The 69,630-nt window shown below is 38.3% G+C and overlaps 7 protein-coding genes across 12 annotated transcripts in view; 3 read left to right on the forward strand and 4 right to left on the reverse strand.

The window, feature by feature from the left end:
- Positions 1 to 1,234: 1,234 nt before the first annotated feature.
- Positions 1,235 to 16,541, reverse strand: LOC123987534 (glutaminase liver isoform, mitochondrial-like). Of its 2 annotated transcripts, XM_046076513.1 has the most exons (18): positions 16,281 to 16,541; positions 14,917 to 15,016; positions 14,706 to 14,827; positions 10,889 to 11,018; positions 10,387 to 10,466; positions 9,446 to 9,609; positions 8,417 to 8,475; positions 7,621 to 7,653; positions 7,457 to 7,515; positions 7,232 to 7,298; positions 5,898 to 5,948; positions 5,600 to 5,776; positions 5,297 to 5,428; positions 4,737 to 4,829; positions 4,588 to 4,649; positions 3,986 to 4,062; positions 2,421 to 2,484; positions 1,235 to 1,515 (listed from the first exon to the last, which is right to left on the reverse strand). In XM_046076513.1, the coding sequence occupies exons 1-18, from the start codon at positions 16,451 to 16,453 to the stop codon at positions 1,359 to 1,361; spliced, it is 1,800 nt and encodes a 599-aa protein (XP_045932469.1). In that variant the 5' UTR covers positions 16,454 to 16,541; the 3' UTR covers positions 1,235 to 1,358. The 2 variants fall into 2 exon arrangements, with proteins under 2 accessions (XP_045932469.1, XP_045932470.1); XM_046076514.1 differs by lacking the exons at positions 10,387 to 10,466; positions 10,889 to 11,018; positions 14,706 to 14,827; positions 14,917 to 15,016; positions 16,281 to 16,541 and adding an exon at positions 10,044 to 10,085.
- Positions 16,542 to 18,108: 1,567 nt separating this feature from the next.
- rdh5 (retinol dehydrogenase 5 (11-cis/9-cis)) lies at positions 18,109 to 23,418 on the reverse strand. Its single transcript, XM_046029303.1, has 6 exons — positions 21,882 to 23,418; positions 20,777 to 20,862; positions 20,310 to 20,632; positions 19,940 to 20,198; positions 19,251 to 19,414; positions 18,109 to 18,707 (listed from the first exon to the last, which is right to left on the reverse strand). Exons 2-6 carry the CDS (start codon positions 20,806 to 20,808, stop codon positions 18,487 to 18,489), a joined length of 999 nt encoding a protein of 332 aa, XP_045885259.1. The 5' UTR covers positions 20,809 to 20,862; positions 21,882 to 23,418; the 3' UTR covers positions 18,109 to 18,486.
- A 136-nt stretch (positions 23,419 to 23,554) lies between these two features.
- bloc1s1 (biogenesis of lysosomal organelles complex-1, subunit 1) lies at positions 23,555 to 27,597 on the reverse strand. The gene is made up of 4 exons (XM_046029304.1): positions 27,359 to 27,597; positions 27,154 to 27,226; positions 26,133 to 26,265; positions 23,555 to 24,290 (listed from the first exon to the last, which is right to left on the reverse strand). The coding sequence occupies exons 1-4, from the start codon at positions 27,417 to 27,419 to the stop codon at positions 24,180 to 24,182; spliced, it is 378 nt and encodes a 125-aa protein (XP_045885260.1). The 5' UTR covers positions 27,420 to 27,597; the 3' UTR covers positions 23,555 to 24,179.
- A 1,955-nt stretch (positions 27,598 to 29,552) lies between these two features.
- itcha (itchy E3 ubiquitin protein ligase a) lies at positions 29,553 to 49,134 on the forward strand. The gene is made up of 24 exons (XM_046076540.1): positions 29,553 to 29,673; positions 30,789 to 30,859; positions 31,171 to 31,312; positions 32,556 to 32,680; positions 33,568 to 33,699; positions 34,035 to 34,083; positions 34,185 to 34,363; positions 34,552 to 34,786; positions 35,884 to 35,979; positions 36,578 to 36,752; positions 37,613 to 37,682; positions 37,810 to 37,894; positions 38,956 to 39,084; positions 39,246 to 39,318; positions 39,544 to 39,615; positions 39,722 to 39,810; positions 40,001 to 40,160; positions 40,265 to 40,398; positions 41,396 to 41,536; positions 41,961 to 42,081; positions 42,159 to 42,263; positions 45,903 to 45,999; positions 46,107 to 46,179; positions 46,369 to 49,134. The coding sequence occupies exons 2-24, from the start codon at positions 30,835 to 30,837 to the stop codon at positions 46,466 to 46,468; spliced, it is 2,607 nt and encodes an 868-aa protein (XP_045932496.1). The 5' UTR covers positions 29,553 to 29,673; positions 30,789 to 30,834; the 3' UTR covers positions 46,469 to 49,134.
- A 1,386-nt stretch (positions 49,135 to 50,520) lies between these two features.
- On the forward strand, positions 50,521 to 52,425 carry pxmp4 (peroxisomal membrane protein 4). The gene is made up of 4 exons (XM_046076512.1): positions 50,521 to 50,668; positions 51,313 to 51,375; positions 51,479 to 51,677; positions 51,787 to 52,425. The coding sequence occupies exons 1-4, from the start codon at positions 50,556 to 50,558 to the stop codon at positions 52,054 to 52,056; spliced, it is 645 nt and encodes a 214-aa protein (XP_045932468.1). The 5' UTR covers positions 50,521 to 50,555; the 3' UTR covers positions 52,057 to 52,425.
- A 5,594-nt stretch (positions 52,426 to 58,019) lies between these two features.
- On the forward strand, positions 58,020 to 63,974 carry tgm5l (transglutaminase 5, like). Of its 4 annotated transcripts, none has more exons than XM_046028742.1 (14): positions 58,020 to 58,073; positions 58,529 to 58,711; positions 58,851 to 59,084; positions 59,456 to 59,574; positions 59,949 to 60,077; positions 60,454 to 60,631; positions 60,851 to 60,986; positions 61,253 to 61,356; positions 61,454 to 61,693; positions 61,802 to 61,864; positions 61,955 to 62,167; positions 62,267 to 62,424; positions 62,835 to 62,965; positions 63,492 to 63,974. In XM_046028742.1, the coding sequence occupies exons 2-14, from the start codon at positions 58,705 to 58,707 to the stop codon at positions 63,643 to 63,645; spliced, it is 1,866 nt and encodes a 621-aa protein (XP_045884698.1). In that variant the 5' UTR covers positions 58,020 to 58,073; positions 58,529 to 58,704; the 3' UTR covers positions 63,646 to 63,974. The 4 variants fall into 4 exon arrangements, with proteins under 4 accessions (XP_045884698.1, XP_045884695.1, XP_045884696.1 ...); XM_046028739.1 differs by lacking the exon at positions 58,020 to 58,073 and adding an exon at positions 58,178 to 58,339; XM_046028740.1 differs by lacking the exon at positions 58,020 to 58,073 and adding an exon at positions 58,178 to 58,339 and having other exon boundaries at positions 61,958 to 62,167.
- A 362-nt stretch (positions 63,975 to 64,336) lies between these two features.
- Positions 64,337 to 69,630, reverse strand: part of eya2 (EYA transcriptional coactivator and phosphatase 2) — a 29,987-nt gene continuing 24,693 nt past the window's right edge. For both annotated transcript variants that reach the window (XM_046029432.1, XM_046029431.1), the window contains 6 exons: positions 68,051 to 68,109; positions 67,196 to 67,356; positions 66,424 to 66,538; positions 66,140 to 66,261; positions 65,874 to 65,974; positions 64,337 to 65,485 (listed from right to left, as the gene is read on the reverse strand). In XM_046029432.1, coding sequence (XP_045885388.1) covers positions 65,405 to 65,485; positions 65,874 to 65,974; positions 66,140 to 66,261; positions 66,424 to 66,538; positions 67,196 to 67,356; positions 68,051 to 68,109 — 639 coding nt within the window. In that variant the 3' untranslated portion in view covers positions 64,337 to 65,404. The remainder of the gene's footprint in view (positions 65,486 to 65,873; positions 65,975 to 66,139; positions 66,262 to 66,423; positions 66,539 to 67,195; positions 67,357 to 68,050; positions 68,110 to 69,630) is intronic.

The following is a 69,630-nucleotide window of genomic DNA, read 5'->3' on the forward strand; positions in this document are numbered from 1 at the left end:
CAGTCAACACTGATTAACTCAAAATTTATAAATAAATACAAGGGAAAGTCTGTTAAAATGAGATGGCCATGCCTCAGTGTAAGTTAGTTGTCTCATTTGTAGCCACAGCTGAATTTATCTCCTTACTGTCTGTTTCCTAAAAAACACAATTATGCAAAGCACACTGTTGTAATAATGGCATTTAAAACAATTCACTGCCGACCACCTCCTGACAACACCAGACGTCTCCTGCTGCTTTCTTCATCTTGTATTCCTACATTCAGCTGATTTAGTACATGCCGCTTACTGTCTTAACATCAAATCGTTGACTGCATGATGCATTGACTCCTCTAATAAAATCAAAACAAAACTACACTATGGGTGGCAGATAAATAAAATATGTTTAATGGATGTCTTCAATGTCAAAATAATTCACATGATAAATTAGTCTTTGGAATTTCTTGTTCATGCAGAGTTAAAATGTGCATAAAAGTTATGACATTTTGTATAATAATATATTTATGTATCAGCAATCCAGTGTACTTATTTACAGCTGAAGAACACAATATATACAATATATCTGACATTCAATTTATAGGGATCATGTACTATTCCTTACCTTGCCTCCCACAATTAGCGATACATGAGTCTTGCATCCAAACATTTCAGATAGTTTGGCATACTTGAAGGTTTCAACAAGGCACAATAAAAATGTACTGCTGTAAGAAATGAGAAGCAATAGAAGTACAAATATCCACCTTTTGAGTTTATCAAATGCCTCCTCAACAAGACTAAGAATCTATGCTACATATAAGCCTACATGAATATTACCATAAAGTGAACATTGTGTCCAGGCTGGTGATATATTCCAGCAGCACTGATTCGAAATTAGTCTGAGTCTGTTAGCAGCATATGTTACTGTTTACACAAACCCACAAATGTTGTATTCTGTTGGCTTGCTTATTATGCTTACTCTCTCCTATTGTCTGTATTGTATTTTCTTCTCTACTTTATATTGAGGGGTGGCGATGGCACAATGGATATGCCTATACCTTTGGTGTGAGAGACCTCAGTTCAATCCCCCACTGTAACCCATCCACCATTGTGTCCCTGAACAAGACACTTAACCCCTAGTTGCTCCAGAGGCATGCAACCTCTGACATGTATAGCAATTGTAAGTCGCTTTGGATAAAAGTGTCCACTAAATGTATATTCCATTTTCCTGTTCACTGATAAACATTCTCTTTTACTGCAGTTTGCATAGTTAATTCATGTTTATTTAGTCATATTCTGCTCTTTGCTTGGCACTCATTTTATGTGCTACAAACTGACCTTCATATTTCAAACATGTTGCACTTTGTAGACTTTATTTAAAGACATCACACCATGCCCTCGATAGTGTCCAACTTTGAGGAATGCTCGGCCTTAGGGTGCTGTATTTCCTGCTGCCTGCAGACCTCCTGGTAGTCTTTCAGCAGCTTCACCATCTCGTCATGTCCGAACTGCATGGCATCATCAACTGGTAGGTTCCCCCACCTGCGCAGCAATGAGTAAAAGTAAAGATAAATAGAGAAATCAGCAGATAAATTATATAGGAGAATTTCCAGCAATGCACATTTCAGTATTCAATTATAGATTAACAATTTGTGGTTAAGACAATTTCAGCTCAAAGGTTCACTCTTAGAATGTATTAATTTATTCACACTTTGGTGTTTCATCTGTTATTAAAGGAAACCCAAAAATGTGGCTATTGTTACTCTATAGGTCATGCTAACTTTGAACTCGCCACCTCTGTTGAAGACATTTGGAGAAACAAGGACTCAAAACAAGCAGGACAAGCTGTGTGAGCCACCTACAGCTTTCCAAAGACAATACTTGTCTCTGTGCCATTATGGCTTACTGCATAGGGATCTACATCTGGGTCAGCTTGCACATAGGTTTGTTTACATGTGTGAGGCTGTCCATTAAGTGTGTGTTTGTGCTAGAGAAGTATAGCAGCAAGTGAGATAAAATGGTTTCTGCCATCAAGTTTCCTAATTTCAAGATTAAAAAATGACAAGATACACGTTGTGCAGTTTTGTCGACTCGTGCTGATAGAGTAGCCACGTTTATGGGAAATACGCCAGGTTGAAATATACCGGAATTATCCTTTAGAGTATATCTACTCTATGCAGATGTAGTTGTGTTTGTATGTTTTGCTCTGAAAGATCATTATACATTTTCAGTTAATGGTAGATGGGATGGGAAAGAAGAAGAAGCATCCAAATGTGGGTTATTCTCAGCAAAGTGAGCTTTCGAAAAAAGGATAGGAAAAGACCTTAACGATTCTATCTGAAAACAACAAAAAACAGACTAGAAGTCAAAATATTTGCTCATGATCAAACATATTGAACAGTTTAGAAATTCAAAGCTAAAGAAGACAGAAGTGATGCTGATCTCACCTGTCTTCTACAAATGGATCAACTTTGCAGGTTTCAGTAAGGAACTTCACCACATCTAAGTGACCTGAGAATAAACAGAAAAGATGACAGTTTATAGTTTCTCGACGCGGAGAATTAGATTCATCTTTTCCTGATAACTTAGAAACCGTTTTCACTTTGGTGTCAAAAAGCAATGCAAGAGCAAAATGCCCATTAAAATTTAAAAAACGATGTATCATTATTCCCGCCAGTCACAAGCCAACTCAGAATCCGATTTAGGAGAAGAAAGCTCTGCCTTTTTCATTTGGAAGAAAACAGTAATCTTGTAAACAAATGACTTCCTTAAAAGGCTCTTTTTGAAAATTTGTACTTTTAAAGACAATGCAGTAGAGCATTAAATTTGTGCTGTGAATAAACTTAGACCACAGCAGAAGACAAATAATCGACCATATGGCGGTCTGTAAGGGTTTGTGAGGTGGTTCTTTAATGGTTTGGTGTAGTATGAGCCAAAGGTACTGTGCCTCTACAGTTAATCACAAATGAAGTGAAAACTAACTTGGCACTAATTACAGCTGTGAGGGTCAAACCAAAGAACTTCTGTAATTTGTGTAAAGTGTAAGTATTTTTCTGTGTCAGTAATATATAAACATAAAATTCCTAATCTTTTTGCCAGATGAAATAATGAGATCAAGAAAAACATTGTTTTTTATACAGAATTAATGAAAAACAGTGTGGGCATGAAGAACAGCAACACATGCAAGTGTCAACGTACAATGCAAGAAAAATGCAATTGTCCTTTCAACTGAGTTTAAATAGAAGTTTGTGGGTGTGTGATAATGGGGATCTTGGGTTGCTGTGTCAAGAATTTCTACATACTGTCTAACCTCATTGTTGTTGGTAGCCAAAACTCTAACAAAGTAAAATGTCATACATCACACCTGTTCCATTAACCAGGACAGGATGAAACAGATGTGACAAGCCGATCAGTGTTTCTCTGAGTTTACACTGTCTCCAGCCAAAGAAAATGTGCCAGGTGCAGTGTTTTACCATAGTCCACCACACAAGAGCAATGTATGTTTTTTAAAACATTACACATTTCAGCTTCAATAACATATAATTACACACTTAAAATATGTTTTCACATATTCTGTCATCTATCTATCTATCTATCTATCTATCTATCTATCTATCTATCTATCTATCTATCTATCTATCAGCTGTTTTAGATTACTTAATAATGAATAAACTCTTGATAGAGTTTAGCAATCTCCATAAACTGGGGGGTAAGTGTTGCATCTAGAGCTGCTGGGGTTCTGGGGTTCAGCTCTCCGGAGGTATTTATTTTTTTATTTTCTGTCAATGTCTCATGTTTTTTTGGAGTTCCTATTTTTGATTTCTGTGCTCTGTAATGCCTTCTCTGACCTTTAATAGCTAAGGATGTCTCTGTGTTGGAATGTTTATTTTTGACCAGTGGTCACACAGATTAGCTGCCTGACTGTTTTATAGTTTTGCCTAAGTTACTTGATTTAGTGTTGCTCCTTTAAAACATATCAAGACCACAGACGAACAAATTATGTGGAGCTCACCCTCTGCTGCAGCGATATGTAGCGCTGTTCGAGAATCATAGTCTTTTAGGTCCATGTCCATGGATGAGAGAGCAAACCTGAAGGAATAAATACCAGTACAATTTAACGATACTTTTGTTGATACAAAAAATATTTTCCCTCATAGTAATAAAAATATACAAAAACAATACACATTTTAGCATTGTACTTAAGTTTGAAGCCACATGCAAATAACAGTATGAGCGATTACGGTATTTTCAGTTACGTCGACATTTATGTTGATATGAGATATTTTACTAACAGCTCCAGAAGATTAATAATTGTAATAATACACAAATAAAAAAGTCACTGGTGTGTCAGAATTGACAGAGTCGTGAGTAGCACCACTCTAGGTGTGTGACAAATAAAATGATGACTGATTAAATTAGTAGAAAAACATTAACAAATGCACATGCTTCAACATAGTGCAAGAGTCAATTATGAGGAGCAAATTATGTGAATCATAAACTATTATAACTGGTCTTAACAGTCATCACATCTCAACCCAGAGATTTTGAACTGAAGTGTTCTGAATTCCATCTATTATACGGGACAAACAATAATCAGGTTCGCTGGTAATGTACCTTCTCAGGGCTGACACATCGCCACTGTAGGCGGCGAACATCAAACTGAAAACAGACTTGTTCTGCAAATAAAGGGAAGTAACATAAGTAATAGAGACAAATAACACATTTAATCATATCAGAGAGAACAAACTAACAAAGCAACAAACCCTGTCATCTCCACCCTGTCTGCGAGGGTCCTGCTTCTTCACAAAGTGCCTCAAGTTGTCATAATTGTGGAAATTGAAGAGTGACACGAGCTCCTGAGGATGATAAGATACAGTATTTATTTTTATTTCTTGTTTATTTGACAGGGACAAATGCATGAGATGCTTTATAAAGTATAAAAAGCAGATCAAGCATACAGGTTTCTAGCCATGACTAATTTGAAACCCCTGTCCCTGAGTACTTATTATTATTATTTTATTATTATTTCTATGTTTTAAGACAAAGACAACTATAATATGAGCAAAACAAGCTTATCAACAAAGGTTATCAGAAAATTCAAACCTAACCTGGTCACTTGGATGTAAAATCAGCCCCTTCTACAATTTGTTCTCTGTAAGGCAGCTACATGGTTTACATCTTGATGATATTGATTGTTTGTGCCTAAACTTTTAGGTGTTGATCGGCCATTAACGTTAATTGATAAGTGCAACTAAGCGGTCCAGTCTGAATTGCAGTCCAAATGCAAAAGAAACAGAAGAGAAACTGTAACTCTCGGTCTTACCTGACAGAAGTGTATTCCCCGGACGCTGTTTCCAACTCTGTCCAGTGGAGGAGACCAACACATCACTCCCATGACATTCGGGATCACCAGCAGTACTGCACCGGACACCCCAGATTTGGCCGGCAAACCCACCTGGGAGATGAGAGTGAGAGGCTGGATGTGGGATTGGATTCATTAACAAGCATTTCCTTCACAGCGTAGGTAAGTGATCACACCGAAAACTGATTCATCTTTTAGTGAACATTATTTCTGTTGTGTCAGAGTGGTGGTGAGAGTCTACACACACTTCCTGGTGTTACTCACATGAAATGCCATCTGACCAGAAAAGTCATACATGCCACACGAGTGCATGAGACTCAAAGTATTTCGGACTGCCTCTGCACTCAGGACACGCTCGCCTGTGATTGGACAGATCCCTCCGTTGGCCAGAGTGGCAGCCATGATACTTCCTGATTCACAGGTCACCTCGATGGAGCAAAGCTGAGACCAAAGGAGTATGAGTTCATGGTCAAAGCTAATGAAACTATTTTCACTACAGCTAAATCAATATCCGACTTAAAGATTCTTCACGAAGAGCTCCATTTATAGCAGAGCAGTTTACCTGGAAGTAGAAGTCCAGGGCATCGATCATATCTGCGTCCGGAGGAAAACACTGGGGAATGAAATATGATCATCATGACTATTTGATTGAAGTATTCTGGCCTAACAGTATTCAGATATACCATACTATCTTAGTTTGGTCCATCAAATGGGATCAGTGTTTCTTGTTATTGCCCTCAACAACACAGTTCCCAGGGTCAAAAGGTAATGCATAACCCCTCTAACACGATAAAGTGGCGATAAGCAGAGGGGTGTGGGAGATGTATGACGAGGCTACAGAGAAGGACTTTCAGTTGTTCTAACAAAACGGATGGCAGAAGGAATTTTATATTTTTTTAGAAATCTAAAAAGAATATTTTAGAGATTAGATAAGATTAAACTGTATTCTGTGATTGGAGATATCTGTAGGAATATTGGGCTCACAAAACCCCTCTTTGACCCCCCAATATCGAAATATAAAACGTATACATCGGACAAGCATGCTATTTTTCCTTTTTTTACCGGACAACAATGATATCTAGGTTTTCTGAACATTAGCTAATGCTTGCAATTGTAAATGCCTTTTATATGTAGAGCTGATACAACTTAATAGAAAATGAATTAACAAGTATTTTGAAATTGATTGTTCATTTAAGTATTTTTTTCCTGCAAAAAAGCCAAATGTTCACGTTTCAGCTTTTCCAATGTGATAATTGGCTGGTTTTCTCTGTTTTGCAGTGTGACGGACTCTGCAGGGTGCATATTGCCCTTGGTGTACTTTCTGTCTCCAAGGCTGCAGACATTGGGCCCGGTGTGCCCCATGCATATAAGCCAGAGCAGCAGTCAGTCTTGGGTTGGACCTCCTCATCTCACAGCTTCCTTTGTTTGTTTGGTTTCTTGTCTTTGTTTTTACAGCACAACATCCATGCAGCACATTTTCACTCATCCACTCCCTACACTACTGACTTTACAGATTCTTCCCACTCATTGGTTTTGCTTATTTTCTTATTAATAAATCACTTTGTTATTTAGTTTACCCCTGTGTCTCCCGTTTTTGTCCAGTCCATGAGCTGGGCTGTGACAGCAGTAACTGATTGGAGGAAATTTTTTTCAAACTTTTCACTGATGTTTATAGACTAAATGAATGAATTAATCAGTGACGCAAGAGAATAACTGGCAGAGTCATCGCAATACGAAAATACAGTAAAAGTTTAAAGAAACATGTCACAAAAACATGTGAATGCAAAAACCCTCAGTTGGAAGTATGTATATAAACATTAAGCTTTGTCTCAAACGGATACAACAGTAAATAAAAGGCATTTATAATGCCGCACATTTCAGCATTCTGTGACGGACCTTCTTCTCTTTCATGTAGTATCCAATGGCAAAATTTCTGTCGCCTGTTTCTTTTTCTGACTGGAACCTGAGAGACAGAGAAGCAGAGGGGGTCAATACTGAAACATCAATAATGCAATAGGGCAGTGGACAGGCAATTTGCCTGACACTTTCAATCTAGGTGTGCTAAACTAAGATGGGTGATAACATAAAATGCCTAAAATGAAATAAAAACAGTACACTCACGTGGCATTGCTGAATCCCACATACTCTTGACCTGCCATCTTTTTCACAAACTCCATAACCTTGGCGAACAAAGACAAAATTATATGTGTAATGCAGCATAACTCTGACCACTGAGATAATCATATTCAGAGATATACAGAGAAGAGAAGAGGCACTCTACTTACATAGTCGAATTTCTCTGCCTTATTTGAACGAGGCTGCAAACAAAGCGATATATGCTTGTATAAAAATATGCTGATTGTAATTGCTACACTCATGCCATTCCCATAGTCATGAAAACCGAAAATGACTTAAGTACTACTCATTAGACATTGTGAAACAATACATGAATGATTCACCGATTGCATAATTTAGTATCCTATTATTAGCTGGTACAGCAAGAGGAAAGATTAGGCAGTGATCATAAACCACAGAGCTCAGGAGGAGTTCAGGTACTAAACAGGACAACTATATATCTCAACAGACACTCAACAAACTTCATGCTCTAAACTACAACATAACGCACATATCATGGCCATACAGGGCTGGCAGAACTTGTTCATTATTTAAAATAATAACAAGATTAATATTTTTGCAGAATCCATTTGAATACTTGGCAGCTTTGGTAGCTTTGTCTAGCTAAAAAAAACATTCTTCAATGTAATGAGAAATATGTCAATAAAGGTTTCAAATAATGACAATAAGCGACTCATTTGTTAAAAAAAAATATGTATGCAACAATTAACAATAATAAGCAATGATTTTTGCTGACTTTCATGTGCGGAGTCCCGCAAAATATAATGATAATCCACAAATTCCATGACCAGTGGGAATCCTGTCAATTTCTGAATGTAAAAAAGCTTGAGTGATTCCAAAGTACAAGTAACAGTTTGTAAAATTTTCTGTGTCACTGACTTTTTGCTAAAAGAGAGTGATTTACTCTATGTACTGACTCAACACCATGCATGTCCATCTGTTTACCTTGATAAGAGAGCTGATCACTATGGCTCCAGCGTTCACCATGGGGTTGTGGGGTTTATCTGGGAGAAAGAACAATGAGATAAGGCACAACGTTGATATGGAGTTCTATACTAAATAATACATTTGTTGTTTGGGCACTAATCAATCAATTATTCAATCAATCAGTACATTATCTTTATTGCCTAGTCCCTAGTATAGTATTGTGCCTAGTATAATATCATATTCTAATCTTACTAATACCATCAAAAGCTAGAACCAGCAAGTGTTTGGTATTTTTGATAAAAAAAAACAATTCCAATTAATAATCAATTATCAAAATAATTGCAGATTAAGCTTTGGTTGATTGATTAAACGATTAACCCCTTAACGCTTACTGTCACGAATTTGCATCACACCGCTTCGTTTCAAACTGCAGCCAAGATAGCATATGAATTCCATCAATGCCTGTTTGTGCATATTCGATATGTACCTAGGAACCTTTTGCAAGCACTGGTTTCTCGTTTTTATTTCCTGTCGTCGCTTATTTGCATCATACCTGAATTTATATCTTTCCTATGTTCTATAGAAAAATTAACAATCTCCACTTAATTTAGCATCAACTTGAAAGCAAATGAAAACAAAAATAATACATTTTCTTATATAATGGTAAATACATACAGGTGTCAAGGGGTTAACTAGCAGTTTTAGCTCTAGAGCTTGCATTATTATGCAATTGGAAAAGTTAACGAGAGACAGAAGAGAGAAATGGCATGACCTTTACAATATTTACTGCAAGAGAATTATTGATTACACATCTAAAGTGCAATTAAAATTGTGAGCCTCCGACCACAGCTACATTTCTTTCTTGTTTGCAAACAAAAAACAAAGCTTTTAAAAAGATATGATGTGGTGAAAATATGATGGAGGAAGACAATAATCATTCAGTGAGTAATTACACAGATACAGTCAGTAAATCATATAAATATCTCAAGAAGTGTCATTTCCTCACACTGGGTGATGTACGCAGGACAGTGATGATGCCTTACACACCTTCATCATCAAGCGACAGCATATTGAACTTGAGTCCACTGGGCTCCATGCCAACATAACGGTGAACAGTCTCTGTTCCTGCCTCATGGACAGCGACAGCGTACTGCAGGGGTTTCACACAGGACTGCAGGCAGAAAGGCAGCTTGGTGTCACCTACTGAGTGCCTGGAGGAAGAAGACAGAGTAGATACATAAAAAAGAACAAAGAATATAGAAAATAATGTTTCCAGTTACACTTAACATAAAACTGCTCCACTTTGACAATCACACCAGGAAGATGTACTGTACTTTGCAGTCTGGTCGTATTGCTGAGTACTACCACTCATATCTGTTGGGCACTGGGCCGTTTGAGCAAAGGGGGTGTCTTGCGCAAGAGTCATGTCAACGATACCAATATGAGAAAGGGCAAGTACAACTTACAGCTTTCCTATCAAGAACTATCCTCTTTTCTTCAGGAGGCCTAAAATCTTTAATCATCGAAAGCAAGAAGACTTTGCATGACAGACAAGTTCAGTCTATCATTAACAGAAAGTACTAATCTTATTAGATTAAAAGTACATTCATTATCTTGAAAACAGTAATTGAGTTAACAGTCTCACCACATGGCTCATTCAGTAGTTGTTCTGAAGCATTCAAACACCTTACACAGTCTTCTTCATCCTCCTCAGTCACATCAAATCACTCTCAACTTGGAAGCAAGCAAGGACAAGAAGTCTTTTAAGCGCTCTGAAATGTTCTTATTTGAACATCTAGAATTCAATAAACTCCCATCTACTGAGTGTAGGGACATTTCTTAGTAGACTTAATTCGGGTAATAGGTGAGATATATCTCAGGGACAGGTCACACTTGGGGAGCAGAATGCTCCCTGAATTTACAGCCATAGTTCATTGCCCCTGTCGATGAGGCTGTTTTTTGTCAAATACAAATCTGTAATTAATTACCTCTGGCCATCCACTGTACACAAAGACACACCCCACAGTTCGGGGCTAAACTTGGCCAACTGGGGGATGTAGTCTGCAACCTAAAACCAGAATACACAAGAGAGCCACTGTGAGTCCAACCAGTTGAACATGACGGAGTAAGTGTCACAACCATAGGTATTGCAGCAGAGGAGGGGTTTAATTATTTTTATTCTGAGCTGGAAGATGGAGTAAGGAAGAGTCAGTGAAGAGAGTCAGCATTTTCTGTCTCATCTTCAGTATACAATTTGATGCAAATTGTGGAAAGGCAGCATGAAGTTATAGAGAGCCATTTCAATCTTTAACTGATTGTTCCTGACTATATTGTCTGCAGTACATATCACAATATGTGAAATAGTTAGTTAACCACATGTGCAAGGCTTAAACAATGCTAAGCTATCTATTTCTAAACTCCTTGTGTTCACTCAAGACCTAGAAATTCCAATTGTATATAATAACGAACAAACACACAACAAATACCTACCTTCCCATCTCTTTGTTTTTGCACTGTGTTGTAGATTTCATTGATCTTTTGTGCAAACACATCAAACTCAGGGATGATAAATTTCTTTCTGAAGGCCTGGATCAGCAGGACAATGTTTCCACCGACACACCTGAAAGGAAAACACCATAATGAGGAAGTACTCCGAAGCAATTAGTGAAAATGTAATACTTTCCTAAATATTATTTTACATATAATATTATTTTAATATTTTCTAAATATTAAAGTAATTTTTTTACTTGTAAATGGCTAACTCACTTTCCTCAATACTGAGTTCACCTTTGCAAAACTCTTGAAACACAGTCTTCACAGCAGAAGTCAATGTGGACTAAACTATGGATCCCTTTTCATTGCTCTGACACAAAATACATTCAATGACTGCATCTTTCAGAATCCATGAACTGTTTTCTCACTCAAACTCAACCACCACCAACAGTATTTACAGTCTGTTCTGGACATCTTAATATACTATTGTCAAAACTGTTAAAGTTCAAGTTTATTTATATAGCACATTTAAAAACAACACTAGTTGACCAAAGTGCTTTCCACAATAGACAACAGATATATATGACAACAGTAGAAAAAGTAAAAAATAAAATAAATGTCACTACTCAACACTGTTTGAAGGCCAGTGAAAAAAGATAGGTCTTTAGCAAGGATTTGAAAGTGTCAGGAGTTTGGGCATTTCTTATTTGAACAGGTAAAGTATTCCAAAGATTAGGAGCAGCTACTGAGAAGGCTCGGTCACCTTTAGTTTTTAAAGTTCAAAACACAACACAGACTTGCTACAAATAATGCTACATATAAATAAATATATAAAATTAAAATGCATTAACTCGTAATTGGGGCCTTCAACACTGATCGCCTATTTTCTGTCCCTGATTACCTCAATGTGCTGGTTGAGGAAAGGGGGGCAAGTGAGGCAGAACGCAGAAGGTTTTGTAACGGTATGGGGCAGTGTGGCATTTCACCAATTCCAGTCACAGATTGGTTTACAGCCCAGCCTAGCATGGTGTCACTTTTCCTTCCAACTTTACTCTCCATTACAACCCCATAGAGGAATTATTGTCCTCACGGTGGTTTAAAGTTTATGACCACCAGCCACATGATCAGATGTGGCTTTTGGACGCAATGAAAGCTGGATGTCTGGACATACAGTATCTGCATAAGACTGCCAGAGATGGATCGGACATGCAGGAGTCATTATAGCTTTATTAATTATTAATACATAAAACATCACATCAAAACAATATTTATACATACACGTGACAAAGTGTCACTGTTGAGAGACAAATGTTGTCAGTGTTCATGTATAAGAGCTGATCCTGAGATGGGTATCAAGTGTTTTGGTTGCATTAGTGCATTTTGGATGTGAGATTAACTATTGCGCTGTGAGTTGCATGTCCGTAAAGAGAACTGTGTGTACGGTTTTGAAAAATGTGAACTCAGTGTAGAGATTGTGTTACAAATTTTAAAACACTGTAACATAGTATGTGTGTGGAGTGTGTGTGTATGTGTGTGTGTGTTTGTGTGTGTGTTTGTGTGGATTCACGGGTGTGAGTGCAGAGCAGCAGCTGCTAGTTATCAGCCTGAGCAATAGGCCTTTGCTTTTGACATTAACTAATGCTGACATGTCCTAACACAGTACATAACACTGACTTGCATACCTCTGGGTTTTGACTAACCAAAAGGAATATTTCACCACATGTCTATGCACATGTTAGCTTTCATTGAAGTGTTAACATGCATGATTAATTACTTGTTTTGTTTAGCTATACATTAACCAACAGAACCCACAGTGATATGGTAAATATATACATGTGTTTTTGTTGTTAGCTATTATTATATTTTTGGTATTATTTATTTAACTGATTGCAGGTCGAAGAAATAACTATTTTCCTTGACACTATTCATGACCCCGGGTCATTAACCCCCAACACAGCCCTTCGTGTATATGATGGGAGTGGGAGCATGACCACTAAAGCGCACCATAAACTACAGCCTTAAAAACTACCACAGAGCTGAATCAAGACCTTTCAGTCAGTCTCAAAAATGTATTAATCAAATTACATTGCATCATAAATGTGTTCATGTTATTGTGTCAACCTTCTTCAGTTCTGACTCCCTCCACATCCATCATGTTGACTACCTTGCTACTGTCATCAAGTATTTAGAACGTAAAGCATGTTGAAGACAGAGGCAGAGCGACAATCATGCCGCAGGTCTATATACAACAATCCTTCATTACAATGGATTGTTGTTGGAAGGTCAGACTAAAAATAGTTTGGTCTCATGCCTGCGCCGGGTGGTGAATGGAAAACAAAACACAGTGAGACAGTCAACGTTGAGATACAAGTCCATTTTGATGGGAAGAAGAGCAACACTCCCAGAAACGGGCAACAAAAGTGAGACAAATCTAGTGTTATATGTTCTGTCAACTATGTGATTAAATCCATAATTCTTGGGCACTATTGCTCATTAAAGTTGCCCAGAAAGTTACCCTTGCTTTTGAGTTGCAGATCTGCTATATTAGAAGTTTATGTACAGATGGTAAATCCTTTCATAATTTGTGGGCTTTTGAGAAAGCACACAGAGAATATAAAATCACAGCAAATAAGAATCTGAGCTAAAGCATTATGTTCAGGAGTTTACCCCTGGCTCAAAAACATCCCGATGTTTGCAGTGAATATATAATATACTGTATCATGTGTCCCTTAGGATGAAGACATAACTGGACGTACTCAGAGGCAGTTTACCTTAAAGGTTCAGTGTGTAAGTTTTAGTGGCATCTAGTGGTGAGGGTAGCGAATTGCAACCAGTAGCTCATGGTTCATTCAAGCTCTCCTCAGATGGTCCCTTTTCCAGAGTTTTGAAGTCATTCTTCCGACCTCAGTGTGTTCAAGTGCTCTTAAGTCGGAATGTGGAATCAGTATGGACGCTACTACAAAGATGTGTTGGATTAGTATTATCAGAGCATATAAATGACACACAGACATCTATTTCACTCTACATGGACAGCAAATTAACTGTTATAACCATATTACAAATTACATGTATGAAAAATATGTAAATGCAATATGTGATTTTGCACGAATCAAAGTTCTGTTTACTTCTTTATGTCCATATTTTATTTCTCTTTTTGTAATAAAGATTGCAATATAATATACATAACTATGTTTTCAGTGTTGTATAACCTTACATAGACCTTACATAATGAACCACTATATTTTTATTACCTTAGAATGAGCCATTTCTATCTACATACACCGCAGGTATATCTTCTTACATGGATGTCACCATGTTGTGCCTGCCATGCTTCTACAGTAACCCAAATGGACAAATGGTGCTACGTTGAATATGTACAAAGAAGACGAAGTAGAAGAAGAACAAGTAACGTCAACAGGTTTATTAGAAGTAAGAAAAGAAGAGAAATTTGGACAAATGGAGGACCACACGTATTATTTAGCACAAGAATCGACAGAGCGGGTCGATTGGCTGTATATCATCCCAACAGAATAAAACCCTTAGCATTTGGTTTGTGATGAATTTTAAAAGTAAAAAAAGTTTTTATAAATTATATAAAGTTGATTTCCAAATAAAATGGGACCGTTTGCAAGATAATCAGTCTTTGTTGTGAGCCGTGTGTCCTCTCTCTACATGGTAAGCGCACTCAAGTTATGTGCATCTACATATTTTAAGTTTTTCTGCTGTTTTTAGTAAATTGCTGTCTATTAGTTCACTAGGTGATTGATTGTTTGATTCAGTCTTCACCACTTGTCTATCGCCTCCACTGTCTCACCTGTGGAAAAGGTCTCTGTCCATTATCACCTCGCTAACAGATTCATTTGCAGCGCGTCGAAGCTTCTCCATGCAGTCCTTCAGACGAGGGTCTGATGGGTGAAGGCCAGTTTTCTTTAGGGCCTGCAAACGACAATAGAACAGATGAAAACATGATAACAATGGATGGATGGATGTCGCTGGGGATGGTGGGTGTTCCTTCAACTACTTACTGAGGTAAAGTATGAAATGGGGACTTGCTCTTTCCCCTCTGTGATGGTGTAATAAAGCATGTCTTCCACTCCAGAGCTGGGGGACTTTGAATACACATTCCTGCCGAAGTGAAGAGTAAGCTCTTGAAAACAGGAAAGCCATCATTCTTCTTGTGTTATTTATTTACACAAAGCTACAAATGACGTGGCTCAAATGATCATTTCCTTTTGAGATTGACTTTAGGTTAATTTACAGATAAATTTGATTTAATTTGATTTAATTTATTAGGATCCCCATTAGCTGAGGCAAAAAAGCATCAGCTACTCTTCCTGGGGTCCACACAAAACACTGAATAAGAATAACAACATACTACACAATCAATGCACAAAATAACACATTACAAGAACATACACAGTCAATGCACAAAAGAATAGCTTACAAGGAAAATACAATCAATAGACAGACCAAATACACAACATAATAAGACATCACATTCAAAACAAATACATAATCATACACAGAAATAACAAATTATAAAGAAATACAAATATAAAAGAATGTATGACACACTCTGTTTTCTAATATAAGCAGACATGAAATATTCCTTTATTTGTTTTGTTTTTTTAAACTAATATTATTTTGAGCTTTAACAATCTGACCTGGAAGGGCATTCCATTCAACCATAGCTTTATATTACACTGTTGTACATGTTGTTTTGAGTTTGTAAGTCATGTCAGTATGACAGAAAACATTGTGTTCTTTTTTGTATATGTGTTATGATTTTCAGGACTGTTCCTCTTATTATTTTAAATAATTCTGCAGTATCTTTATGCGGTTTTATTTTGACATGTTCACCTGCAGTTTGTATACAGGAGACCTTTTGTCTTTGAAGCTCTGATGGGTGTCCCATGTTGCTTTAAAAACTCTCCTATCAAAGTGCTGATTGACTAATCTATAGCTGACACATGCTGCTAACTGATACACTGATACCTGTAACATGTACCAGTAACTTTTCTTTCTGACCTGAATTCTCTTCCATTAGGCATTGAGATGATTTACTCTGGATATCCTGTGTCCATAATATATATGTTTTGAAATACAGTGCTGGAATGTAACACGTGCTTTAGCAAATATAGCTCTCAAATCTGTACTTTCATTTGAGGAATTTTTTACTCCCATTACATTTGTGTGATTACTTACTTTAAAAATGAAGATGTACAAAAAAAAGAATACTTTTACTTAAGTAAAGGATCTGAATATACTAACTCCACCACTGTTGCAATGTGTCTAATAGGCCTATATTTAATATCCAAATCCGGCTAAAACTCATTTATCAGTGACGCTGTGGGAGAATCCACATCAGCAGGAAGGTTATGCCACTTACGTTTTGAGATGGAAATGATCAAAGTGAGCAAGCGGTCGTCTCTGGGGCATTGTTGTTGATTTAGTGCTCAGACAACATGCTGGCTGGATGATGAAAACCTTCTTCGCCGCTTCAGTGTTTTTGACGATCAGCTGTCCAGAGTTTGACAGACGCAACGCTCTCAGACAGTTCATGGCTGCGACACACGACAGCCCGATCTGATCTCTATTTAACTCTACTTAACTGACGGTGAACAATAAGCTCCAGGAGCTACAACACCGCGGGGTTTTTGAGTGGGTGTTCTTTTTTGATCGGCTCCTGCGAGGTCACTGACTTTCAAAAGATAGGGGGGAAGTTTTGCTGCCTTCAGGTGTCGTCGGGAATAGTGCCAAAACTAACTTATGCGATATAGCTTGTGTTGTTAAAATATAGCTATATGTATGCCTGATATTTAGCATATACACTTCAATATACATAAAGTACTCTATGTAATACGCTACTTTACAAGAAACTTTGACCATTTGTTATTAATCACCAAACGTGTGGTGGGCAATTTAGAGAAAATTACATTTTACGAGGGGCACCTGAAAGCAGCAAGGGGCTCTGCACGATACACTACAGACCCACCACTTCGTGTAGCAGCTGTTATTTGACTGACAGATACAGTTGTATCTGGGGTCCAGATATATGTTTTGACAACATAAGTCTGCCATTAGGGCTGGTGTCACTAAATCTGGATAAATAATAACTGAGTCTTTTGAATGAGCTGGAGGTAGGCTATCAGAGTAGCAAGCAATACTTAGCTATGGTGAAATCATAACATAACCTTACACCTAGCTGTCACTGCCTCTGCATGGAGAAGTCTGAGAAAGCCTTTGACCTGTTGTCAAACATCACATGATCAGCCAACACTCTGGTCACAGCTAGCTGGGCGTGTTCAGTGCTACATTCTGTGCTTAACTGATCAATAACTAACTGAAAACTCTAATAAACTGTCAAAGCAACAAAAAATGTTAAGACAAATAAAAGTGAGTTAAGTGAACTGAAAAGCAAAAGTGAATCAGGTGAACTGAAAAAGCAGGTGTAACGCTTCTGTTAGAACATATTACACACCATTACTTACTGAAGATATTAAAGTGACACAAAAATCTATCAGCTAGAAAAATAGATATTACACAGATGAATTAAATGCTTGTATAATCTCAGTGTGCAGAATAGTGTGGGACAAAAACTATATGATATGTAGCCTATGTACAGTACACAACTTTTTTTTACATAGACAAACACAAAAATATTATACTATGTGGAGAATGGTGACCACCACACACTTTTTTGTGTGAGGTGTTTTTTCACAACCTTATGTGAATATAAGCACCACCTGGCAAGATGTTCAGTCAGTACAATATAAACGGATGTTAATTATAAGCAGGCAGTTTGATCCTAATGCTGGTGAAGCACATTTTTTGTTTGTTCTAGTGTTTCTGACTTTCAATGTGATCAAAATGTCTTAAATCATTAATGTCATGCCACTACAGTACACACTATCACAATGTTGATGCTGGCTAATAGTTGTTTCTGATTTTCAGGTGCTACGGAATGGTTTCGGTGTTAGTTAGATCACTTTGAGATTCAGAATTGATCAAAAAGTGTTTGAAAATGTTTCATGAGCACCAGGATCATGGAGCATATCTCACCCCACAGCTGAGAAATGCTAAAATCAAAACATGAAAATCATCAACATTCATGCATCATTGTTCACATTCACCAAGGCTATTTAGAACCACCACGATGTGGCGGCACATTATTGTAATGTACAGGGTGTAGACATGTTTTCGTAGTAAAGCTTTTAGCCATTTATTTTATTTGTGTCCACAATAAGATCATTGCATTCTGAGGAACTTCAATCAAGGACCATAAATAACAGTGTCAAAAGATACAATAATTAAACAGTAGATTACACAGTACAGTTTCATTGTTTTCTTTCATATTGTCTAAATATCTCAAGAAGACATTAGATAAGAAAAAAATACTTTTACATGGGAGATTGTGCGCATATACATATTTTAAGAATTGCAACATCAGATCATTGCATGGACAACGTAGATAAGGAATATGGGTATTTTGAAAGGCAAAGCATTCATTTCAACCTCCTTGCTGCTTCAAAATGACACGGAATGACATAAAAAGGCTAATAACTTTGAAGACATGTCTTCAGCGTCACCATGAGTTACACACTCTTTGAGGGGCGAGGCAGCACCAGCTTCAGCCCAATGTCAACTACACAGGAAGGCATGTAAGAGAGGGGGATCCAGAGAAGCTTGGCATCCCAGCCGGCGCTGTATCTGGTTCGCGGGTGGGCAGCAGTCAGAGCGTGCTCCATGCAGTTGGTCACCTTGGAGAGGTCAGTGTCACAGACCGCATTCATGATCAAACGCTGGATCTTGATGTCTGAAAATGAAGATCAACTAAAATATATTTTGTACTTGAACTTCGGTGCACTTTTTTTTACTTCACTTTCAAATGTATACTGTTGAGTGAGATTCATGATATTAAACCTAAATTTTGACAGTGTTCTGGAACATTCATTGTATTTCCTGATGTCTATATTAAGATATACAAGGTTTTTATACTATAGAAGTATATGTGACAGTAGGACATTTTGTATTTCCTTCGGGTGCAGCAGAGCTGCTTGTCTTGTCTACAGGAAGTAAATGCAATGTGATTTTTATATAGAATACAGAAAACTTTTTTAAATTAGCAAACAATCACATTTTATTGTGACTCTCAAGTTCATATTAAAATTTAAAAACAACTTCAACTTCCAGCATAAGAATGAGATTTTTGCTTGACTCTTACAATTTGTCTTTTGATTTGACATTATCTGACAACAGAGAGTGTGAAATGTGATCAAAAACAGATAAAGAATGTTTGTGTCACATTTCAAATAAAGTGATGTCATGCTTTTTCATAGTTTGCATTAGGTGTACTTACACTTATCAAGATACTTGTCTCCATAGCTGGCTTTTACTTCAGGGCTGAGTTGGTTCCACAGGCGATGCAGCTCCCTCTCGAGGGGCTCGAGGCTCGTCACTGCAGTCTTGAAAAACCCCGGCTCAATGATGCACACATTGATGCCAAAGTAGTTTATATCTCTCCTGAAAACAGAAATGTGATGTAGGATAACATTATACATGAAAGTTCAAAGTTTAATTATATATATATATATATATATATATATAGCTTCAAACTGGTTTGTAACACCGGCTGCAACATCTTTTATATCATAAATGGGTGTAGTAGCTTGAGTGTAAGACATAAAAACACAATAGGGTATCTAGTAAATAAACAGTTAAAGTAAGTTTAGCTTAATAAAAATAATTGAGAAACAGTGAGAAGGAAGAATGTTTTTCCCTGTCTGGTCTCATCAGCAAATTTTTGTCAGTCTAGCACATGCTGAGTATGTTTTATTGTTTTTATTGCTTTAAATATGTGCTATTATTTGTCTTTTATATTGCTGAAAATTATTAAAATAAAACCCTGTCTGCAATCCAAACCTCCATCATGGGACAACAATTTGTCCTTAAAATTACAATACAGGTTTTTCAAAAGGAGAGAAAGAGAATAACTGGCTCCACAAAACACACTCTCATCTAATTTTGATGAGGCTGTGTAAGTCTTACCTGAGGCAGTCAGAGAAGGACTCCACTGCAAACTTGGAGATGCAGTATCCACCACCGTTTGCTGCCACCCTGCCCAGCACTGATGCTACGTTCACAATACGGCCGCGAGCCATTTTGATGAGGGGCAGGAAAGTCATCGTCATGGCAATCACCCCATTCATGTTGACTTTCAGTGTGCTGTGGAAATCCTCCACTTTCATCCACTCTGAAGGACCCATGGGTAATGAGCGTCCAGCGTTGTTCACAATTCCCCAAAGTCCTACAAAGGAAATGAAAGACAAAAGGTGAAACAGCGTGTTTTGTGTTAGGGATCTGCCTTATGAAATTTGATTAACAGTCATCTTATATTTCAATAATTTACATTTCTTACCCTTATCACCAACTTCCTTCTTTGTCCACTCCATGGCTTTCTGGATGCTGTCCAGATTGGTCACATCGAGCAGGACAGTCTTCAAATGAGGCCCAGCCACCCTTTTCAGGTCATCAGCTCCCTTTTCTGTGAGACAGCCAGCCAGCACATGGAAACCTTTACGATCGAGCTTCCTACACAGCAGGTTTCCAAAACCTGAGTCACAGCCGGTCACAAAGACATACTTGTCAGGGATGTCCCCTATCTCCAGGCTGTCTCTGTACAGCCACACGATAATCCACATCACCACAAAGGTAGAAATGATGTACAACCAAGCATTTTCCCTAAAAGAGATGATAGAGGAGAAGTTTTGACAAATCAGGAATTTGAGTCTTAGAAAATATTCTAGCTGTGTAAGCTTGCATTATCAAAGGTTAGGCTACAGCTGCCAAATTATTGCCCAAACTATGGTTCCGCATATTTCTTACCCTAAAAGGTCGTAAATAAACTGCATATCCATGCTGCTTCCTTGATTAGAAGTGGGTTTTTGGTCACTTGGAAGACTTGTTGCTTGCTGAAAAAACATGGTGAGCAAATGTTACTGGGTATTGACATGGCAAACTGCCAAATCCGATATTTTAGGAATGGAATGGAAAGTGGAAATACATGGACTTATTTCAGGAATCTCTATAACCAAATTTGAGGTTTTATTGTGGCATTGTCCTGGTTTATTGACTATAGGATACAATGAGTTTGTTCACCGAGGGCCTTAGTAGAGGTGCGTGTAACACAGAACTGCTTTGTGCACATGGGAAATCTTTGGATAATACTCTTATGGAAGAAAGAAAGGTATTTATGAGGGAGGGAGACCTGAGGAGTGAGAGATGCATTGTTTTGAGCCATAAATGTAATGCCTGTGTAATGCCTGGAGCTACTAAAGCTGCTCATTGCCAATTAGTTTTCTGGTTTATTAGCAAGAAAAACAAAATGAAGATAATTTGATAGGATCTGTTATCCATTATGTCAAAATTGCCTGTAGACTATCAGATACAGTAATACTGTTGCTGTTGGTATAAGAACATTTAATTAAAACATGATCCTGTAAAATTACAACACAGGATAGAAAATTAAATTTAGTTTCACAACAATAGTTAGCATACACCAAAGTGTTACTGCAAATGTTCATGATTCACTATATTTGCTGTAAATATATATATATATAGATATAGATATATATATAGAGAGAGAGTCTTTAATGAAATGTATGGGGTTGATTGTTCTTATGTAGTTTGTATGATGGTTTGGCAATATTGTTGTTACACATTCATGCCAATAAAGCTAATTTGAATTGAATTGAGAGACAAACAGTCAAAATAACTTGAGTTCATTAGTACTACAGTTTATTTGCTTTCATTATACACATATAAAGTAATTATTTCATGGTTTAAAGTTCACATTTGCAACAGGAAATTGTGATCATTAACAGTATTACAGTGGTTAATCAGTTAAAAAAAAAAAAAACGACCTAAAACATGCAATGCAGAGAGAGTCCCTTGTTGTAATTCAATGGAAATTGAATGTATATTATCCTACCTTTTATCTTAGAAGTGATGGATCTCCGCAAGTTAGCCGTCCTCTTCCCTTTCCCTTTCTGGTTATTCTTCTGTATTAACTCAGAGAGGCTGGTCACACAGAGGCTTTATCCCCATAGTTTATCCCCTAAGACAAGTCAGCAATTGGTAATCCCCCAATCCCTAACCACTGGGTTTGTGCATGCGTGTGTTAAAGAAAAGAAAAATGTGGCAATTACAGAATACAGATAGTTTTCTGTACACAATGTGAGCTTGGACATGTATATTTCAACTTCTCACAGTACATCATCTACTTTCAAGTTATAATCGGGTACAATTAAGTATATGAGAAGAAATCTTGCCCATTCCTTTTTGTAGAACCGGCTGGTTCCCAGGATACACAGGCATAATAAGTACTTTATGTTTTAAGAGTGTTAAAACAAATTTACAAGAATCCCACATGTCCGACAGCTTTGTGCACACTCAAAAACATGTGTATAATCTTATTGCCACATTCAGTTCACTGACCTACTCTATCAGTTTAAAGATTAAACACTATATGCAGTATACTTTGTAACTGGACATCTGTATTTGCAACATACAGTATATTGAGACTAGTTAGCTCATACCGCAGAGATTTTGACAGTTAACAAGAGCCCATTGTATTGAACATTTTATTGAGGCTTATTAATGTATTTAGCAACAAATTCCTGGTGCAATAAGGAAAAGTATTTTGTATAAATCTGACTTACTTTACTACGGAAGCCCTAAGCGGCCATCCATTCAAATCTTTTTTTACTCTGTTTTCCGTGATAATGGGATAATCATCTCATGAGTGTGGGGAGAAGAGAATTCCAAGGCAGGTGTGAAGCATACTTAAAAAGTATTATAAGAATGTTCATGGTGATTTAAACCTGGTTTCACAGGGACGTATAATGTGAAAATTTGAGATTTATTTTTTTGCTGGGGTGGTTGTTTACAATCACGATGGCAGCTCAACATTGTGATGTCTGCCACTTTTTTTTTTTTATCTTTTCTATCGGCCCAACCCTACTTGAGATCAGGAGAAAATGATCCCGTTATCACAGAAAAATGGAGTAAAAAAAATTTTGAATTGATATCCATACTTTACAATTGCATTTCTCCATAAAAAACTAGAACATGCCCTAAGGACATTTACACTAAAATGTTGGCTTAGATAAATACACATTTTATCATGTGATACAAGACTCACATTTATGTGTGCAAAGTGAAATGTAATTGGTTACCAAACAAGCCTGCAATTACATGAGTGAACTCAACAGCCTGGTGCGTCATGACGTAACTTTCCTCCACGTCACACATTCCATAAACTGTCGTTTGGCCTCCTGCTTTCAACTTTTGTAACATACTTTGTCTTTATTAAGCAATCAGCACAGAATTAAACATTTGTCTGGCTAGTCCTTATCCAAGTGTATGTCTTCCAGCCGGAACTTTCACAATTCTATTCCACTTGTTCAGTTAACATTTAATTTTCCACCCCAACACCGACACCGATTGAGTACGGACATCCTCACAAGAGGATCCATTTTTAAGTAGCCTGCTCAAACATCTCTTTCTCAAATGATGTTCTTTGTGCAAACTGAATTTGCATTGATACACTCTAGTGGTAATTTAAATGTATTTAACCTTCTTGCATAAGAAAGAACAACAGTGCATTTTTTTAAACTTTATTAAAAATAATGTTCCATCACTAAACGGTAACAAAATTTAAAGTTAAGTTGTTTGACAACAGTAAAGTAATTTCTGTACATAGACATACAATACATGATTCAGGTATCAGGTGCTGAAAAGAAGCCTTCCTATAAAATGCTTTCAGGAGATCCAACAGACAAGGAGAAAAGTGGCAATTTGTCTGTCACCCCTTAAACCTATTTTTACAAGCTGGTGAACTAATTAACTTACTACCTTTATATGTGACACATTTAAAACACCCATGCTGACATAGCTCCTTCCTGGCCTCAACTGCCAAAATGTTATTTGTTAATTTTACAAACAAGCTTGATCTTTGAACAACCTCCAGCGCAATCTTGTTAACCAGTTCACCTTGGTTAATATTGTTGCTCACACAAGAACTTAAGCAGTGATGCAGGTGTGCAATTAATTGTCAAATGCAACAGACTTTCAACATTTCTCTGAACAAAGTAACCATCAACCCACCCAGAGGGGCAAGAGGACAAGCAAAGTGCTTACTGTTCTCATCTTTGCTGACAGGAGTCGACTGGATTTCTGTTTCATTCCAGTGTATTGAGTTTCAGCCGTAAACGTCCCACCGTGACGTTTATGAGGAAGCAGACTGAAGTTGACCCTTCTGTACATATTCCAGAGCTGTGGCGATGGTCCTCATGTCCATCTCAATACTGCGGGCCCAGTTCTCCACATCCCCAATTTCCTGTTCAAATGAGTGCAGAGAGACAGAATTCGTATCAACACAGCAATGTGTACATCTGCCAATCTAACCTATCATCAGGACCAGCAACAGGGAAGCTTTAAACATTTCCGGGCATCCTTTCACCCTGCCTCACTATGTGAAGATGACATAAGCAGAGGGTCATTGATAAATTGGTTTTACCACCTGTCAAATCCACTGAAATGTAGGACATGTGCCTTGAATGAAACTAATCTGCTTTTAGTAAACCTGTTAAAGCAATTCTAGGTTTTGATGAATCACTGTGCTCACTGTTTGAAACAATTTTGTTGTGGTATTATCTTTTACTAGAACAAGGTGTATGGTGAGAGATTAAAGGCTCAGGAAACCTTTGCAGGTGTTTTGAGTTAATTAGCTGATTAGAGCTCTTCTCAGGTCGACATTTCCAGTATCATTTTGAGATACTGGAGTTTGGATTTCCATGAGCTGTAAGACCTTATCATTAAGATGAAGAAGATAACACAAAGAAAAGGCTAGATATATTTTACTTTGCGTAATGAATTTAAAATATCTGGAAGTATCACGTTTTGAATTAAATTAATAGAAAAAAATTTAACAATTCCACAATGTTCCAATTATTTTAGATGTACCTGTATATGATATTTATATCGTCTTTCAAACAACGATGAGACTTCATATCGGTAGGAAATTGATTATCTTGTAGAGTGGTACACAGACAACAACCTACTGCTCAACGACAGCAAAACAGGGAGCTGATCATTGATTACAGGAAAAAGGAGACAAAGACACACACTCCTGTCTATGTCAGTGGTGCTGAGGTGGAGCAGGTAAACAGTTTCAAGTTCCTGGGAACCAGTATCACAGAGAACCTGACATGGTCATCTCACATCTCCACGCTGGTGAAGAAAGCTCAGAAAGGACTATATTTCTAGAGGAAGCTTAAGAAGGCCAAATTCCCACACCAAGTTCTTGTCAGCTTTTACAGATGAGCAATAGAAAGCATCCTGACTGGAAACATCACAAACGGGGGATGCACACGGCCCAAGACCGGAGGGCTCTGAGGTGGGTGATTAAAACTGCTCCGAAGATCATTGGTACCCATCTCCCAAGTATCAGTGATATCGGTGAGATGAGGTAGAGTACCCACCCAGCCACAGCCTGTTCACCCCGCTGCGTTCTGGGAAGAGATATAGAAGTTTCTGCTGCCACACCACCAGACTGTAGAGCAGCTTTTCCCCCCCAAGCTATCAGACTTAAACTCAAATTCATCCTCAGCACTGCTCCATTGAACATTGTTTATTTCTGTTTACCATTTTTATAATTGCTTCTGTATTCATTTATATTGTCTGCTTTGTAGCAGAAGGGAGTTACAAAGCTCAATTTCATTATATAACCTGTTATATTGTGCTAATAAATGTACCTACCTACCTATATACAGGACCTTTTTTTTTTTTATAGAATTCAACTTTGCATATTGCAATAAAAAGTAAGGGCACTTATTGATTTCACAGCTGTAGGCTTATGAAAGTAAACAATTTAACAAAGTTGATATTGAATCTGATGCATGGCCTGTCTCCTTATAGTGCTTTTCTAGTCTTTACGACCACTCAAAAAACATCACATTCACTCCATTCACACACATTCATACACTGACAAACAGAGGCCAAGGTGCCAACTGCTCACCACAAACTCACTGCCGAAGGACACTTCGACATGCAGACTGGGGGAGTCGGGGATCAAAACCCAGACGTTCTGATAAGTGGACGACCGCAGTCGCCCCAGCAGAGTACATTACAGAAAAGCCTTGTTTTTTGATTAATTTCTCGCTGGTACAGTGGATCCTACCTTTAGGGCCTGATTGAAACCCTCCACCATACTGATCCACTGAGCAGTTTGTTTGGAGAACTGGCTCGCTTGCACTTGAAGAGTCTTCACCTCATGGTCGAGCTTACGCTGGTTTACGTATGCCTGGGCAACTCTAAAGTAAAACAGGAAACAACAATGAGAAGGTTACAGTATTGTTAATTCATGAAGATAAAGCATTATGTATTATATGTCCACTGTGGCATGAGTGTGAATTTGTATTTGATTCTAAGCCATTCATTTCTCCGTTCCTCTCTGAAAAAACATACAGTACTTTTCTAGAATAAATCTTACAGAGTCACTTAAGGATTTTAGCCATAATCTTTTTCATAAACGGAACAGCACAACAGTGGTCCTTGCAACCTGCTCTTGTTCCTTAAGCTGATTATCTTGGTTTCATCACAAATTTCACAATGTTAACAATCATAATGTACTATTTTTGGTCATGTCACACATTAGGCCTATTCTGCCCTGCCAAGAATGCAGTGCTAAAATCATTATTCAATCAACTGAAACATAATCTTCAACAATTTTGCTAATCAATTTATAATTAAAGTCACTTATCAAGAAAAAAATACTAAACATTTACAGTTCCTTCCTCTCAAAAGTGAGTGTTTTCTGACATTGTATATATAGTGGAAATTATTTTCTGGCTGATCATTATTTATTTATAAACAATCGAGTTTAATATGTTTTCAAGTTTGAAAAGTAATCACTCGTTTTATAATAAAGCCCAAAATAACATAATTAAAGCTACCTGTACAGGCTATTGCAGTTTATAGTTACGTTTGTCTAAATATGTGCTGGCTTCTGTTGGGTGTGTTTGCGATTAAGAAGGCAAAATTACTTAGAAAATACTTTGCCAGGAAGTCAATACTTCCCATGTCCAAATCCTCACCTACCACCACCACTACTTGACAACTGTGCAATGTAACGACGGGCCTCAGCAGCAAAAAAAGTAACAAAGAAAAACAGCAGTGGGCAAGGAGAAGAATATTTATACCCCACATTGAGGTGGTCTACCAGGGCTTCTGTCAGACAGGTGGCTGCAGTAATAGCTTCACGCCTGCGTCTCTCTGAACAAATAAAAACACCAACACAGACAAACAAATTAGAAATTACTATGGTGCACTACGGGGCATTCGCACAACTAATCAGCTTTGTTTTTAGCATCTGTTAGCACGATATCTAATAAACCATCTTCTCACCCTGCTGCTCCTTCCGCTCATTTTGCTTCGCCTGGTGCTCCTTCAGTAGACGAGACAACATCTTTAGTAGTCGTTGAGATTTATTCACAAATGCTTTTTTTCTTCTTTTAGCAACCTGAATGACATGACTTTTATAAACCGAGACGTTGGAGATGCTAACAGCTAACCAACACAGCCGCTATCACGAGACCGGCGCTGCACGAGACCAAGCTCGATGACGAAAAAAGTGGGCGTACCCGGAAAGGCGTCTATCGTGGCGCCATTGAGCATCATCAGTGCAATGTTTATTTGGTTGTCTTATTAATTAACGCAACACACAGCGTAGAAATCAAACCAGCTAGTAGATTGCATGGTGATTTAAGGGCACATGAGAGCTCTTTATTTGATTAGTTTCAATTAATATTTTTTTATGGGGATGTCAATAACAGTTTCAACGTCATACCGTTTTAGCCTTCAAAGTAAAAGTATAAATAATAAATAAATAAATAAAATACTGCTACTACTACTAACAATAAAAATAGTACAAAATACACGAACTTTGAATAAAATAACATTATATAATAACAAAATTCACGAAAATACCCTGTAGGAAAGGGAAGAGATTGAAATAATCATCAAAAGCAGGTACAAAGGTAGCAAGACAAACTGCTTTATTATTGGTGTTGTGAGTACAGTGGCAATAAAAGACGAACTGTACTGAACTGTAGACCATACAGTCTGGTGACAGACTTGCCCAACAGAAATGGCAATTCCATTAAAATCCTTAATTTAAGTGATACAACAGAAAACATTATGGGGTGTTGATGCGCAGTGCATAAGACACATGCCTTTTGTGTGGGAGAACTCCCACTGTGACACATCCACCAATGTGTCCCTGAGCAAGACATTTAACCCCTAGTTGCTCCACAGGCATGCAACCTCTGACATATATAGCAATTGTCAGTCACTTTTGATAAAAGTGTCAGCTAAGCTACAAAGACACAACAGGCAAAAATGTTTTTCTTTCACTGGTCAATTTTGAGATTTTGGGCATGTCTTCTGAAAGAAAACACCCCAATACAGATTTACGTGTTTATTTTACTACACTTTGTCTCTTTCTATCTGTAGATTTTACATAAATTCACCAACAGTTAGCATTAGATAATGCCTCATTTGCATATTTAAACATAACATAACAGAAAACTTAATTATAAAATAACTGTCTTAATGTAAGCCATCAACTAGGGATGTTTCATGGTGATACCTATTACTTAAAATGTGTACCCTATTCACCTGTAGTATCTGGCCTTATCACAGTCCTAAAAGTGCCATGGCCACAATTGTGTCAACAGCTAATGAGCTTGCAAGTCAGACAGACAATAAGACTGATCCATCTCCATGTCAACAAAGCAAACTCCACCCGCTAATGAAGAGCCTGTGATTGTGTTGAAAGCTCCAGAAAAAGCTAGTAAGTGGACTTTAAGTTGGACATGTTTGTCAAACTTGGTCAAACTACTTTTTTCAAGACCAAGACTGAACTCGCATGTTTAATTATTGGGTAGAATGCATTTTGCAATTTAATGTATAGTTATAGTTAGTGTTGGGGAGGAAGTAGTTACATGTAATTTAGGTGCATAATTTAATTACAAAATCAATGTAAATGTAATTGGTTTGAGTTACTGGGAACAATGTGTAATTAAATTACAGTTACTTATGAAAATGTTCATGATTATGTTAGGGGTTACATCTGAAAATCTTCTGTGAAAAGCCAGTTAGTTTGTTGCTTTGCATGTTTTTCATGTGCACAATGTCTTCCATTGCCATTTCCAGCCACAGCCTTTTAGTAAAGTTTGATGCTGTTCTGATGCTTTGATTGATTATCATTTTTGAATTTGCAACGCCACCCATCTAAATTGCCTCTTAAGCTGTCTTTGGAAATGGTTAACAGTTAAAAAGCAATTTAGGAAAGTCATAAAAAAGTTATTTAATGTGATAAGTTCCATTAGTTTGCAGCAATGAAATAGCAATTGAAGTAGTTACACTACTATTTCATTTTAAATAGGGTAACTTATAATCGGTAACCTGTTACATTTACAAAGTCACCTTCCCAACAATGGTTATAGTTTTTAGCAAAAAAGATTGGCCAGCATTTGGGTACCGTACGGACTGGTTGGTACAGATACAATTTTATTATGAAAAACCCGTACCGGAATTTCTGGTCTTGTTCTGGCCAGCGGGACTCATCTCTGTGTGGTGATGGAAGGCAGCTATCTGTCAACAATCTAGGCATAGCTGAAACTAAAGTCTGTCGCCCTTTTATCGTGTGCTTCTATCAGGTATGGTTTTTTTGTGTTTCAGTGAATGAGAAGTGTGAGATTCGAGCGATCGAAGCTGCTCAAGTAGTCCGGTGGTGTTAGCATTACTAACGTTAGTTAATGCATTGTTAGCTAAAGCCTCACGTTCAGGACGTTGGCGAAATAAGTTGGTGGAACTTCCCAGTTTTTATTAGTAATTCACAAAAGGCATTTACGTTATAGACAGTAATACATATTAGGAATGTCACAGTAGAAACAGATACTAAGTGTTTTAAATTGTCTTGACAGCAAATCGCCTGCTGGCTGCTAACCCTCTGCTAACCTGACAGCTATTAAGCTACAGTTGTACGTTACTGCCTTCATGTTGCAGATAGCAGGAAACACGACGTCTCTTTGGAAGCATTTTTTGATGCGCTCAACATCTTTTTGTTCAATTATATTAATGCATCCCCCTTGTCTAGCATTTAAATTACCTTCTTGTCCTGTCAAACGGTATTGTCAAAGATTGACAAAGTAGGATAGGTTTAAGTTAGTGAGACTTAATTTAGCCAAGTTAAGGATAGGATTTCCCGTTATGTAGCCTATACCTGTCTTGAAATAGCTCAGATTAAACCAACTCACTGGGTAACGTGCATTTTAGTCCAGTTTGTATGTCTGAACACAACGACATTGCGCTGAGTTACTGTATAGAGTTTTCAATGAATACTGTAAGTTAAGTTAGACATACTCAGGTAATAATGAAATACAATCAGTCAGTCATTGGGTCGACCACATACTGTCAGTTATTTTAAAACGTGTGCCCAGTTCATGTAGATTAATATCAAACTGTAAAGCACCTGAATATTTCGCTTAACTTTATTGTGGAGATAAAAGTTATAGATAAAAGTTATTAATTTGAATTAGCATCAATACTAACATACTCTTTTAATGTCTCCAGATACCTGACCCTGTCAGACATACACCTTTTGTTCTTTGTTGTTGTTTGTTTTAGTTAGATACCCTCTTGAATCCATGTGTGCCATTGTATGTAAAGTCAGGTTATACTTTCCACTGTAGCAACCTAATAGCCTAATCAGTCTTTAAGTAGTTAAGAGTGTCTTATGTTGATCTGATGCCACTGGTTGCAATTGTTGCAGGTCGTTTCGGTGCAGCCTAGGAAGGCTGCAGTGTTATGGATGTACCATGAAGGCCCAATTGCAAGTCACAGGTAAGTTACTGTTGCAAGATTTGTAAGATCTTATATCAACAAAAATTAGACACTGATATGGTAAATTAATGAAGTTTTAGTGTTCAGTGTTGTTTGACTTTGGGTATAGGAAGCTACGGGCTATGAGTCATCAAGTTCCTGTTGTAAAAACTAAAATGCCACTAACTGTTTTTGCTACAGGAAGTGGTGGTTTATTTTCCAAAGTTAATGGGAATAACAAGTTGTAGCATTTTTACCAAATACTACTTCTGATCAAATCTACTGAAATTTACAGTACTGGCAACTTCACTGTCATGTTTTATCCTTTCTAGTGCTTTCAGCCAAGCTGAAGGAAAACAAAAAGAACTGGTTTGGTCCCAGTCCGTATGTTGAAGTAGCCGTGGATGGCCAATCAAAGAGGACTGAGAAGTGCACCAATACGCACAGTCCCAAATGGAAGCAGGCGCTCACAATGTGAGTATGACTGTTCTGTTCTCATAGGAGAAGAAGCAGTTTAAAAAATAGTTGATTAATTATGAGATGATGTGCTTGTTTATAATAGAAATATTAATTAGAACTAAATTTAGCTTACATACAACATTGTCAGGATTTTTCCTGCATAGAGTAACTTTTGGTGCTCCCCAATGTGGTTTTAGCGAGCAGCAAAGGAAAAATACCAGCGCCAAAATAATCACAATAATTCTCCGAATGTGTTTTAATAGCCATTTATCAAACAACTGTTGAGCAAGCAGAACATAAACTTATCCCTTTCATGCATGAATTATGACAGCCTTTGTCAGGATTTTTCAGCATACAAGCATCAACAGAACATCAAATACAGATCAACTGACAATACATACTAGTAAGAGCAGCAATAAATACTAGTAAGAGTTCATAGTACATATCACATCAATGGGGTAAATACCTAGGGAAGGAAGTAAGAGTTAACAAAAAGTGCAATCAAAACAAGATCATTGTAGGTGATGGAAGAAGAAGAGCACAGGAAGTGCATGTTAGAGGTTAGGAGTTAGAGGTGTTATAAGAGGAAGTGTTCTCAGAAGAGATGAGTTTTCAAGAGCTTCTTGATGTTAGAGAGGGACGTTTTGTGACAACTGCTCGTAATTCAGGACTGTCCCGGATTTTTTGGGACGTCTGGTCACCCTCGGTTTTCTGGGCACTACGTACCACGAAGCAGGATTTGAGCTTATTCATGTAACTACGGAGTTAACCCTGGGTTTTCAGTACCACGAAGGTGGTTTACTTCTTACCGGGGTAGATCGCCATGGCAACTTACACTGAACGGCTAACCTGCTCCGAAGCAGGTTATGTTCCAGATAAGAGATCAACTCTATGAAAACTCCGCTACTGACCAATCAGCTATCTTGGAAAATGGCATCACCATCTGTAGGAAATTCCACAGACTGTTTTATAGGCTGCTTAATGTTTGCTGCGGTGATACGGATAAATTCTTGAAGGCTATAGTGATATCATCCCACAGAGACTGATTAAAAGCTTTAGGCAAACAAAACCTTTTTAACCAGCAAATGTTAGGAATTGATACTCAATAAATGGCTTTAATGATGGAATTGTATAACAAAAATAAGACAGACAAGCAAGGTTAAGAAGCCATAGCCTATGAATCCTTTCAGCATTAGTGCATCATCCATAATCTTTTTGGTGTTGACTCGTATCTTGTCATCGTCTTACTTTTCCACAGAATTGTGACTCCAGTAAGCAAGCTGATCTTTCGTGTTTGGAGCCACCAGACACTGAAAGCTGACATTCTGTTGGGAATGGCCACACTGGATATCAGTGAGACCCTTAGGGCTAACGACTTGAAGCGTAAGTTCACACTATTGTTCACTTTGTGTTTTCTTTCAAAAGGCCAAGCAAAAATATCAAATCGCAAACGTTCCTCTCACTTTTCCATTTTTTGGCACAAGACAACTGTGATCATGTTATATCACCTGGCTATTTGATAGAGTTGCACTCTTTTATTTGTCATTTCATCCTTGAATATGGAAAATATGTGTTTTCCAAGGAACAAAGTATGGAGCTAATATTTCTAGGCTCTGTGGAACTTGGGTTGATTCCCACAGAATAGCGTGAGGTATTCAGGACAAAGTTTCCACCACATGACTGATTTATTTCAAAATAATAACAAGTAGTATCCCATGTAATATCAATTTTAGTATTAATTTTCTGTGACTGTGCCAGCAGCATATTAAATTTTGCAAATGGTGCACACACCGTAAACACTGTACGCACTTGTTGTATCTGCCTTTGTTTGTTATGAAAATGTTTAATTGGGTTTTGTTAAACTTCACCAACCAACATGTCTGGTCTGTATTCTGTACAGATACTTGCTTTTCATTTGCCAATTGTGAACAAGGCTCTAGAAACCTTACCAGCAAGTGGTTTGAGCTGTCACTGCAATCTTTAGAGCCCCATACTCTCACTAGCAGGGCTGAAACCAGTAACAAAATACCTTGAGATTGAGGTGATTATCAAGGGCCAGTGAGGTGGCCCCTCCAAAGGAAAATGTCTCTTAATTTGACTGTCAGATTTTTCAAGTATGTACAGTAATTTCTACTATTGCGGTGCAGCCTTAGCGTCATATGATTTCATTTGTTGTGATGGGTCAATGTGTGTGTTTGTGTCATGAGTTTACCTGGGGTGTGTTGTCAGTCTAAGCACCTGTTTAACACTGTATTCTGTGCCCTCCCCAGTATATGAGGTGGTGCAGACACTGCAGCTGTGCTCTGACAGAGACCATCAGGATGTTGTAGGTGACCTGTCGGTCTGTCTGGATGGCATGCAGGTAGACCCAGAAACCTTCGCCTCAGCAGAGAAAGAACATTGTAAGAAACCACCCACAGACACAAACCCACTATTCTAGGTCGACCACAGTATTTGAGAACATGAATAACAATGAATTTATATACTTATACTTATAGAGCCTGTCTGATACTTCAGCCAACTTAACTTATAACAGAACTATAAAGATCAGTGGATGTCAGCTGTTGAGTAACAAGAAATTGTAGTGCAGAAATGCCAAAAATAATAAAATAAAAATCCAGTGTCCGTTTGGCTCTTCTTTAATATTGAGTAAATACCAAGCTGTACTGTTGCAGTAACATCTGTTATTATTTCACATAAATAATGTTACTTCTCTGCTTTTTCTCTGTCCTTCTAGCTACTGTTCCAAATGGAAATACAAGACAAAATGGAGACACTGGCAACAGGTTTAGTAAACCTTTATTTTATATTTTCTATATACATGAAATTTATGTTTCAGTCATTGTATACCTGTATAATAACTTAAGTAAATATCTTGATTTCCCAGGTCAAGCAGAGACACATCTCCATCCAGTGACTCAGAAGATTGGGTTATAGTACCTAATGGTCACGCTGTCAATGGTACGGGTTCTCCTTCCCAATCTCCAGGAGGCCCCAACGCTTCCCGTCCCCCCAGACCAGCCCGACCTCCTCCTGCCACGCCTCGCAGACCAGCAGCCTCACCAAGTAGGAAAAGCACTAGACATCAAATACTCTACAATATAACATTAGCTCACATGAATTCTCACATCTCACATATAAAAATGTTCCGTGCATATGTGTAATCACTGCAATCAAAGCCAATACACCTCTGCACATTCATTCAAAGACTAAAAGGTTATCTTCTCTGGCGTTCTCACCACTCCTCTCCCCAGCCTCTTCTAGCAGTTCCTCCCCCAGTGAGCTGAGTGAAGGTCCAGCTTCCGATGGCTCTTCTCAGGCGTCGGCTAGTGGGTGTTCAAATCAGCAGGATGACTCAGGTGCAGGAGCAGCGACAGCAGGTTCTTCACAGACTGCAAGTGGCCCGAAACCAGAGACTTCTGCCTCAGCAGCTCTGCCCACAACAAATCCCAGAGTCACACCCATGAACAACGGTCTCTTACCACCAGGGTAACTTAATTCAACAAGTCTTCATTGTGGCCACGATTAATAGGCACAGCAGCCTTAGACAGCCTTAATCCAGACTTAAATATTTGTACGTGTTTTGTTATTGTATTATTTAGCAATGTTTTAGGTATTTTAAAGAATTATAGGTTTTCACTGACAATTTGCTCTGCAGCTGACCTCCATCTGAATCCTGTTTCTTGTGCTTCGTCTTTGCTCACTCATTTGTATTATATGGTTTTTACAAGGTACAGGGAGGAAGAAGGGTTTTGACCAGATGTTCTCACAAATTATTTATTTCCCTTGTTTATTTATATTATTTATTTTTTATGGTGGATATATACATATAAATATGTGTGTAAATTATTGAGTAGTGTAGAAGAGGTAGGATTAAATAAGTTTATGCTCTTCCAAGTCAAGTCAAATTTATTTAAAGTGTAAAATCACCAGCTGTGGTCCCAGTACACTTTACAGAAAACAGACACGTAAAGATTGCAGAATTGGATAAAAAAAAAAAGGCTGACAACACATTAAAAAACAACAATAAAATACACAAACTATAGGCTCTGGCTCCAAATCTGTATCTTGAGACCCATGGCACTGTAAGTAGCCCTGCATTTTGAGTGTGCAGTGTACTCGTAGGCCAATATGGTGTAAGGAGTTCTGTCAAATAAGATGGTGCCTGACCATTAAGGGCTTTGTATGTAAGAAGAAGTATTTTAAAATCAATTCTCAATTTTACCGGGAGCCAGTGCAAAGTTACTAAAACAGGGGTGATATGATCTCTCCTGCTGGTTCTAGTCAGTATGTGTTCAGCAGCATTTTGTATTAACTGGAGAGACTTAAGAGATTTTTTTTTTTGAGCAGCCTGAAAGCACAGAATTACAGTAGTCAAGCCTTGAGGTAACAAATGCGTGGACAAGTTTCTCTGCATCATCTTGATACAGAAGGTTTCTAATTTTCGCAATATTGCGAAAATTCCATTCCATTTCAGACATGTTAAGTTAATTCTCTATTAGCTTTTACTGTATTATTATGATTGTTTTTTTTTTCTTTACATGTACGAAATAAAGCCTTCATTCATTCAGTCATTCTCTCTGCAGGTGGGAGCAAAGGGTGGACCAGAACGGACGGGTGTACTATGTGGATCACATTGAGAAAAGGACAACCTGGGACAGGCCTGAACCTCTTCCTACAGGGTACCAAAATACTTGATTATCTTTTATACTATGAATACTAACATGTTTGTTGCTTTGCTCTCTTGGACTGTGCAGTCACGATACCATAAACGTGATCCCAGATAGAACAGACCATTATGACCACTTTTACAATCACTGTAGAGCTGCGCTCTTTTGTTCACATGTTGTTTATAAATGTAATATTGGTGATGTAGTTAAAATAATAGAACAGATCAAAACAACTTGTGTCTCTGGTATTGATATGGATGTCAGGTGGACCCTTGAGGCACATCTGTCACTTGGCCTTCATTGTCACTACACTTGTTGTGTCAGAGATCATTTCTGCCTGTGTTTGCTATGAAATTGTTTATTTGGGCTTTGATAAGCTTGACAACCAATAAGCACTTTACCCACTGGGTTGTCCCTCAGGTACAGGCCTCACTTAAGCTTCCCTTCTGCTTGCTTCGAGTGTGTTTACAGCCTATTACAATGGCTCCCCCCAGAATTGGTCAGCATGTGCAAACCATGTGACATTAAAGTCTGGTCTTGTGCTGTTCATATGGATGTCAGGTGTCTGTCATTTGTCAACTCAGCACTACCTTCTTTTACCCTCCCGTAGGTGGGAGCGCAGGGTGGATCCGATGGGTAGGGTGTACTATGTCGATCACATAACCCGAACTACTACATGGCAACGCCCCACGCAGGAGTCAGTGCGGAACTATGAGGAATGGCAGCACCAGCGCAGCCAGCTGCAGGGAGCCATGCAGCAGTTTAACCAGAGGTTCATTTATGGGGTGAGAGCAGTCGTTGTCTTGGTAACTGGATTTGTTACATTCACTGCACATGTAGCACACTTTGAAATCCACGGTTTGGGGTGGTGATTGAACAGTGGATAAGACACATGTTCAACTCCATTCTGTGTGTGTGAGCAATGAAGGTTTTCACATCACACACAACATCAAATTGCATACTGGACATGATTGGCTTCCAAGCTAGCTAGCTAGTGGATTTAGTGATGTCCCAAAATCAAGTTTGTACATCTGTGTGTTAAACAAGAGTGAGCTTAGACAAACTTCCACCTTTAGCAGATGTATGTCGAAACTGCCTTTTAGTGTCAAATGATGTTGGTTTTCAACATTTTTGGCTTGCTCCCCAAAATTCTTTAAATCATCCCAAAATAAAAATAAAATAAAGCCATAACCACCTTGAGGATTTCCTAGCATAGGAAACATAGGTGTTAAACTGTCCCAGTCTTTGCCATTTCTTTTCTCATTTTAAATGTTCTAAATCTATACTACTTCTCAGACTTTTAAAAATTTAATTTGGCTCTCAGGTCTGAAATAGGTGAATAATGAAGTTGACCGTGCATTACTCCGTATGATCATAATGGATAGCTATAGTATTACTTTTTTCTTTCACCTCCTGTTTTCCTGCTTCCTGTTTACACCGGCATGCGCATGTCCAGTGTACTTGAATGGCCACTAGATGTGCTCTTTCAATTGTTTTAATATAGACAGAGATCAGTTCTCAAATGCAGCTAAAATGCTGGTGTGGACGGAGATTGTTTGGTTTCAAAACTTGATAGTGTGGATGTGGCTTTTAGTTGTTTTTTTGAGACTTTGTCAACATGTGTCCCATTCTCTCTCTGGCTCAGCTCCAAGACCAGCTGGCAGCCACGGCCAATAAAGAGTTTGACCCGCTGGGACCTTTGCCACATGGTTGGGGTAAATATCACTGAGCATTTATTTTAGCAGTTGTTACTGAAAGGACTACGGCTCTAATATTAGTAGCAATAAATGTCAGTGAATTGATACTAAATTACATATAAATCTTTTTTGTTTTTCATGTCAGAGAAGAGAACAGACACCAACGGCAGAGTGTATTTTGTTCATCACCCTACTCGGACAACACAGTGGGAAGACCCCAGGACGCAAGGGTGAGTGTATGACTGTGTATCTCGATGCTGTCATTTTATCATACTGGTTTTAAATGATTCTGCCTAACTCAGCTGCACTTCTGTTTTAGAGTCTGTAAGAGGCGCTAAGGTATCAGCAACTTGCTAAGCTCCAGTATTTCCAAAACACTTCAGAATAGGAAATCAGTCCTATCTGGTGCAAGGAGTGAAGTATTAAGAATGGAGCGACACATATTTGGTCCTTTTTTTTAGGCTTATGAATAAATGCAATTAATAACCTTCTTAAAGTAGGAAATGGCTTCTATCTGCTTCAGGAATTTAGCAGAGCTACATATAATCACAGGACACATGCAAATAATCTAGGAGGGGAAGTAAAGAATGTAGAATGTTTAACATAACCAGAAGAGTTTTCAAATATATTGATTGGATTTAAACAGTTTTAGTAGGGGATAATTGCCCTAAACTGTGCCTGCACTGAACCGTTGAACCCATGAACTGCTACTGATGAGGCAAATGAAAGAGCATCTGATTAAACACTGTTTACTGCCACTAGTCAATGACTGAAGCAGTACAGAGCAAGCCATGATTTTATATGTTAAGTGCAGGTTTTTTTAAACTGTCCTGGGTTATGTTCCTGTTTGTTTTGACCTATAATATTAAGATGTAAATTTGAGTATTCCATACTTATGTATTCTGTTTTCAAAAGAATAAACAGTGACTAGCCACTAAATTATTTTAATTAAACATATTGAATAATAATAAAATTCTGAAGATATATCTGAATATCAGTCCTGCCCTGTGAATCCTGTGACTGTTTTAAATAAAGAAAACCTCAATGTGAAGATTCTCTTTCAGGGCAATCAATTAATATTCTGAGGAGTACGTAAAAAAAAGCATATATTGTAATATCTGCTGTTTTGATGTGGACATAAATCATTTATGCTCTTGTTAGTATGTCCTGGTTATTGATGCTCATTTTCTCTTTCTCCAATTCCACTTGCAATGTAATTTTTTTGTATGTGTGTATACACTTTCTGAAACAAATGGTTTGATGTATTTTCGTGTGGATTTGTGTTGTTCAGGCTGCTGAATGACAAGCCCCTGCCAGAGGGTTGGGAGATGAGGTTCACTGTGGATGGTATTCCCTACTTTGTAGACCACAACAGGCGAACCACAACCTACATTGACCCTCGCACAGGGAAATCCTCACTGTAAGTTCTTATTTAAAGGTCAACGTTAACGTGCTCAAGTTAAGTGCACCTCTTACAGGAGGAACATGACTTTAAATCATCTGCCTTTTTACACAACATGTGCATACATTAACTGAATGTGCTTGTCGATTGGACATTGAAAATGGTTCTTCTTTCTACAGCGAGAATGGGCCACAGATAACCTATGTCAGGGACTTCAAAGCCAAAGTGCAATACTTCAGGTTCTGGTGTCAGGTATGTGCTGCACAACATGTGTTGAAATGCTTTATCTAACATAATAAAATCAACAAGGTGATTGTTGGATCTTTCTTTATCTTCATGCTGCTTCACTGTAGGCACTCATGTCTCTAGTACTTGAATGTGCAAAGATAAAAGTTAATGTTCACTGGTGTACAAAGCATTGAAATGGTCTAAAATGTATTTGTATAGTTCTTATTGTGGTTTTTTTCTCCCGCTCAGCAATTGTCGATGCCTCAGCACATTAAGATCACCGTCTCCCGCAAAACTTTGTTTGAGGATTCATTCCAACAGGTGATAATGTCAATATACCGAATGATATTTTTGTCACTTCTCTGGCAGTTTTGTCTCGTCAGTGTTCGAGGCGTCTAGCTGTTTATTTCTTTGTTTATATTCAAAGATCATGAGCTTCCAACCACAAGATCTGAGGCGAAGACTGTGGCTCATTTTTCCTGGAGAGGAAGGCTTGGACTATGGAGGTGTAGCCAGGTATTTTCAACACATGATTTGTTTTTGTACATTTTATTGTATGACTCATAAGGTGTGTTTTGTTTTAATTTGTAGGCTTTTGGACACCTCCTTTACCTTACTAAAGGCAAAACCTGTCCCTAAACCAGTATGACTACTTTGATTTAATTGTTTTTAATTGTTTTTTTGTCTCCTGTGGTTGCGTTTCCAGGGAATGGTTCTTCTTGCTCTCTCATGAGGTACTGAACCCCATGTACTGTTTGTTTGAGTATGCTGGCAAGGACAACTACTGTCTGCAGATCAACCCTGCCTCCTACATCAACCCTGATCACCTTAAGTACTTCAAGTTCATAGGACGCTTCATTGCCATGGTACATGCACTATTTGTCAACACAATTACTTAGTTTACTTAGTGTGACATCAGTTTTTAAATGGCATTTTTAATGCATTTGTTCATCTGTGTGTTCCTTCCTAGGCCTTGTTCCATGGCAAATTCATCGACACGGGTTTCTCCCTCCCCTTCTACAAGCGTATTCTGAACAAACCTCTGGCTCTCAAAGACCTGGAGTCCATAGATCCAGAGTTTTACAACTCACTCATCTGGATCAAGTAGGTCTGGGGGATGCAAACCTTAATGTGTGACCTGGTGGGTGGGTAGCTGATCTACATGTGCGTAATATAGTGATAATGGGGAGAGTTTGCTTGATTCGATGGACAGGCAAAATATTTATGTCACTTAAAATAGCCTTGCTGTCATTAAATGGAGACACTAATGGTTAACAGATCATAGTTGATCCATGATCTGTACAAATCTGGGGCCCTTGTAATACTTGTTCTCCTGTCAAAAAAAAATAAAAATTCATCGGTTCAATCGGCTCCTCCAGGCTGCATGTCGAAGAGTCCTCGGGCAAGATACTGAACCCTGAATTGCTCCTGGTAGCTGTTCCACTAGTGTGTGAATGTTAGTTTCTGTTTGAGCACTTAAGCTCTGTGTGCAAATGGTAAATGCTATTTCAATGTTTCATACATACAGGCTCATTTGTGACTTGGGCATAAGCATTACTTTAAAATGGAGCTAAAAGCATTCTGAATTCAGCTGACAATGCGCATTGTCAATTTCTAAAATTGCCATGTACATACACAGTTCTTGGAAAGGAAGTAAATTGAAATACAAGAAAAATAGATGATGATGGCCATTTATTGCCTTTATCTTTTTTTTTGTGGGGTGTTTAGCTCCACATATGATTATTTTAAATTTCCATCTCTCTTCATTCAAATTTCATCCAATTACCCTGTATGGTACATAATATGTTTGAATAATACTGGGGAAAAAATTGGAAACAAATTTAGATGACAGGTGTATATACAGTAATAATGGCAAGTGATTTCAGTCGTCATGTATCTAATTCAGTTGAATGTTTCCACTATCTATCCCTGTTCCGTTTGTGTCGTGATGCAGATCCAGAGTAATTTCCTGAAATTGTCTGTTTTTGATGAAAAGGCCTTAGACGTGTGTGTAGCCTGGTGGGCATCTGTGCTCTCTGATTGCTTTCCAGTGCTGTTATTTTAACCATGTTAATAACGATGATGACTCTCTGGCCCGCAGGGATAATAACATAGAAGAGTGCGGCCTGGAGATGTTCTTCTCAGTTGACAAGGAGATCCTGGGGGAGGTCACCACCCATGAGCTGAAACCAGATGGAGGGAACATCCAAGTAACTGAGGAAAATAAGGAGGAATACATCAGGTACAGCTGCATCTTCTACTGCCTCTCATCCACCATCTGTCTTTAACCACCATATTTACATTTCACTTTATATCTAAAAGATTACACACCTCAGTCGTAGTCTTATCCAGGCTGACATGCAATAAGTGCAACAGTTTAACAGACTGATATTTCCCACGGTCTTTCCTGTAATGTAACATAAGCAATGCAGAGATAATGGCCATTAATAAACTAACTGCATTGTGTATACAGAACAGTAGAATTTAATTTAAAGTAGAATTAATGGATATTATGGTACTTCAAATTTAAGATGAGGTATTGCAGTTTTTGTTTGATGATTTAATAGAAAGTTAACTTCTTAATTGTTAAAGCAACCATAAATCTTCATGCCTTCAGTATGCTTGATTTTATTTCAATATGTTTATCTTCATATCACCATATGCAGGTTGGTGGCAGAGTGGAGGCTGTCCAGAGGTGTGGAGGAGCAGACTCAAGCATTCTTTGAGGGCTTCAATGAAGTTTTGCCTCAGCAATACCTTCAATACTTTGATGCTAAGGAATTAGAGGTACTGAAGTAACTAAACCTATTCCTTTCAACCTTTACCAAAAAATAGAAGGTCTAATGTTTCCTTCTTGCCTGTAGGTGATGCTGTGTGGGATGCAGGAGATAGACTTGGTGGACTGGCAGAGGAACACAATCTACAGGCATTACGCCCGAAGTAGCAAACAGATCCTCTGGTTCTGGCAGGTCAGTACTAAACAGTTGCACACTTGGACTGTACTGTTCAGTCTGTTGAAAACACCATTTCTCATGCATCCAAACTAGGGCTGCACGATTAATCTAATTGCAATCGCGATGTCGTCATGTCTGCAAAAAGTGTGCGATTCAAGTGTTGTGTGTGTTGAGACTCTCCTCTCAGTTTTCACTGCAGTCTGCTCATTATCTCCGCTCACACTGGGCTCTCACATGTGCCCCTAAAACAGATAAGTACAAACCACATAAAAACTATTTATGGGCAGTGAGCGAGTAACGTTAAAGACAATAACCTAACATGACAGAGACAGTTACAGTAAAGCGGTAAGACAGAAGAAAACGGATAAGATAAAGAAGGTTTTGCTTTGGATCGCTGGCCAGTTAACGTTAACTGTATTGCTGCCTTTTGTTTTTCAACTTTTCATAAAGCTATAAAGCGATGTCAGTCACTTCTCGTCAACCGACCAATCATAGCCTGGATGGGGTGGGACATTATAAAAGGTTTGACATGCTACAGCAAATCATTAAATGTTGAATAATATGATTATTGACAAGTTAATATTTTGCATTAACAAATTAGAGACCAATATAGATAATTTTGCTTGCACAAGGATTAAATAAATAAAAACAACTCACAGAAAAGACACATCTATAACCGGATTTGTGGTGGTAGTGGTAAAATACTATACTATTATATGAAATTATAATGAATTTAGTAATGAATATATTAAGATTATACTAATGGTATACTATTAACTGAACATTATACTCTTTATTTAATGTTATAATATACTATTACTAATAATAATAATAATAAATAATAATCTTTAATTGTAGAGCACTTTTCAAAAACAAGTTACAAAGTGCTTTAACAAGTGTATGATGTCTATGAAGATTCTCAGTCATCCAGGTCATAGTTATCCAACGAGGGTTAAAATGAAGGGCAACTGGACTTGAAGAAGTCCTTTGGATGAGGGACGAAACGTCTTCCAGTATCTTCAACCAAGTCCAGTTGCCCTTCATTTTAACCCTCGTTGTTTAACAAGTGTAAAGACAATAATACCCAAGAGACAATAATACAAAAACAATAAAAGATAAAAGCAAGAAAACATTGAAAAGACTGAAATACAGATAAATATAAAATTAGTAAAATACAATAAAAATAAAAGGGATAAAATAAAATCAAATAAGATCGGGAAAGGCTCTCCTATAAAAGTATGTTTTAAGAAGGGACTTAAAAGAGTTCACTGACTCAGCCGACCTGATTTCCTCGGGCAGGCTGTTCCAGAGCCTCGGGGCCCTGACAGCAAACGCTCTGTCCCCTTTAGTTTTCAGTCGAGACTCTGGAACAGACAACAGACCTCTGCCCGAGGATCTCAAGGTACGTGCTGGTGCGTATGGGACTAAAAGGTCAGAAATATAACAAGGCGAGAGGCCATGAAGAGCTTTAAAAGTAATCAGTAGAAGTCAGTTCTAAAACATACTGGGAGCCAGTGTAATGAAGCTAAAATAGGAGTAATGTGGTCATATTTCTTTGTTCTGGTTAAAAGCCTGGCAGCTGAGTTCTGGACAGTCTGGAGTCGATCAATAGTTTTTTGGGTTAAACAGGTGAAAAGGCTGTTGCAATAATCCAGGCGTGATGAGATGAAGGCGTGTAAAATGGTCTCGGTGTCCTTAAAATTTAACATAGATCAAATTTTTGCTATAATTGATTTGCCATCTGCTGGGACCCGATGACCAGGATTTCTGTTTTGTCTGAGTTCAGCTGGAGGAAATTATTTGACATCCATTTTTTAACTTCACAAAGGCAGTTGTTAAGTGAACTCAGCATTCCAGGGTCTGTGGATCTGACAAGCAAGTATATTTGTGTGTCATCAGCATAAATATGAAAAGAAATGCCATGTTTATGGGTAATATGTCCAAGGGGAAGCAGATACAAGGAAAGACCGACCCCTGAGGCACACCATATTTAACTGGACAGAACGAGGAGACATAGTTGTTTACAGACACGCAAAACTTCCTATTTGACAAGTAGGATAAAAAGCATTCTAGGGCAGTACCAGAGATCCCCACCCAGTGCCTCAGTCTGTCTAACATATTGTTGTGATCAATGGTGTCAAAAGCAGCGCTAAGGTCCAGGAGTACCAACAGAATCTATTACTTTCTGTAAAAACTTTGTAGGTATTACATCAAGTGGGCTGGAGGACACTCTCATTTGTGATACTGTTTTTAAAAGCTCAGACAAGTCGATGGGATAAAACTGGTTAAAACTCTCTTGTTGCTGGTGAGGGACCTCTGAGTAAGAGGCTGTGGGGGTAATAGAGGCTCTGTTGACACCACCTTATTGGTAAAATAAGATAACAATTCACAGTCATCGTTACTTCCAGCTGAGGCACAAGGAGGGGTTGGGTTTACCAGCTGATCCACAGTCTTAAATAGAAACCTGGGATTGTGTTTATGTGTAGTAATGAGTTCAGAAAAATAGTGTGTTCTCGCATCCTTAATACACTCATTTACACTAGTTGCTCTTCCAGGTTGCGGTTAGAGCCTCTGCAGTGGACTGATGTAGATTTAGATCCAGTATGCCAGTGTGCCATGTGTCCTTTTAGCCATCTCCTTCGTAGAGCAACATGCACCCCTTGTTCTGTTTTACGTCTGTTTTACTAAAGTTATTATTATAAATATTGTTTAACTGTGTTCAAGTTGAGAAAAAACATTTCAAAATGTCAGTATTTTGTGCATTTTCCTTGACAGTCAAGCAAGTAGACTCTTTTTAGACATTTGTTCCATTATAATCTAATCGCAATCGCAATATTGTCCACAAAAATCGCAATATAACCTTTTCTCCAAATCATGCAGCCCTAATTCAAACTCTGTGCTGTGCTCTACTTAATATAGTAGATTAATATGCATACAACAGCAGTGCAGGTGTATGTTTTCAGTCATAGGATTTAATTTCCTTCAGTTCATAACTTTCTTGATGATTGCATCACCTTTTGTTGTTGTTTTAGAGACAGTAAGTCTTCACTGGGTCCTGAGATTGTCAAAACGCTTAACAAAGCAAAGAAAAAACGTGGGAGTTTAGGAGTATTATACGCTGCTCAAAAGAATTAAGGGAACACCTAAATCAAGTCCTTGTGTAACGGCCCGTCTCCTGGTGTCCTCTCCATGGTCTTGAGACTGTGCTGAGAGACACAGCAAACCAAACAGCACGTATGGATGTACCATCCTGGAGGAGCTGGACTACCTGTGCAACCTGACTGGGCTGCAGGTACGGCATCATGCTGCCAAAAGTGACAAGGACACTAGCAAAACTCAAAACTACAGTCAGGATGGATAAGGAGAGAGCAGTTGTCTGTGGCCACCACCTGCTAAACGTTCCCTTTTTTGGGCATTGTCTTGCTGTTGCCTCTCCAGTGCAGCTGTTGTCACTTTCATTTGCCCCAAAACAGGTGACATTGATTCACAAGCCCTTGATATTCCTGAGGTTTAATTGACTTGATGTGATACTGTGATGATTAAGTGTTCCCTTTATTTTTTTGAGCAGTGTATATTACTAAGATTTCCTTTGATCATGAATAAAAGTTTACTGGATCTGCTTAGCGCTATTAACAAAGAATGATTTGTTGACAGTTTGTGAAGGAGATGGACAACGAGAAGAGGATGAGGCTGCTGCAATTTGTAACAGGAACCTGTCGTCTTCCTGTGGGTGGCTTCACTGACCTGATGGGTATGCAAATAGACACATACACACACAACAACACATTATGTATGTCTGTCACATCATAATTGTGTTCTTAATTAAATTATCTTTATGCTTGTTATTGATTAATATAGGAAGCAATGGCCCCCAAAAGTTCTGCATTGAGAAAGTGGGCAAAGAGAACTGGCTTCCACGAAGCCACACATGGTAAGACCAGTTATTCTCCTTCTAAGTCTTCAGGCTTCAGCAGTTATGTCAAAATCTGTTTTAATGAGAATGAATTGTTATTAGTTTTTGTCCCTTGTGTTTGTTAAGAAATACAGAGTAAGAATGTTGGACATTACACATTATATCCAATATGAGAGTCATTTAGTTTCTCTTTTTTTCACCATGTAGCTTTAATCGTCTGGACCTCCCTCCTTACAAGAGCTATGAGCAGCTGAAGGAGAAGCTCATGTTCGCCATAGAGGAGACAGAAGGTTTTGGGCAGGAGTAATGCAACAAGAGCAGAAGCTACAGCATGGGATGGAGGAGTGTGGGCTTGGAGGAGCCTATCCATTTCAGACAAGAGCACTTTTCAACAGAATCTCCTTGCAGCCAGGCGCTGCTTATAAACTGGTAGATGGACGTAAAAATCTTTATTTTCTGTCAAGTTATCATATGCAGTAACAAACTGTTTGTAAGCTGTTTGTCATAATTTATCCCACAAGGGACCTGTGAATTTTCCTTACCCTGTTTCAATTTTCATCAGTTCCACCCTAATCAAGCTGATCTCACTTAGCCCTGCTCAGCCCGCTGTCAGGCGATGGAGGCAGAATTGATGCCTTTCTCACCCTGACATGTCTGCACTTGCTGTACGTTGCGCAATTGCAGTTTCTACACGTACGTCTGTGAATCTGTGCAGTAGTCACTTCTTAAGAAGCCGTCTTGCCGGGTCTATGCACTAGGATTAATCATTTCGGAGGAAATAACCATATTTGTGCATTTTGACATAAAAAATAAAAAGATTCATATCTAAAAGCAACATCAAAGGCACATATATGGCTCTGGGTCTTTCAGACTCAACTTTTAGTTTTCTTTTGTTGAAAGGGCGGATGAATGGCTGGATGATTTTTTTTTTTTAACAGCTGATTAACTGGGCTGACTCCCATAGCACATAATGCAGTTTCTTTAATAACTTTGATAAATATAATCATGCTAATTGAAATGATAATTTCTCTTATTAGGTTGATTTTCTTATCTTTATAATGAGTTGAACTAGTTTGCACATACTTATGTGAGCAGTAAGGCAGTTGTGATTGTTGAGAGAGAGAGGTTGTATTTTTATGTGCAATAGTTTTGTAGAAAACATGTATGCCAATACTAGAGCCAAACAGTGATTTGTTTGATCATTTTATAACACTTTGGTAAGTTTCAGCATTTACTATTGATTTAAATTCTCAATATGAAGTATAGAACTTTTGCATATTTGCAACTGTATGTGGTGAAATTGGTTTGATAGTGATTTGATTTGTCAAACTTTGCCTTCCCAGGTCACTTTCTTTACCAGTCAGGGAGACTGAAAAGTCTTTTCTTGATAATTTCAAGCTGTTACTAATGAAGTTGGAGCATTAGGATGTATTGTGAAATAGAGAAAAATTACGTGTCGAATAACGTCCTATTCCCACTGAATGGTAGCCAATTCTTTGGTAGATGTCCAGAATTAAGTATTATCTTAGATCAATAATGAAGAAACTGAATGCTAACTGTTTGTGTTAAGTGACTAATGCAGATTATGTAATTATACTTACAAACTAGAAAGTGTTTTTTAATATCTTAATACATTTAGTTCACCCAAGAGGTGGACCCCTTTGAGTTGTTGGCATAAGATAATTATGGTTTGAGTTAATTTAATAGAAAATGGCCCTAGTTTTATAGGGTGTTAGGTATTCAGATTTGTACAGTAATTGTGTATTTCATGTCTTTTCCAAAATATTTTAGTTTCTTTTTAGTAGTAGGTAGAGTATCACTTAGAAAATGACTATGGAACCAATTTACCAAAGTTTAAATTTAATTATTTTTGTAAACAATTTGACTTAAAAGTCACCAAGTGTAATCAGTTGTTAACATCCCCTAAATGATTACATATTCACATCGATTGTCACTATTAAGCAGTTAGTTGTCCTTTGTGGTTAACGCTATGAGGTACAAAAATGTAAACAAAAAGGTATCTCAGCTACTCCAATTTCAAATACAGAATTTGAACAAAATTTCAATCCGTAAAGTGTTTTGTTAACAACTAGTAACTGTCCAAGCATCAAGCTGTGTGTGTGTGTGTGTGTGTGTGTGTGTGTGTGTGTATGTGTGTAAATTATGTTTTTCAATAATCTAATTTCACTGTGTATCCCAGATCATTGACAATTCCTAATTACAAATTTACTTTCAGCAAGTTCCCTTTAATTTCACGGTAAAATGTAAAAGGACATCCACTAATGAATTTGACCATGTATGAACCATGTGGCTGTATGTCATTTCATAATGTCAATTCTGGTACTACAGTAACATATGCTGGTTGTTCTCAATAGCCTAAGCTCTCCCTCACAGCCCGACTGGCATATTGACCCTCAGTCAATTCCAGTTGCTGCTCACTTTATACTTAATTGTGTCAGAAGTTTCCCGTTAGCTCAACCCTCCCCACCCCCTTACTGGCAGTAATTCAACACACACACATAAACCTACAAAACCTGGTGTGTAGCTGCTTGTGTGCAAACTTGTAAAGACATTATTGTAAAAAAACAAAAAACAAAGAAAAACTTGATTAAAAAAGGTTTCATGATTAAAATGTTGACTGAATATTTTAACAAATTAAATAGATTAAAATTTATAACATAGCACCTTGACACTCCAAACTGGTTGAATTTACCACTTCACTGTTTAATCACTGCTGTGTTCCAGATCATGGGGCAGTTAAATGTATAGAAATATGCAAAATAGTGTTTTAGTTGTACCGATTGCATTGTAAATCATGTTGAAAGTGTAATCACTGTTTGTTTTGAGGCTCTAACTTTTTTTGATAAGTGGAAGTTAATGGTTGAATACTATTTATTTTGAGGATGGGTTTCCTGTAACAGTGAACTGGATTGATTGTGGAAAAAACATTAATAAAATGATTAAAACACTGGGCTCCTGCAACATTTTCCACATTTGTTTACACCATCCTACACACAGTTCTTTACTTTTGTTTGTATATTTCTTCTAAAACACGATTGTTTTGCATATTGACCTCTTGTTTACTTTCCCAACATTGTGTTAAGGGAAATGAAAACGGTACTACGCACCTCTTAGCTACAATTTCTGGGTCCCCCTAGAAGGAATATATTGCTGTGGGTCCAGCCTTTATCATTCCATTGATCATACCAATCCCATAATGCATTATATTTATAAGTAGGTATATTGTGTTTTCACACTGGAAAAATGCTCACAGTACACTCAAAGATGTCTATGTGTGATCTGCTTGAATTATGTCTACTGATTTTTGACACAAAATATAATGCACCACTGAAATTCTTAAACTTAAAACAACTTGCAGGTAGTGGTGAGACAGTCTCTCCACAACGGTTTAGTGGGAAATATTATTTTTTTAACTGCACTACATTCATTTAACAGCTATAGTTGCATACGAAGTATGTGATTAGATTATATAGTTTGAGGCAGTTTTCATGAACAACAACCCAGAAGTAAATAAATTCAATTAGCTCCACTTCAACCTGCTACAACAATAGAATGCTGCTTATACATGAGTGAAACAGTACTTATACTGAAAGGGGGCATTCTGTATGTCTGTTTGATATATTAGGTGTATTTTGCTGATAATCCAAGTGTATTTGTATTTTAATAAACGTTTGATTGGCTTTGTTGTATTAGTACTTTTACTTAATTAAGTAAAGGATATGAGTACCTCTTTAACCAAAGATCATAGTATTTACTGATACTTATTTTGCAAAGCACAAAAGTACTGTTTTGATTTATTATTTAATCATATGTCTTGCATTGAGCATGGGTGTTGGAGACTGTAAGATAATACTGTATATGTATCTGCTCTTAAATTGGCTTTACTCAACTAATTATGGCCTCTCTTTGACTCCCATTTTAAAAACATTTGCACCACCTGACTGAAATTCTCCTGCAGGATATGTCTAATGACTGGCCTTGAATTTCTTCTTATTGCCTCAGAAAGGTGTTGTGAAAATGTGCCTGCACTCTTTGCACGAGGCATCCACTCTCACATTATATAATATGCAATAGCTAAATGACTATTGCAATTCCCGAAGTTTGATATACAGCTTTACCTCACACCAGATGTTGACACAGCACGACTCTAACAAATCACTTTTGACGTCTCATCTTGCCTACATTTTACAATAGTTTTTTTTAACCCTAAAAACGCACGTTTTTCTTTTAAATTTGTACCAAAAAACAAAACAATAGTTCACTGCGCTTAATTTACATAGGAACCTAAATTATAATTGTGCACTACGGCGCACATTCGCTGTGACACTGGATTGTTGGTGCAACATGTATTTGTGTCCTATCGATTGAAAGTCATGGCAGGTCCTGATCTGATAAACACTCTCCTGTATACCGTCAATAATCTGCTGCAGCAGGACAAATATAAAGCGGCATTGGCCGTTTTGAAAGGATTCAGAAACGGCGCCGTGTGAGTGAAAATATTCAATAAACTAATAGCTAGCTGAGCTACGATAGTTAACTTCTTTTACCACACTGAAGCTAATTGGTCTTTGGCTAATCAGCAGTGGTGGCTAGCTTTACATTCCTGGAGCGGCCATTGGTGCAGTGTAACTAAGTACGTTTACTCAAGAGGTACTTGTACTTTACTTCAGTATTTCCATTTGTATGCTACTTAATACTTATACTCCACTTATTCAAAGTCAAACATTGTACTTTTTACTCCTCTAACGTTACGTTGATCTAACTTTAATACCTTTAGATACTTGTTACTTAATAGATTAGTAATAGCAAATATAAATCAATTTAGTAATGATGATATATTGTTATAGATTAAACTACCCTGCATTATAAAAAGAAGTTGGAATTAGCCCTAACTGTTTTACTTTATGGTACTTTAATGCTAATACTTGTTTATTTTTACTTAAGTGGGCTTTTGAAAACAGAACATATACATGTAACAGAGTATTTATACATTGTGGTATTACTAAGATTTAAGTAAAAGATGTGAGTACTTCTTCCACCACTGCTTAAGGGAACATATTAGCAGGGGATGTTGTTGACTATACAGAAAGCACTGAGGATGTTTGACATTACACTGTGTTTATTTTTCAGATATGGGGCCAAAATCAGAGCACCACATGCCCTGGTAATGACATTTCTATTCAGAAATGGCAGGTAAGAATTGGAAGTGTTATTTACTTTTAAGTATCAGCACCCTGCTTTTTGCAATACTCCTCGTGCCGCTAAAGTCTGAAGATGTTTTTCTTTCCTCTGACAGTTTGAAGGACAAGCTCAGAGCCATTTTGAAGGCCACTTACACCCATTCCCGCAATCTGGCATGCTTTGTATTTACTTACAAAGGACTGCAAGCCGTGCAGGAGAGGATCCAGGGAAAGACTTTGCAGTCTCACTCCTTTCTTGCTGCCTGTGTTGGAGGATGGTTAGTGTTTGGAGATAACAACAACATCAATAGTCAGGTATGACTGTTGTCACTTTTACTCTTCAAAAGTACATCATTATAAATTTAAGACTGTAGTTACTCAAATAAACGTGTGCAGTCCATTAAAACCCTTCTCTCTTCTCTAGATCAACATGTATTTGCTGTCCAGGATCCTGTTCGCTTTGTCTCGGCTGGCTGTAGAGAAAGGAATCATACCCCAGCCGAAACACGACCCTTTTCCACTGTTCGCTACGCTGGTGTGGGGCATTGTCTTGTGGCTGTTTGAATATTACCCACACACCCTCCAGCCCTCACTGCAGTCTTCAATGAACTACCTCTACCATGATAGCAATGTGTGGCATGACATCTCAGACTTCCTTGTTTATAATAAGCCAAGGACTGCTGCTCAGAAATGAAGCTTTAGTTTTTGTCAGTATGGACCAGCTACAATGCAATAATTGCATTATTTAAATAATTATTATTAATTCAAATGGTATTGACTGTTGCCTTTTTTAAATTAATGTTATAATTTGTGCTGTACTGTGTTTGATTCCTTTACATATGTATTTTCTTGTGTGTCTTGCACACTTACGCAGCTGTCAAAGCCAACCACTGTTTGTTTGACACAATTTTCCAGGTAAAGAGAATCCCCAGCATATTTGCATACCATTTTCAGTACGATATTTCCTGCTGATATTTGGGTGATTGTCTTATTTTCATTTCCAGAGTATGTCACTAAATACAACTGCCACAGAATAAACAACAAAAAGACATTTAATGCAAAACAGGCTGAAATTCTGTTTTCTGTTCTGAACATGCTGTTATATAGAGCCACAAAAATGTCAAAGCATCATTATCAACTGATCTTTTTTTAAAATATTTGCACATCCCTATGGTTCTTCTATATAATACACAATTAATAAATTTAAAAAATGGCAGCTGTCGAGTTTTTTTAGTTAGAACAAGAGTTGTTCTGTTGTAGCACTACTGAGTGTTTTTTGCAGGTTAGATTGATGACTACCTGAAATACGGAGCCTTCTGTGTTGTAAAAAAGCATTTTGTGTGTTATCACTCCTAAAAATGATGATTCCCTCACCCTGCTGGAATCACGAACATGCTCTAGAAATACTAGATGTGCAAGTTTTTGTTTGTTTAGAAGCCACAGGTGTGCCATTAATATGTTGTTTTATGTGGGCTGAATGAAATCCTGCTTCAGACAAACCTGTCTGCAGTTTTTCTTTTCTTCAAAGGCTTAATCATCTCTCTTGCTATTCGTGATCTATCCAAAATTAATCGAGCTACAACTTGTTACCTTGTACAAATGATTTAGTGTAGTTCTTAGATCTAGCACTAGTTTTGTGCAGTATCAGTCTAGATTAAAATACATTATGCACAATCATTTTAATATGTTCCAATGTGTAAACAGTGATGACGTAACCATAATTTGTAAAGTCTGTGCTTGACTCCCCGTCATGCAATTTTACTTGAGAATTTACATTTTATTTAAATTAATAGTTTCAATCTTTGTGATAGCAAGTGATGGAAAGTAACTAATAAAACAGCTTTTAAGTATTTGTGCTTTACTTAAGTATCTTCATTTTATGTCATTTTCTGACATCAAAGGGGGAATATTTGACAGTAACTCAACTCCATTTTATTTGAAAGCTATAGTTGGTAGATATTAGCATTATTGATTAAAGCTTTGCGTATATGTTACGACCCCAGCTCTCAGACCGCAACAAAGAAGGAGGATGCAACTCAGGTTAACAAAGATTAACATAAGTTTATTAAAAACAAAAGATGAGTGTGGCAGGCGCAAGCACCAACACTGGTGTCTGGGCGGGCAGGCTTAAATAGGTTGGGTTCACTGGCCAGGTGCTCCCAATCTCCTTAATTGCCTACAGGAAGAAACAGACAGCAGACAGACACCACACAGTACAGGAGGCCCAACACTGAGACCTCTTGGGGCCGTCACAGTATAAAACATATAATCAGCTTATAATACTGTAGAGAGAAATATAGATGACATTCAATCAAGCTAATTTTGACAGCTACTTCCGGTCCCGCCCCCATACCGGATATGTGTATGTAACTGATAAGAGGGGTGCGTACATCCTTCCGTTGTGTGTTTTTGACTGATAATTGGTGGAGGTTTTTCATTGATTTAAAGACTTTATTAAGTAATAAAACATGAACTTGAATGAATTAACTAGTAGGTGTTTATGGCAATAAATTTATCATTAAAAAAAGTATAGCAATGAGTTATAAGTAAAGGAGGAATCTCTGGGGCCAGCAAAGGATCAGTAGGAGGTTTCTTCATTGATTTGGAATCAAGTCAGTCTTTATTATTAAACAAGTAAAGAATAAATTGAATTAATTACGGTAAAGCAGTAAAATAGATAACAGTGAGTTAAAATTAAACAGCATTTTAAATTACCTTCAACAGCATACAGCAAAATAAGAGTGAGTCAAAAGCACACAACGGAAGGATGTACGCACCCCTCTTATCAGTTACATACACATATCCGGTATGGGGGCGGGACCGGAAGTAGCTGTCAAAATTAGTTTGATGGAATGTCATCTATATTTCTCTCTTACTGTATATGATGGAATGTTTTGAATAAACTAACCAACAGCATCAAAAGCTTATACAAATAGCTCTGCCATGACCAGCTACAAAATCTGAATTTTGCTTACACATCTGCAACAGTGGTAATCGTTACATTTACATTTACTCATTTGGCAGATGCTTTTATCCAAAGCGACTTACATTTGAGGAATAACATACAAGCATCAACAGAACCCAAATACCGCACGAGAACTACAACTGACAATACATATTAAAAGAGCGCTAATATATGCTAGTAAGAGCTAATATACATGTCACATCAATGGGGTAAATACCTAGTGAAAGAGTTAACAAAAAGTGCACATAATACAGGATAATTGTAAGGGGATAGAAGAAGAAGAGCACAGGAAGTGCATGTTAGAGGTTAGGAGTTAGAGGTGTTATAAGAGAAAGTGTTGTCGAAGAGAAGTTGACGTTAGAGAGGGACACCCCTGCTCTGATGGCATGTGGTAGCTCGTTCCACAATTGTGGTGTCACAGATGAGAACAGCAGGGACAGAGCATCAGTGGGGCTACAAAATCAAAAACCTTCAAGTTCACCATGCAGGCTGCAGAGAGGGTTTTCAGATGGCTTTGAATCAGGAGGAGTGACAATGCTGCTGGGACACAAGCCAGCGTCTGATCAATCCTGGCTGGGTTGGCTGAGCTAGGGTTTATGATGATGCTAAACACCTAGTGATCTCAGTAAACATCACTGATGATGTGTCCCAGCACATCCTAGGATGCTTCATCAAACAACTCAGTGATATGAAGACACCAGATTGATAGATAGACAGATTGAGCGACTGGAACCATTGTGACTTAAAGTCACTATTCATTCTTAAAAAATGCATTTGAAGCTACTGAACATACCTGTTACTATAAAGAAATAAGTGACTTACTTTTGTCCCAGAATAGAGGCGTGGGAGTTACTTAGCTCTATTGCGCAAATCATGTTCAAGCAGTAATTTGGTCCTCCTAGTGCAACATTGTGAAGGCTGTAGGCGGTAGATTAAAGGTTGTGCGTGTAGAGAGATAGAGAGAGACAGAGAAAACTTGCTAGTTGTGCATGAGGCTGTGTGTGTGCAATTTTTTAACCCTTACATACAGTTTGGATCAAAGTTGACATTTGACAGCATTAAAAACACCCTCATGCCATTCATTTAACCTGGAATTTCATGATTTTTGCTAAAGTGACCAAAAATGTGCTAAAATGAAAATATTTTGAAAACAGTTTTGTGCCGAAGATACAGTGGGGAGAACAAGTATTTGATACACTGGTGATTTTGCAGGTTTTTCTACTTACAAAGCATGTAGAGGTCTGTAATTTTTATCATAGGTACACTTCAACTCTGAGAGACGGAATCTAAAACAAAAATCCAGAAAATCACATTGTATGATTTTTAAATAATTAATTTGCATTTTATTGCATGACATAAGTATTTGATCACCTACCAACCAGTAAGAATTCCGGCTCTCACAGACCTGTTAGTTCTTCTTTAAGAAGCCCTCCTGTTCTCCACTCATTACCTTTATTAACTGCACCTGTTTGAACTTCCTTACCTGTATAAAAGACACCTGTCCACACACTCAATCAAACAGACTCCAACCTCTCCACAATGGCCAAGACCAGAGAGCTGTGTAAGGACATCAGGGATAAAATTGTAGACCTGCACAAGGCTGGGATGGGCTACAGGACAATAGGCAAGCAGCTTGGTGAGAAGGCAACAACTGTTGCCGCAATTATTAGAAAATGGAAGAAGTTCAAGATGACAGTCAATCTCCCTCGGTCTGGGGCTCCATGCATCTCACCTCGTGGGGCATCAATGATCATGAGGAAGGTGAGGGATCAGCCCAGAACTACACGGCAGGACCTAGTCAATGACCTGAAGAGAGCTGGGACCACAGTCTCAAAAAAAACCATTTGCACCACATTATGCTGTCATGGATTAAAATCCTGCAGCGCATGCAAGGTCCCCCTGCTCAAGCCAGCACATGTCCAGGCCCGTCTAAAATTTTGCCAATGAACATCTGGATGATCCAGAGGAGGACTGGGAGAAGGTCATGTGGTCTGATGAGACAAAAATAGAGCTTTATGGCTAAACTCCACTTGCCAAGTTTGGAGGAAGAAGAAGGATGAGTACAACCCCAAGAACTCCATCCCAACCGTGAAGCATGGAGGTGGAAACATCATTCTTTGGGGATGCTTTTCTGCAGGGGAGGATGGATGGGGGCATGTATCGTGAGATACAACCTCGTTCCCTCAGTAAGAGCACTGAAGATGGGTCGTGGCTAGGTCTTCCAGCTTGACAACGACCCGAAACACACAGCCAGGGCAACTAAGGAGTTGCTCCGTAAGAAGCATCTCAAGGTCCTGGAGTGGCCCAGCCAGTCTCCAGACCTGAACCCAATAGAAAATCTTTGGAGGGAGCTGAAAGTCCGTATTGCCCAGCGACAGCCCCGAAACCTGAAGGATCTGGAGAACGTCTGTATGGAGGAGTGGGCCAAAATCCCTGCTGCAGTGTGTACAAACCTGGTCAAGAACTACAGGAAACGTATGAATCTCTGTAATTACGAACAAAGGTTTCTGTACCAAATATTAAGTTCTGCTTTTCTGATATATCAAATACTTATATGTCATGCAATAAAATGCATATTAATTATTTAAAAATCATACAATGTGATTTTCTGGATTTTTGTTTTAGATTCCGTCTCTCACAGTTACAGTGTACCTTACAGACCTCTACATGCTTTGTAAGTAGGAAAACCTGCAAAATCAGCAGTGTATCAAATACTTGTTCTCCCCACTACATACTCTTTGTATATAGAGGTTGGGCTGTTCTGGGTCAGATTAGACCTGTATCAATTTTAGATCCACTAGGGTGGGTCAAATTAAGGAAAATGGTGGATTGATGGAATCTTGAAACTGTCAAACTGCACATGCCACATTGGTGTAAATTTTTTATGGTGAACGGCCTGTAATACCAACACATTTGCCTTACCTGAGCTGCCATTTAAAGGACTCAGGTTATGGCAGCAAGACTTACTGTCCAAGAAGTCAAAGTTGAGATTAGTTTGCAATTATTTTTTTCTTTTGTTTGTTGGTTTTGATGTTAGTTAATGTTGGATTAAATGTATTATTATAGTTGTACTATAATTAAAATTAGATGGTAGTGAGCACTTGTTTATAAAAAGGCAGTGGGGACAGTGTTTTTAATGGTTATAGTTGGTTGCATAATAAACCCCACAGAATGTTCTGCCATTTTCAATAAAAAAATAATAATTTATTAGCCAAAGACAATGATGAAAGACTATTGCGTTTGAGTTGTCGCAGTGACTCAAGAGAGAATTGTGATTTAGCCAGCCTAAGATTCCTGGGAAAAAATCCTGAATCACCTTTTGTTTTCAAACTAAATTTTGGTTAAAGTTTTGGTTGAAATCTAGCTAAGGGCAGATACATGCGGCACTATGCCTAACTTATCCTCGCTATATAGTGTTATAATAGCACATGTTGTGAAAACATACTACACAAAGAGTTTGTGAGCTGTATGAACAGCAGGTTTCTCTCACTAAAATAAGTATTACTGCTCCTGCTACAGGTCTCACATTGATGGGTCTCTGTAAATAATATTACAAAGAGTACGGTCTAGACCTGTTCCATATGAAATGCAGTGAGATAAACATGTGTTATGAGTTAGCGCTATATGAACAAAATTGAATTGACAAAAATAATTATCTGTATTTGAGAACTTTGCAGCATGTTGAGAGTTCACACCCTCTAAACGTACTTAATCCCCTCCAGCTGTCTGTTCTTCCGTAGAACTGGGTGAGTCTGATTACTGACGGAAGGCCTGCTGTATTTTACAAATGAAACTGTACACCTGCAACATCGTCAACAAGGAGGAGTGTCCCATTTATTGGCGTATGTTTTGATAGACATGCCTTAACAGCCATAGTAACAATTGAGTGATACGTGTCCACTTTCACACTACAAAATGCTTTCAGAGGGTTGGGCAAAGGTTTATATAACTGTAGAGGGTGACAGTGGGGACATAGAGCGTTGCTGTGAAAAAAAGGACTCACATATGGAAGGTGAGATTTGTCTTCAGAGATGAGAGCTCTTTTTCTCTACTCATTTTGTTGTTTTATCACTTAAGCCCAGCCTGCCTTTTTGTTCTTGATCTTTCTGTTTATTGCCTGTCGAGTGAATTTCTAGTGCCATATTACTGTTGAATGCATTTTTTCTGTAGTTTTCTTACATTTCATTTTCTTAATTTGCAGACTTGAGTTTACAATATGTCAACCTGGAAGAATCTGAAAACCTGGAGAGACACAGAACAGAGGGCTTCAGCAGCTCCAAAGCCCTGGTGGTGCGAAGAGGAGCACCATTCAGAGTCAGTCTGCAACTGGAGGACAGAACCTTCCACCCCAAGACGGACTTTCTAAGGATCAAAGTCATGCTAGGTAATCTAGATTAGATTTAGTACTGATTTGTTTGGACGAATGGCTGTTTGGGAGTTTTGGGAGCTGTTTTGTATGCAACCAGTCTGAACCACAATTTAATATTCCTTTGCCTAATTATCTTTCTTTCTTCCCTCTTCAGGCAGCCTGTATGTGATAATTCCAGTCACTTCCTCCAAGAAGGTTTCTTCCTCCAGTTGGAATGCCTATATTGACCCAGAAGGCCTGAACCTCCAAAGCCCCTCCATATTCATCTGCTCTCCTGCCTCGGCCTCGGTGGGCTGCTACAGATTTCAGCTGTGTGTGTTCACTCAGGAAAGCCAGAAGGCCTATGCAATTGGCAAATTCATCCTGCTCTGCAATCCCTGGTGTCGTGGTGAGTACAAGTGACAACGCAGTGAAATGATCAGAAGCTATTAGTTTTGCAGACTCAGAAGGTTTTGGTAGCTTATAATATTGCAGCAGCAGTAAGCTAACCCAATCAGATATGTACTTATAGATACGGTTTGTGTGGCTGAATGAGTTCATGAGGATGTATTGTGTTTATTCATCACCTTCAAGTATTTATTTGTTCCTTTAACGGCAATCTGACCTGTACAGTAATAGCGGTGATGTGCTGTGTGAGTCAGATATGGATTAATCATAAATGTCTGGCACCAGCTGCAAGTCTTAGTTATTTATGGTGTATACAGCAATGCATTTTAAAATACACTAGGATGTACCAAATGTTCGGTTTACTTCTTGCAGAGGATGCAGTGTATGTTCCCTTTGAGGACCAGAGAGAGGAATACGTCCAGAACGACTCTGGGTTGCTGTTTATGGGGACACCTATGAACCTTGTGTCCAGGCCATGGTCCTTTGATCAGGTGTGAAAAACTATATCTGTTGATCAGACTTTTTTCAGTGTAAGCAAAATATCTTCAGGTTGTTTACAGTAGAGGTGCTGACTCAAATTTGTTGTCATTTTTTTGACTGCTGCTTTACATTTAGCCCAATGAATGCACTAACTATCGTGTCCACTCGCAGTATTTAGTGGATTGAACCCTTCTGCCAGGCAGCAATTGAAACTAATAAATAGAGGGAATAAACAAGGGAATATGTTTGGTGATTTAACAGAGTTAACAGCAAACAGAAACCGCTTAGTCAAATGTTAGTAGGTGACAAAACATACACAAATTTATTAGAATATGCTTCAAATGTCATTAAATTAACTCTCATTTCTTTCTCTCTACTTGTGAAGTATGAGCCCGGTGTTCTAGAGGCATGCCTGAATCTGCTCCAGGTCAGCCCTTGGCACCAAAAGAACACAAGATTAGACTACCTCAACCGGAACAACCCCGTCTACATCAGCCGGGTCGTGTCTGCCATGGTAAGTGTGAAGAGATTCAGAGTAAAAGCATGAATAGAACATACAAACTTCAAGAGGGGATTAAATCACGTGATGTTCTGTTTTTATTTACTTTGTATGACAACATGAGCGTCACTGCTGCTTATTAAAAACAGGTTGTGGCTTGAACTTGGACACTGTGTTTTGCACATTGTAAATACACACACCTCATGCAGAGTTCTGAACACTACATGACACTGTAATTATTGTTGTTAACAGTTGAGCGAAAGAGTTATAAAGCTGCCAATGTAAATCAGAGTCATCTCAGAAGATGTGAGATGCCTGAGCATGCATTATGATCTTTAGAGCATGAAGTGCATAGATGGAAAATTACATTTATCTTTTCTTTCATGTTTAGATTAACAGTGAGGATGACCTTGGAGTGCTGAAAGGGAACTGGTCAGATGACTTCAAACAAGGAGTTCACCCCTCCATGTGGACTGGGAGTGGGGACATCTTGAAACAGTGGGCGCAGTCTGGATACAGCCCAGTCAAGTATGGACAGTGCTGGGTGTTTGCAGCTGTCATGTGCACAGGTGATTATGTCATGATAATTCAAAACTTTTGAATTTACAAAATTTACAAAAATATCATAGAAGCAATCTTTACCCTTAAGTTTTTGTGCAGTCTTGAATAACCAGTAATAAACCTCTAAAATAAGACGTCACGATTGATGTCTCATCTGCCTTGTTCACACAATTTTTCAAATATTTTCATCAGCATGTTAACGACTGTGTTTTAACTATGCCTTTCAGTCATGAGAGTTCTTGGCATTCCATGCCGCGTCGTCACAAACTTCAACTCTGCTCATGACACCAATGCCAACCTGGTGATTGAGGAGTACTACACCGAAACAGGGCAGAAGCTGAACGTTAGCAAGGACAGCATATGGTCAGTAGTGATTTAACTATTGAATCAGCAAATATGACCAGGAACAGTTTTTTGTGACAAATTTTCTAAAGCAACCCCTGGCTTATTAAATCACTTTTTGAATAAATCTTAAGATATTGTTATCAATCATTGGGCATTAGAATATGAACAGTTTATGTTTATGTACTATGTATTATTGTACTGCTGAAGTGCCATGGTACATTATTTAGTGAAGCAAAATAAGCCTATTCATGCTTTGTGATATCTTATTTTGGCCATTTTAACAGGAATTTCCATGTGTGGGTGGAGTGTTATATGACTCGCCGGGATCTGGGACCTGGAATGGATGGCTGGCAGGTTCTGGACCCAACCCCCCAAGAGAGGAGCGGAGGTGTGTAAGAATCATTGTTGTGAATTTCATCTCTGAACTTAAACCTTTCTTGGATAAACATTACTATAATCTGCTTTTCTTCCTTCTTCTGTCGTAGGAGAGTTCTGCTGCGGCCCGGCCCCAGTCAAAGCAATCAAGGATCGACGTATTGACCTGCTTTATGACATTCCCTTTGTCTACGCCGAGGTGAATGCCGATGTCCTCTCGGTCATAGTGAGCAAGGGTCGAGTGATCAGCTACAGCAAAGACACTGAGAAAGTGGGATCCCTCATCCTCACCAAAGCTATTGGCTTCCCCATACACCAGAGCATCACTGGAGACTACAAACACATCAAAAGTAGGAGCCAAAAATAGAAAATATATTCATGAAGTGCCATAATATTCACTCTAAGGCATAAATAACTAGTTACTTTACTCACATTTTTCTTTGATCTTTACAATGTAGGCCCGACTTCATCACTTACATCAAGACGTTCTACGATGTCAGGAGACTCAACATTAAGTAGAGGTAATTTTGAATTTTGGATACTTTAATCAGACTCGTCAACTGTTAAAACACACGTCATCTCAAGCAATGCCTTTCTCCCTCTTTATTCAGCAGGCTCGTCAAATGGGGTGTCAGTCTCCCTGACCCTGGATAGAGCTCAAGTTGCCGGGGAGCCTGTGTGCTTCACGGTGAAAGTCATCAACAGGCAGAACGTTGCCAAGAAGATGAAGGTGCATTTCAATGCCCAGGCTAAAGAATACAACCACGGCCCCTCAGACGCCTTCTGGGAGACCCACGGTGTCATAAAGCTGGCACCCATGGAAGGTACATTCACTTTTCACTCATCTACACACTTAAATGTTCATTTCTGAATGATTGCTTTGGTTTAAATTTCTGTCTTCTTCTCCCTATCTGTCTTTCCAGCCAAGGTTGTTCATCAGCAGATCCTCCCAGCCGAGTATGCGCATGTGTTGGGAGACAACCTGATCAACCTTGCAGTAGTCGTGGAGGACATGGACAGTCAGGAGCGGGTCTTGGCCTCGGAGGAGTTCAACATCGCCAGCCCACATCTTACTGTACAGGTACGTCAAAAACAGAGAGATTGAGATGAGATGAGAGATGTTACTCTCAAGTTTGGAAAGCAATGTCACTTCTGTTGAGGGCTCTTTAAATAATAGATTCAAGAGTTAATCTCTCCAATCTAGCTGGACTCACTGTTGTATGTAATGCATAGATGCCAAATATGGAATGCTAAACAAAGGGATAATGAATACAATTCTTTTACAAGGAATCTATTTATTTATCTTATGGGATGGTGCAGCAGCAACGCAAAATGCATATTTGGTTGGATACTTTCACTCAATTGAAGCAGCATATAGCTTCAATTAAGAACTGTAGGATACATACAGATTGACAATGACTCACTTTGAAGTTATTTGAGGGGTAATTTAAAGGAATTATCAGGGTTTACTAACATACATTTCTCTTTCAGGTTGCAGATTCCATTGTACCTAACAAAGTGCAGACTGCCTCAGTGTCCTTCACCAACCCATTTTCTCACCCAGTGAGTGGAGTACTGACTGTAGCTGGGGCAGGGCTGATCCAGGGCAAGGTTAACTTCAGGTGAGATTGATGCTCGCTATGTGTTGAATGTTTAAAGTCGATGGAAAGATGAATGAGCAAAGGAATGTTCAAATATAGGAGTGTCACTGTGTAATATTTGACAGTACAGTGGGTCCTTGTTGAAGGAATGTAGACTTGTAACACTTGCGTCACACTTATGGTATGTGCTTGTGTTCAGTGTTCAGGTAGGCGTGGCTAGGATCATTAAACGAAATGTTCCACTGCTGTGTGCAGATCGAGGCCAATAATTATTTGGGAGAACTGAAGGGTTATTTTAGGCTGCATGATTCAGTAAGGAGTGAAATTAGTTATCAACAGAAATATAACCTTACAATGTGTGCTAAGTTTAGACATTCACAGGGAAATAATTTTAGCTTAGCTGTCAATAAACTAATTTAGTCGGACTCAGTCATCTCCAAGCAGGTGACAGAGTGCTTTTTTTTTGCGATCACTGCAGTAGTAGTAGTGGTAGTAGTATTTCAACATTTTGTAAACTCTTTTATATCTTCCCTGTGTCTTCCTGCAGGGTGCTCTCACTGTGTCCAGGAGGAAGAATGGAGCAGCACATCACCTTTGTACCCAGCATGGTGGGAACAAAGATGCTGCAGGCCAGCCTGTCACTCACAAACATTAGCTCCACAATCAGAGGCTTCAAGATGGTCTCTGTCCATGGTGCTTAGGTCTATAACAGTTTTGTATTTTTATTTTTGCCTTTCATTTGGCTCAGGTGCTACATTTGGGCACACTACTTACATTTCTGATGTCAGTGTTGTTTTGCCTCAGAAACACACCTTCCACTTGTATTGTAAAAACATCTCCCAACTGAAGCCAGAACATTGCAATCAGGTGGTAGCATCAGTCGCAGAGGAAAAAGTTTTTCTGCCATACAACCCTTATGTTTTTCTATTGTTATGTATGGTATCCGGAATACTTTATTGATCCCCAAGGGGAAATTCTTTATAATATAAATATAAATGTGAATGTAAATTATCTTTATTTGTTTTGCTATTTATGTAGCTATTTATGTGTTTGAGCCATCCACATTTTTACTTGAAACTGAAAAGCTGCAAAAATAAATTGAATGGATTAATGTGCTTTTTGTTTGAAAAATAAAACAAACAAAATGTGTTTAAGTCTACTATGTTACACTTCTTCAGTCAAACATACTGTCTGTGTGGGGATTTATGTTTTTGCAGTTCTTTTTCTGCCCTGAAGAGGGAGACCTTTCCTCAAAAAAGGCCACTTCAGTTCTCAAACCTCTTGATAATTAACACAGTCATCATTTATTTATGTCATTTAATCCCTCTTGTTTCATCCTCCTCTGGGTTGAGTAATTCTGTGAAATGAAATGAAACTCGACTCACCTTTCCCCACAATGCAATTAATTTATCTTTATTAATCTATTTTAACAACAATAACGACAATAAAGCATTATATACAAATCATAGCTAAGCTGACAGACAGTGTAATCGGCACATGCACAACCATACCAGTTCATCTATATTACAAACAGGTTATTAGGAAATTGAACAAGCACAGAAAAGAAGGAGAGTTAAAACATGACAACATGTACAACCCAGAATCAAAAGTAAAGATTTGAGCACCAGCCTATAATACAGCATCTTCAAGACAACTTCTTATTAAAACATATTTTTGGCATTTGAAGGGGATTTTTTGCCGAACTGTTTATACCTCATTCTGTTGTAAATTTAACTAATAATAAATACCTCACTGTTTAATGGTAAAATACAATCAGACCATTTTCAATAACCTCTACCTATGAGGAGAACATCATCTGACATTTCTCTAGCTGACATATTAATAAAAACAATTCTAAAATAAAAGGCAACACGTAACATCATAACTTTAATTCTTGTTTCTAATTTTGTCTTTAAAATAGTATTGGTCAGGGGAAAATGGATTTAGTCTCACAACACATAAAAAAAAGACACAGCAGAACAAACAAAATATAACAAAAATCTGATCTTTTCATCCATATGGACATACTGTGTTCAAGAAATGGGATGCACAATTTAGCGTTCAGTGCATCATAGAGTTAAGATGAACTGAATCTAAAACAGTTAAAGAGGTTTTAAAAAAGTATTTGCAGCATTCGTTCCCTGGTGTTTCTTATGAAGCTTTGGTCCCTTATTTGAATTTGGTCTTTTATTTTGGTCCAGCACTTTTGGCTTCATGTGTATGTGTCATAGATAGACTGCAACCTTGCTTCGAAATCCTCACACCTACTTTGGCTTTGGTGTGAAATTGTTCGCTTGGGTGCTCATTAGGGATCAAAATGCCTTGCACCAAACCTTGAAATAGCAATACTGACTCTGAATCAGTATCTAGGGTGCACCTTCACCTTCATTAGCTGTACTCAGGAGTCCAGGAGCTTTTCATGATTTGGGTGGAAGAGCAGAGCCTAAGAGTTGGCGCCCTCTAGAGGTAGTCCAGCTCCAGTGCATGGCTCAGAGCCTCCAGATCGGCCCGACAGGAAACCCTCCAGAACGGCATGTTCTTCTGAGAAATCAAAAATAAAATAAATATAAAATACTGGTTTAATATGAAACATGCTAACTTAACACAGGCATACTTTAGCAACTTGAAGTGTTCCTGAAGATGCAGTGCAGATGTGAAAATATAGACTGTGGCTTGGAGGGGGGTTGTAGTATTTGACAAAGTACTGTTCATGAGGACAACATGTTCGCCTACAATGTACAAAAGTATAACACAAAAAAAGATTTGCTGTACTGTCAAAAAGTCTGAGATTTCAATGCAAAGATTATAAAAAACAAAACAAACGCAGACACAGAAGCTGCAGAAATCGAGTGTGTCTTAAGGTTAACTGATTAGTTGAGGCCCATTTTTCAACAGACAGAGTCATAAAATAAACCAGATTGAGTTATACCTTCTTGGCCACGGCCTCTTCTTCGGCTCCATCCCCTATCACCACATATACTGCTCTCCGACCAAACCTCTGAGAGACACGCTCAAAACAGCTCTCTTTGCCTTTGAAAAGAGGGAAAATCAGACTTTAAAATATTAAAATAGTACATTTGAAGAAAGACAGGAAATGCATTGGCATTGGGAATTAAACAGAACAGTGGGAGATTAACGTTGATTGTATTTTGAATCATGTTCTCATTAAACCCTTTTTCCCTAAATGTTCCTCACCTGTCTTGGTGGCACTGTATATGTTCTCTATGGGGAAAGCTGAGCCCAGGCCATACAGTAACACCTTGGAGAGGGCTGGAATGAGCTGTGTGGTGGTTACCAATACATTCACACAATTTGGCCTGGAACAGGACATGACAGACACATTTATATCTGCAATTAAGATCAATTCAACTCATAATGGGATATGGAGAAAAATCATAGTAAAACAAAATATTGTACAGCTAACAGCTAATGTTAATTGACCTGCTGGTGTAAATCAAGTCATGGTAGCATGAACTGACCTCGAGTTGATGAGAGCCAGGGCTTTGAGTGCTTGAGTCAGCCACAGGTCAGTCAGGACCTCCATCTCTCTCCTCAGCTGTAACCACTCCTCTCGCTTCGGGCTGCCCAGCAAACCTGTCAATCAGGGAGAAGCACAAGATTGATGGTTAGTCTTTGGTCTTTGTAACAAAACAGGGAGGACATGAACCCGTATAGCTCCAATGCATAAAAGATCTCATTTAGTTTTTGGTTGGATGATTCTCACACAACATCCTCTAGCCAAAACCTCAGACACATTGTTTCCAGTAAAGTTAAAGCAGCCAGCTGTAATCAGCAACGCACAAGGGTCCATACTGAACAACAACTTTTGACTCATTATCCTAGTTGACAAACAAACCTGTCTCCTTCCTTTAGCATTTTCACCACATGATTCAATCATTCAATCAATTTAATACGTAATATGTCAGTAATAAACTTTTACAAAGACTCTTCTTGGAGAGAGCAAGTGTTTATCGTCATATGCTCACCACACCTCACCTTTAATAGAGGTTTGGCTGATGCACAAACTGGAGCTTCAAAAGTACAAAATGCACTTTTCTGAAGCAGTTTCTGTATTGCTTTATATGAGGAAAAACATAAAGCGACATTATCTCACTATGACTTATTTTCTGCCATCATTTGGTCTAATTTCGCCACATATCGCCCTTATTAAACCTGAGAGAAAGTAAGCTAATATAAGCATCTAGGTTGCCTGTACACATCAGTGTTAAATAAAATGAGAGCAGCGCTTACCCCCAACATTATTCTTGTATGTGTTGTAGATCTCCTTGACTCTGCGGTATCGGAAAGCCAATTTCCTCATCCAGTCCACCCCTCCGTGGACCCCTGACCCCAGGCACAGAGAGCCGGCCCCTGCTGGGCTCTGGAAGCCGTCCGACCCAAAGTTGTAAGTGCTGCAGGATTATAATACAGGAAACAGTCAGGATATAGATCATAAAGACACAAACTGCATTTTCCGGGACATCTTATAGCAGCATTATCATCCGTGTTACAGAGCGGATACTCTTAGAACTACAGTATGTTCATGGATGTAGTTTTTTAGCTCTAGGAATTGATTCAACTATTCAGGTTATGAACAAGAAGGCAGTGCTTAAACCATTCATCAGATTTAGGGAGGTGTGCCAGTTCAACCACAAAAATTTCAGGGACAAGACATGCTTTGAAATTGAACTTCGTAGACACTGTGTTTTAGCTGTGAATGAAGGTTTGTCAGTAAGAAATCATGGCAAAAAAGTACTTTGGTACTGTCTGGCTCTCTCAAATCACTGTAAAAGTATCCTAAAGTGCTTCAACAAGTTTATGCAATAAAAAGTCTGGACTGAGGGAGACAGAGTAAATGATAAAGAGATATTTTGATGAGAAATGAAAGCGTTGGATAATGCTGTGACATATTATATGGCTGTGGAAGTCAGGAAAATAAAAGACATGCACATGCTTGCATGCATGAACGCACACAGAAGAACACACTCTTCATACTGCTTTTTTCCTTCTGTGCACTAAAACCCAGAGGGCAAGTCTGGTGCACAAGCCACAGCAGAACTGTCTCTCAGCAGAGACCCAAGCACAGTAACACAGTAGAAGCTTTACCTCAGGTCCTGTCCGTTGTCATCTGATGCCACGTCATCAATATGAACCTGGTCACATTCCTGAGAAATGAAAAGGAGAGCGGATATGTCAAGAGATCCATTTCAGAGTGGAGCCCTGTACAGGCAGGTCTCTCCTCTTTAGGGGAGCCTCTGGGAGTGATAGCAGCTACAGACATAAAAATGAGCTAAAATAAAAGACATGGAAGGAGGAAATAAGGTGTCGGGACATGGACAGCGAGGCGCCAGAGATGCGGGACAGTCAACATGGCTGTGCAATTCTAGTGTAACCACACAGTAAATTACAGTAAAGTAAATCTGCATTTTTTATAGTGCGTCCAACATTTTGGTTTAAAAAAATCCTCTGAAGAAAGGTCCATTGTCTTTGACAGGCAAAGTGGTGTGCATGTTGTTCCTCTCTATTGGAAGTTAATACATCCAACCAAACCGCAGGGATTAAAACCACACTGTAGCTTAAACATGTGGCTACAGCCAAAGCACCTTCAACAATATGCACTTAAATCAGAAACTTGAAAACAGTTATTAAAATTGCACATGTTCGACGAAAACAAAAACAAGGAGCTTAAATCCATCATCATAGGCCAGGAGCAAATACACAAGTATGTCTAACTATAACCGTCTCCTAAAAAATCCTAAAATCTCTCTTACTTCTCTGTCATTTTGATAATCCATCTTCAATCCTCTATGTCCTGCAGCCTTGTATCTTCCACATACACATAATACACATGCGATACAAACACAACCATGCAGACCGTGCTTGATACACATACAACCAAAGCAGAGTCCTAATGTAACGTCTAATTGTCATGCAGTGACCCAGGACAGACCAGGGTCTCCTATCACCTTTCAGCTGCCTTGAGCCAGACGGAGACGCTACCTCATCTTCCCTCCATCTCCACATAACTCAATTCCCAATGGGGTGCAACCCACCACCCACTCAAGTGCCATCCGCCACTGCACTACACTATTACTGACCCTACAATACAAATGACCCCGTCAGCTCTTCACATATATACTGAAACGCAGAGCAGTCTGATTCAGTGCCTACAGGGCATTTGAAAATTTAAATGGAATACAGTCATCGGGATCTACTTTTTCAGAAACTCTGACTTTGATTAAATTATTTGATCTTCTGGTGGTATTACACTTTTGACAGCAGCGATAACACTCGTAGCCACTGATGTATCTACTGACATGGGAAGGACATGATAATTATACCTCAAGACTTAACAGCAGTTGTCAGCCCGCTGTGGCCTACTGCTTTAGAGATTTACTGAGCCCTGACAACAAAAGAGGGGATAAGAACTAGGTTTGCAAATGGCTTTGTTGGCTCCTTTCCCTTCTCTCAACTGTTCCTCCGCCCATTTGACTAATTTTCCTCTCGGATACTAAGACACCCACCTATAATTACGGCACAAAGTGTACTTGTTCTCTCTCTTCGTCCCTCTTTAATCTTTTTTCTTTGTCAGAACAAAGAGGAATGCAGGATGAAAAACATATGAACTTTTCAGTCACTAGCAGGTATTAAAACTGAATTTTAATGACCACTTAGTTTTTTTGAGG

This window comes from Micropterus dolomieu, linkage group LG18 (assembly GCF_021292245.1).
Source record: "Micropterus dolomieu isolate WLL.071019.BEF.003 ecotype Adirondacks linkage group LG18, ASM2129224v1, whole genome shotgun sequence".
NCBI classification, from domain to species: Eukaryota; Metazoa; Chordata; class Actinopteri; order Centrarchiformes; family Centrarchidae; genus Micropterus; species Micropterus dolomieu.

Coding starts and splice junctions, on each gene's coding strand:
- LOC123987534 (XM_046076513.1), bottom strand. CDS start 16,453: ATGAACTGTCTGAGAGCGTTGCGTCTGTCAAACTCTGGACAGCTGATC. Junction 14,828..14,916: donor CCATTTCATACTTTACCTCA/GTAAGTAGTTGA, acceptor TGTCGTTTGCAG/GCCCTAAAGAAAACTGGCCT. Junction 1,516..2,420: donor GATCCATTTGTAGAAGACAG/GTGAGATCAGCA, acceptor ATTGCTGCGCAG/GTGGGGGAACCTACCAGTTG.
- rdh5 (XM_046029303.1), bottom strand. CDS start 20,808: ATGGATATGCAGTTTATTTACGACCTTTTAGG. Junction 20,199..20,309: donor GAAGGAAGTTGGTGATAAGG/GTAAGAAATGTA, acceptor TTTCCTTTGTAG/GACTTTGGGGAATTGTGAAC. Junction 18,708..19,250: donor AGACAAGTATCTTGATAAGT/GTAAGTACACCT, acceptor CTTCATTTTCAG/ACATCAAGATCCAGCGTTTG.
- bloc1s1 (XM_046029304.1), bottom strand. CDS start 27,419: ATGTTGTCTCGTCTACTGAAGGAGCACCAGGCGAAGCAAAATGAGCGG. Junction 27,227..27,358: donor TGAGCGGAAGGAGCAGCAGG/GTGAGAAGATGG, acceptor TTATTTGTTCAG/AGAGACGCAGGCGTGAAGCT. Junction 26,266..27,153: donor GTAGACCACCTCAATGTGGG/GTATAAATATTC, acceptor GTTTTACTTTAG/AGTTGCCCAGGCATACGTAA.
- itcha (XM_046076540.1), top strand. CDS start 30,835: ATGAAGGCCCAATTGCAAGTCACAG. Junction 32,681..33,567: donor TAGGGCTAACGACTTGAAGC/GTAAGTTCACAC, acceptor TGCCCTCCCCAG/TATATGAGGTGGTGCAGACA. Junction 35,980..36,577: donor CCTGAACCTCTTCCTACAGG/GTACCAAAATAC, acceptor ACCCTCCCGTAG/GTGGGAGCGCAGGGTGGATC.
- pxmp4 (XM_046076512.1), top strand. CDS start 50,556: ATGGCAGGTCCTGATCTGATAAACACTCTCCTGTATACCGTCAATAAT. Junction 51,376..51,478: donor TTTCTATTCAGAAATGGCAG/GTAAGAATTGGA, acceptor TTCCTCTGACAG/TTTGAAGGACAAGCTCAGAG. Junction 51,678..51,786: donor ACAACAACATCAATAGTCAG/GTATGACTGTTG, acceptor TCTCTTCTCTAG/ATCAACATGTATTTGCTGTC.
- tgm5l (XM_046028739.1), top strand. CDS start 58,243: ATGCTTTCAGAGGGTTGGGCAAAGGTTTATATAACTGTAGAGGGTGAC. Junction 58,340..58,528: donor AAAGGACTCACATATGGAAG/GTGAGATTTGTC, acceptor CTTAATTTGCAG/ACTTGAGTTTACAATATGTC. Junction 59,085..59,455: donor CTGCAATCCCTGGTGTCGTG/GTGAGTACAAGT, acceptor TACTTCTTGCAG/AGGATGCAGTGTATGTTCCC.